This window comes from Perca flavescens, chromosome 18 (genome assembly GCF_004354835.1).
Source record: "Perca flavescens isolate YP-PL-M2 chromosome 18, PFLA_1.0, whole genome shotgun sequence".
Classification (NCBI taxonomy): Eukaryota; Metazoa; Chordata; class Actinopteri; order Perciformes; family Percidae; genus Perca; species Perca flavescens.
This window is the reverse complement of record NC_041348.1, coordinates 15,221,702-15,292,044: the sequence shown is the minus strand read 5'-3', so window position 1 is coordinate 15,292,044 and position 70,343 is coordinate 15,221,702. Positions and strand designations below refer to the sequence as shown.

Sequence of the window (70,343 nt, the reverse complement as noted above, 5' to 3'; positions counted from 1 at the left end):
AAACTGGTCTGGAGAAAGTGAAAGCAACCAGAATACTGGGTCGTTTACAAACTTTCACTCACATAAATGGCTTCACCTCACTCTTGAACCACTCCTTCTTTAACTAATGTGGCACTATTTACACAAGTAAAAAAGTGGCTTTTTACATCTGGATCTCACTTGAATACAGTTTTTGTGCTGCACTTCTACACCAGAGAGAAATCACTTCAAAAATCAACAAATAAAATGCCACAGATGCCTTTATTTTATAGGTGTATGCAATACGTGTTTGTTTTGGTTCTGTCTGTGTGTGTTTCAATCATAAATATCTCATAGAGAGTTCTGCCTGCGCATAGGGACACTTAGGCCCATTAGGCTTGCGAAGAAATTGAATCTTTACAGCACTGGGGCCATATAATTACTGTTAATTTAACGCTCAGATTCTTCATCATTAACTCTCACTCTTGAATACAGAACGAGAGACATGGAAACAGACAGTATGTGTGTGTGGAACCGTTACATGTGTTGACAGGATACCCAGCCCTTTGACTGAATTAACAGCGACCTCTTCGTCTTGTAAGAACAGGACTCGCATCTTTTATGCGTTATTAGGTCCTGTAATTGGGCAGCCAGTAGTTTGCATATTAGTCTATTAGGGTAATATGTTTTGCGTCTCACAACACACGGCTTGCCAGAGCCCCTGGCGACACATTAGGTAATTCTCAGAATTGCACCCTGATCATAATCCAGTGTTCTTTCGATCCCTATAATTCAATGTGCGTCAGTTTATGTCTGTGCAAGCTAAGCTTGATTACATTCAAAGTATTTATCAATTAACCTATCTTTTCCAATGTGACAAGTGAATGTGCTATGGTCTTTAATATACAGGATCAGGTGGATTTGTATTGTCTGTGTGTACTGAGTGTAGCTATGACTCTAAATTTTCTAAAGAAATGTGCACATATTTGCATTGGTGTATTGGTTTGAAGGTGAAACTTGCTTTTTTTTTCTCCCTTTGAGGTTCCTTTAACCTCTTAATAGCTGTTATGTGTAACACCCAGTGTCCCACTTTGAGCCAATAAAATCCCATCCCCTAAATACCAGTAGTTGCTAAAGTAGGTCCAGGGACCCCCCAGGGGTCTGAAGAGTTTCAGGGGGGCTCAGCAGAATGAGGATTAGTTTAATTTCAATATCGTTGCATTCATTTAAAGATAGGTCCAGCAGATAGTGCAAAATGAATGCTTTGATGAATATTCACTAACCAACTACACTGTTATTTTCTTCCCAACAGTGCCAAAGGACAAAACTGTACTATCAGAGTCAACACCTTCATGGTCCTGTGTTGTATTGATACTGATACTAAGTAAGTAAGTAATAAAATACTCATTAAACAGAACTGTTTAAAAGTGTGAAATGATTATATATTGCTGGATTATTATTTCAGCTCCATTACCATGTAAGCAGCATTGTAATGTTGCAGCTGGTCACAGTGAAGCTATTTGTTTCTACTGTATGGGTAGTTTAATCAAAGAAAATACATCCCGTTTTGAAGGGTCATAATTTGTAGCTTATGTACCAGCTTAATCTGCAAAGTAACTAGTAATTATAGCTGTCAAATATATGTAGTGGAATAAAAAGCACAATATTTGGCTGTGAAATGTAGTGAAGCAGTATGAAATAGAATAAAATGAAAATACTCAAGGAAGGTGTACACCTATAAAATGTATTTGAGTTTTAATACTTGCATACGTGCATTTTCACTGCTGTATGAGGCAGATATTTGTGCGTGTCAAGGACAATTTGGGAGCCCTCTATTTGTGTGCATTAGAGGGAAGAGATCATTTTTCCTCGTCAAAATATTGTGTGGGGGTTCTTGGTTCGATTCCCACTGCAATACATCAACCAATGTGTCCCTGAGAGACACTGAACCCCTAGTTGCTCAAGAGGCGTGCGACCTCTTATATATATATATATATATATATAGCAACTGTAAGTCGCTTCGGATAAAAAGCGTCGGCTAAATGACATGTAATGTAATGTAAAAATGTGAAAAATCAATGGCTGTTTTTTTTCTTGCAGGAGATTTGGAAAACCGTACCTCGCGTGCCACTGTGTGTGCATCCCTTCCTAAGTTTACCCAACAAGCAGGTGAAGGGGGCACGTTACGGGCAGAGAAGACGGAGAGATCCATTCTTGCAGCCTCCTCTCTTTGGCCTCGAGCTGCCCTCTCCGCTCGCCCCCTATTATTTGTCCCGACGGCCGAGCGCGCGGCCCCAATGAGCCCTTTGGAACCGAACGAAAAGAAGGAGCGAATTGCAGCTGTGACGTGGGCGTTGTTGTTCCATTCACCGCGTTCGCCATGGCAACGGGGCAGAGGCCCTGGAAACACGCGGCCCCTCTCTCTGGACAGCATCCTGAGGGCAGAGAGGCAGCTGGAAGTTTCTCCTCCTTATGATCACTGCTTACTGTTTCACGGCGCAAAAGATATCAAATATTCTACTTCAAATGCATGAAAATGTGATTGAATTAAGGTCTGGCAGTTTTGAGTATTTGGACAAAGAAAGTTATAGCATATTATTGTGCGCATAAATGTGTTCGCCAGCCTACATCAATTAACGTTCAAATCTGTATACCTTATGCAACTTCTACGAACTGGTTTGACGCACGATACCAATAAACGTGACCCACTGACCCAGATCAACGTTAATAAGAAACTTTCAAAATAAATAGGCCTTCTTTTTTTTTTCTCTCTCTCAAGCTAAGTCTTTTCTGTGTTTACACTCGGCGGCTCCATCTCCCTCCACTTTGTACTCATGCATGCTGCAGGACTGCTAGTATTGTTGGGCAGAGTGATTGGGGTTTCTGTACAATCTCCCGTGACCAATGAGCGGGGTGCTGTCAGGGGTAACCACATCTGTCAACCGTTCTTGGCCAATAAAGAGCGGAGCGAGGCGGACCACAGGTGCGCGCCTCTGCGTCCCCTTGGCACAGCGCCCGGGAGATGCTGGAGAGAGACGCCTAGCTGCCCCGTGGCGCAAAAGAGTTACTGTCAAAGGCAGCCTCCTTTTAACTCCAGCTATCACTCTGGCTCCGATAGTTATGGCGACCGCAACATCCAACCACTACAGCGTCCTCACCACCCCCAGCAGCGCGCCGCCGCCGCACTCGGAGTCCGGGAGCATGCAGCAGGCGGCAGCGTACAGGGACGCGCACACCCTGCTCCAGAACGACTATAGCACGTTACCGGGCGGTGGACATCCGCTCAGCCACGCGCACCAGTGGATAACGGCGCTGTCTCACGGTGACAGCGGGGCGCCCTGGCCATCTAGTCCCATCGGAGAACAGGACGTGAAGCCCGTACTGCACGACAGTGACCGAGAGGAGCTGCAGAATTCCAGCAGTCTGCAGCAACAGCAGCAGCAACAGCGACACCCTCACCTAGCGCACCAGCAGGCGCATCACGACGCCAGAGCATGGCGAACCAGCACAGCCACCACGCACATCCCCGGTATGGCGACATCTGAGGGCCAGAGCCTGGTGTATTCCCAGTCCGGCTTCGGTCTGATGCCAGGGGGAGAGCAAGGGGGGATGCACCACCACCCCCTGCGGGACGAGGACCACCACAGCCACAGCCCGCACCTCAGTGAACACGGAGGCGGCCCTGGGGCCCACCAGCAGTCTCTCTCGCACCATCACCAGCACGGCCAGGACCACTCAGACGAGGACACGCCGACCTCAGACGAGTTGGAGCAGTTCGCCAAGCAGTTCAAACAGCGACGCATCAAGCTGGGCTTCACCCAGGCGGACGTTGGACTGGCCCTCGGGACGCTGTATGGAAACGTCTTTTCTCAGACCACCATTTGCAGGTTCGAGGCGCTTCAGCTCAGCTTCAAAAACATGTGTAAACTCAAGCCCTTGTTGAACAAGTGGCTGGAGGAGGCGGACTCCACCTCGGGCAGCCCCACTAGTCTGGATAAAATCGCGGCACAGGGAAGGAAAAGGAAAAAGAGGACCTCCATCGAGGTGGGCGTCAAAGGAGCTCTGGAGAGCCATTTTCTCAAATGTCCAAAGCCGGGAGCAGCGGAGATCAACTCTCTAGCGGACAGTCTGCAGCTGGAGAAGGAGGTGGTGAGGGTTTGGTTTTGTAACAGGCGGCAGAAGGAGAAGAGGATGACACCCGCTGGGGGACAGATACCAGGAGGAGAGGACATGTACGGGGACACCCCTCCTCACCACGGAGGACAAACTCCTGTGCAGTGACCCCAGTCCGTTATTCTGAGCAAGACACGGACCCCTTAAGGAGGAATAATGCCTCCTTATTTGTTTGATTCTCTGTGCTGGACCGCTCGGAACTGGACCTCAGCCAGCTTAAATGTTGGACGCACGGACACACACAGTGGGGATATACAGTGGCACTCAAGCACTAAAAATACGCATAGCAGAGAGCTGTATGGAGAGGTTTCATGCCGCGGAACTGCCAAGCATACGGCTGGTGTGTGCTAACCAAAAAAAAGAAAACAGCGACATTGATACGAAAATGCTTTTCTTTACCTTCTACCGAGGCGCTAATGTGTCGTTATGTAATGTGTCATTAAAGAAAGACAGAGTCGGCTGTGGGCACAAGGTGTCCGCGGGAGGGGGGGGGGGGTAAAAACAAGCTTTGAGCTCGATGATAAGTCGCAGTCAGTGTGGGTAAATAAACGCCATCTTTCCATCATAACAAAAGCAACAGGGGTTCTTCGCAGCTTGTGGCAAGAGAGGGCTGAAATGGCAGACACCTGCTGTACAATGTTCAACATTCAAGCCAATACCAGCCAACTGCTTTTATTATTATTATTATTATTATTATTATTATTATTATTATTATTATTATTATTATTATTATTATTATTATTATATAATTTTGATGATAGCCTAAATTTAAATTTAATATGATGTATTGATTGTAGTGTCAGCTGCATCCAGAATTTATTTTAATTTGAAATTCCTTCACTTGGTTTACGTTTTTTTACAAAAACAACAACAACAACAACAACAACAACAATAATAATAATAATAATAATAATAATAATACCACATACTGAGTATTTGTTCACTTTAATGCTTTTCTTTCTGTGCAGACATTTCTGTGCGCCTGTTTACAGTGTGTTTTTGCTGTTTGTTATTTCTGTACTTGTCCAAAATGCTGTGATAAGAAAGACCGAGACTGTCCGGCTGGAACACTCAAAGCAATCCAGCCCATTTTGCCTTCCTTTTACTAAAAAGATTTTAAAAAACAAAAACAAAGATAAACTGAATATATCTGGTACCAGCTCTGGCCGCAGTGGCTATACTTCTACTGTATGACTTGTTCATCCACTGAGAAGACTGAATTTGTGGGATGTATCTCAAATTGTTATTTTGTATGGCTTCGTTTGTTTGTTTGTTTGTTTGTTTGTTGGTTTGCTCAGTTTTTCTCTGTCAGTCTGTGCCAAAGCACAAACACAGACACGTGTTCTTGTGCCACTTAAATCCTGTGATGAATAACCTGATCTAATAATGGGAGGTTATTGAGCGATATCCAGAGTAGCTGTGGATGAATTCTCTGACTGAAATCTAAAGAAAATATAGAAATTCAGAAACTCAAATCCATCTGAAGGATGTAGATGAATAGAAGGAAAATGTTGTATTTTAAAAAAAAAATAACATAATGTGAATTTTAGACGATTTCCATGAGATTGTTTTGCATTTAAAACACTTTCTGAATGTGTGAGGCCAATGTCAATGAGATGTTCCACTGTTCTTTTTTATTTTAATTCATCGCCAATCATTCAAAATGAAGCATAGCAATATTTTACATATTGTTTTGTAAGACGCCGACCAGGGCAGTTTCCTTATTTAAGTGTATATATGCCTATATAATAATTCGCCCTTAATTTAAATGGGGCCCAATATTTCTGTAATTCTGACTACATCTCAAGTAGGCCTAATCCTTCAGCTGAATTTGAGTTTGAGGTGGAAAAAAAAAACCAAAACAAAATAGCATCGACCTGAAATCTGTGATCAAACGAAGAGGGAAAAAAAATCAACGATTGCACAATTTCTATATGCTTTTTTGTCATTAAATCGTATTTGTTTTCTATAACACTGCCGTCTTTGCAACATTTATTGAGCCTCAGGAAAAATCGCAACTCTGGCGACCAGCTGATTTAGTTTATTGTTTCTTGCGCACGTGGCCTTGCATTATGATTATAGATTTTATCAATACGTATCGGTTGCTTAAAATTGTGCTTCGGCTGTTTTGGTTAAGTGTTTACTACCGTTGATTTGCATTAATACTGTTGTTAGGAAAGATACCCGTGAAGATGCTCAGACAGCCGGTCAATGGCCTGAAATTGAAACACCGTAGCGTTAATTAATATGTCCATCAGGATAAACATGGAAACTAATTGACAATTATGAGACGTCATTTAGAATCAAAACAAGTGAAGCTTTTCTGTTTGCACACAGACAAACGGCAGGCCTGCATTTAAAAAAAAAAAAAAGGCTACACAACAAGATAGACCTGACTGAGGTGTAGGATACAAGCTGATGTATTATAAACAAGGCTTATTAGTGTATTACGTTGGCCTGTTGCCTTCATTACACCTCATAAAATAATTATAAACATGTACTATGACTCATTTCCATGTCCTAGGAAATCGTTTGAATAATTATATGAATGCTAAATAAAACATAGCACACTGAAATATAGAGTGAAAATTAAAATAGTTTTTTTAATTAGAGAGATGAGAACGCTGTGACCACAGTGTACAATTTCAAGAGTAATATTGAACCTCACTCTTGTTTTCAGACATGTTTTAGTATTTTGTTGCAGGAGGATTTCTGGGTCTAATTTGACCTCTTAGAAACGGGGGTTCATATTCTTGAGCACATCTTCTTCCAGTTGCTTTCACGTCATGTCTAGTATTTATTAGGCTACGTGTGTGTGCTGATCGATAGCTAAATCAGAAACAGTCTGCTGCTGCCATCTAGTGGCTGTTAGTATAGTTTAAAGCAGGCTTGGGTTGGTTTGATGGAGGGCGGGTAGTTGCTTCAGCATCAATGAAGGTTGGTATTTTTTACGTGACGATGCACCTTTCTATGCCCTCTGTATTTTACTCTGGGATTTTAGGGGTTTATCAACCCAAGAGGAGTTACTCTCCACAGTTAAAAACATGCACACTTTTTAGGATGACTAAAGAAAAACTATCTTTCAATACTTCATTACTCCACCATAATTGAATTATTGGCCGTGTGTGGACGGCTAAGAAACGTTGAGGCATTTAGAACATGTATGTTGGGAGATGAAACGCTTTATTTTACAGATCTGTAATTTCCTAATAAGTTCAAGGGACGTTTCCTCAAAAGAATTATGTAAACTGATGCTAACATTACTAATCTGGTACTGCTTATAATTTATAAGTTAAGTTCATTTTATTTATATTGCCAAACCTCACAAATAACACATTTGGCTCTGTGGGCTTTACAATCTGTCCAAAATAATGATAATAAAAAACTAATTTAAGAGAAGCTGGGAATAAGATCTAACAATGTCAGAAAGAGTTAATGAAACATTTTCATCCATTTATTTCTAATTTCTAAACAGCTTGAAGGACCTCAAGCAAGGACAGGCTTACATTTTCCTCTCAAATGCGCCTTTTTACATCTATGTAATTTCACATCCTCTATAATTTAATCTATGTTATCCAGGCTTTTGTTTTGAACTGGGAAAGGCATTTCCTGCTGAAAATGCTTTTGAATGCTGAAAAGCTACATTTCTAAAGCTAAACTGGATTGCTGGCATAATTGTGTAAGAAGAAGGTGAAGAAGTGAGAATAGTTGGGAGTAGTTTTAGTTAGTATGAATTTTATTGACATGGTGAATAATACCAATAGTGTATCAAAAAAAGTCTAAAAATATTTTAAGTTTAAAAAAAAAAGCTGCCGCTACACTGAATTGCAGGTTAAAATGTGTGAGAAGGTGTAGTTGTAGTGAAAAGTGGAAATGGTTCTAATGAATTGGAAAGTCAGGCAAATTATACCAATATTGTATGAAGGTTTTTGTAAAAGCTGATGCTAAACTAAATTACCAGCTTTAATTTGGATAAATAAATAACTCAAGGAGTAATGAATGAGTTGAAAGATGGGAAATGGGTGGGTCAAATTAGGAAATCTTATGATTCTTATGATGTTTTTGACAGTTTTTGTTTTTTAAAGCAGGCAGACATATTGACAGACAAAGGTATATACATATATATATATGTATGGAGAAAGAGGCACCGCAGTTATTAATATATATATATACGTATGGAGAAAGAGGCACCGCAGTTTTTCAAATCCTGAGTAATGGGTTCACAAGTAGACAGCTCTAAATACAGGTGACATACAAACACACACACACACACACACACACACACACACACACACACACACACACACACACACACACACACACACACACACACACACACACATACACACACTGACATTAATAATACATTTATTATTGTTATAATAAATACACAAACACACAAATACATGATATACTACATACATAATAAATAATAAAAAATGATGAAAAATCAATTGTAGTGTGTCTGTAATTGTAATTTTTCTGTCTACGGAAAAGTTTGGTGTCATGGTATAGGAGAAGCAGCAGCTGGTCCTTCCAGTTGTAATCAAGCCTTGCACTGGCTTTGATGTTTAATTATCACACCTTTTTGTTTTTAACACTACTGAGATTAACTAAAAGAGCCCTGGTAAACTTCCCATCAAAGAAGCCTAAAAAAAAGCCTAAATAAGTGGTATCAATATAATGACCTCACCGTGAGCAACAGAAAGCTTTTGCGAATGTATTGATATGTAATTTGTGTGGATAAAGTAAAAAAATGTTGGCATGTTAGCAATTTGAAATGCTGAGGATGTCAAAAAAGTCATAGAATAGTGTGTCGAAAAAAGTGAAAAAGTCATAACATAGTATTTTAAAAAAAAGTCAAAAAGGCATAGTAAAGTATATCAAAAAAGTAATAAAAAAGTCATAGCGTAGTGTATCTAAAAGAAGTCATAGTATAGTATATCAAAAACAGTCATAGTATAGTATGTTGAAAAGTTGTGATTAAAAAGTTTTATTATAGTATGTCAAAAAATGTCATAGTATTGTATGTCAACAAAAGTGAAAAAGTCCTAGTATTGTATGTCAAAACAAATTATTAAAAGTCATAGTATAGTATGTCGAAAGAAGTCATAGAATAGAATGTTGAAAAGGTCATAGTATAGTATGTTGAAAAAAGGGATCAAAAAGTCGCAGTATAGTATGTCGAAAAAAGTGATTAAAAGTTACAGTATAGTATGTTGAAAAAGTCGTGATTAAAATGTTATATTATAGTATGTCAAAAAAATATCATAGTATTGTATGTCAAAATAAATTCTAAAAAGTCATAGTATAGTATGTTGAAAAAAGTGATAAAAAGTCATGCTATAGTTTGTCGAAAGAAGTCAGAACAGAATGTTGAAAAGGTCATAGTATAGTATAACGAAAAAAGGGATCAAAAAGTTATAGTATAGTATGTCAAAAAAGTAATGAAAAAGTCATAGTATGGTATGTTGAAAGCTGTCACAGTATAGAATGTTGAAAAAAGTCTTAGTATATTATGTCAAAAAAGTAATAAAAAAGTCAAAGTATAGTATATCAAAAAGAGTCATAGTATAGTATGTCAAAAAAAAGTGCTAAAAAGTCATAGCATAGTATGTTGAAAAAAGTCATTGTGTAGTATGTTGAAAAAAGTGAAAGTCATAGTATTGTATGTCAAAAAAGTAATAAAAAGTCATAGTATGGTATGTCAAAAAAAGTGAAAAAGTCATGTCAATTTGTTTTTATAAAATGTCATAGTATAGTATGTCGAAAAAAGTGATTAAAAAGTTACAGTATAGTATGTCGAAAAAAGTAAAAGAAAGTTATGTATAGTATGTTGAAAGATGTCACAGTATAGAATGTTGAAAAAAGTCTTAGTATAGTATGAGGGAAAAAAGTAAAAAAGTCATAGTAAAGTATGTCAAAAAAAAGTAATAAAAAAGTCATAGTGTAGTATATCTAAAAGAAGTCATAGTATAGTATATCAAAAACAGTCATGGTATAGTATGTCGAAAAAGTTCTGATTAAAAAAAGTCATAGTATTGTATGTCAAAAAAAGTTATAAAAATTCATAAAAAAGAGCGAGGGCGTGCTGTTCATGCCAGAGTGACCAACACAACCACGTTGGCTGACTTGCGACAAATGCTGGTTTAAGAATGAGATGCCATCCCACAGTAGTGTGTGACCAGGCTGGTGACCAGCATGAGGAGGAGGTGCCAGGCTGTTTGGGCTGTGTATGGTTCTTCCACACGCTACTGGGCTCCTGTTTGTGAAATGAATAAATTGTTAAATTGCCAATATGTCTTGTTTCTTCAAACTTCAATCATCCAATCCACCAAACATCAAACGAGTCAATGGCATTGGCAAAGTACATTTTTCATGGGCGCAACCCACATACTCAGCGCTGCTGCTCGTCTCACAAATGCATGTTCCTTACAAATGGGGCACCATTTGAAAGGGAACTAAACAGGCTTTCCAACGGTATAATATTTATTGCCAAAAAGCGTTGTTACCAGCCTCGTGAGACCGTCCTGATCTCGCGAGCTCCAGTTTTCCACTCGCAGATCAGTCTGGCATCTTGAGATATAGAAAATTTGGAGCTGTTCGCCAAACGACCGGGCCAATCAGCGTTGGTTTTGAGGAAGGTTTAGGTGGTGATAGACAGATGGTTTATCCAATCAGCTAACCAGTATTTTCAGACGGCGGTAGCCCTAATTTTGTTAGCTGCTCGCTAATGCTTTTTTCTCTTGGATCCTTCTTTTGGAATATGGACCGGGAACCTGAAAGGGTGCCTTTTATTTGTAAATTCTCGCTACACAAATGGCAAATATCCTTTATCCTTTTGCTTACTTGCTGAGCTAACGAGCTATGCTTTGCCTGCAGCAGCAGGGGCTTGTGGTTGTATTTTCATACGCTTCGTTGATCTGATTGGTTGATTTGGCCCGTCTATCACCAACATAGGTGATAGACAGATGGTTTATCCAATCAGCTAACCAGTATTTTCGCTCCTTCCCAAAAGTTCTCCAACAGAAAGTTCCCAGATGGATATGCCGAGCAAAAAGCGAAGCAATCCATCTGGCGGAGTCAGGTTATGTTGTTACCACAGAGAAATAATCTACCAAACACAAATTTCCTTACTTTTTGTGCTAATTTTAGTATGTAAAAAAAAAGTAATATTATAGTATATCAAAAAGAAGTCATAGTTTATCGAAACTGCATTACACACCCATTATAAACACAGAGAAAGCAACAGTGACATAGACACATAGACTGTAAAAGATATCAAAAAGCTGAATCATTCTCTAATAGCTGAAGGGTTTTGTGAATAGTTTTAAGTTTGAACTATATCTATAGTTGAAAGTATGTGGGAGGAGTACCATTTCAAAGTGGAAGAAGCCTGAAGAGGATTTGAAGATTGCTCCATTGACTTTCAATGTAAAAAGAAAAAAAGCTAAATATTGATAAGTATAAATGCTAGAAAAAGTTGAATACAAGCACAAATGTCCTTATAGAGCTGAACATTTGATATTTTAATGGTTTTTGTAGCTGAAAGTATGCAGAATAAGTAGGCGATATGGAATAGTCGGATAACAATACTGCTGAATCAGCATTCACACAAATATGAGCCATAATATTCAATTTTAGGAAAAGAAATAGAGATTTGAGAGAGAATTGTGGTGGCAGTTGCGTGTGTGTGTGTGTGTGTGTGTGTGTGCGTGTTTGTGCGTGCATGCGTGCGTGTGCGTGTGTGTATGTGTGTGTGTTTGTGTGTCTGAGAGAGTGTGTGAAACGTATCCTCATACACAGTTTGTAACAAATTATAGTCCATTACTTTTTGTAGGCATATGGTATACGTATCATATGTACCCTTGACCGAGAACAGCCGTGTGTGTGTGTGTGTGTGTTAAACCAGATCTAAACCCAGCTCTCTGGGGGACCCTGTTGCCTGGATTCTGTCCTATCAGCAGGCGACCATCTGCCCCCCTCCCGGCCCTCACGCTCGTACAGGCTTCCTCTGCATTATTCATATTTTACATACACACACACACACACACACACACACACACACACACACACACACACACACACGCACACACACAACTGCCAACTCTGACACTGTACGCCATCTCTGACTCACCAGAGATGATTTATACTCTGGTGTCATTGTCATTTCTGAATTGTCTTCTCTGTCCTGTGTGGAAGGAGATCTCCCAGGGATTCCGCACAATAGCCACAGAAATGCAAGCAGCCAAAGTCATCAAATATCATTTGACTGTTTGTCTCTTTCCCTTTTCATGCCCTTTCCTCCACCGAACCCACGCTAAGTCTCTACAGTGGTGCTCCCACGACTTTCTCTTTCTCTCTCTCCGTTTCTCCAGTGCTCCAGCACAAGCACAAAGAAAAGGGCAGATAGCTAATTCTTCAGTATTGGGTGGGCTTTGTATTGTCATGTGGTACCAGGCACAGAGGGAGAGGGATTATGAGACAGATATATGCCAGAGCATACCCAGCTCAAAGTGTTGATACAGAGCACAGCTTTTCTCCTTAGGCAGACTTTGCAGGCCCATTTCAACACAATAACTGAAACAAAACAAGAGGAAAATACCAGAGCTATATTTAATGAAATATTAGGAATAATCCATTGTCATACAGCTTTTTATCTCTAGGTATGATACATTCATAAGAATCTTTTTTAATGAGTACAGAGCAATTTCTTTTAATTCATGTTTGCATATTAATTTGACTTTTTTCCCCCCTGGCTCTCTTATTTACAGTTTGATGAGATTCCACAAGTGTTTCAGCACACACGCAACACCACGAGACAATATGGCTTCTAACAGTCTACAAGCAGAAATCTCAATACAGAGCGACACACACTGCAGGGCTGAACGCCCAACCCCTGACCTCAAACCGCTGAGGTACACTGAGACAGATGAAGTTGCTTACAGACACTGATTTGGAAGGACAGTTCTTCCAGTAATGGGTGAGCTTACAAGAGGGACACCGATCATCAGCTGATCAGCAGGATGGCTGACCTCACCTTGCTAATCTGAGCTCTAGCAGCCAGTTTGGTATTTCACCTCAATAATTCATGTATTTTTTTTATGATTTCAACTGAAGCTCTGCAGAGTAAAAAGTTCTACTTTTGACAGTAACTGTGCAGCAGATGAGGGGCTGTAATATTTGAACACAATGACATTGATATTATGATATGAATATAACATTTATCACATCAAATCTCAAAACATGGACATGCATGCAATTACAGCAATGACAACGTGAAAATATGCAGTTAGTTCAGCGGAAGTCCGAGAATCTACAGTATTGCACTAATACACAGATCAATAAACTCTCAGCCATAGACGACAAAATGTGTAAACAGAAGAAGAAAAGTTAAAAAACAATTATTAACAATATTGTTGTTTCCTCATTTTAATCACATCCACCATCAAAATTAATAAACATACACAACATTAAATAAATAAATAATAAATTTATATAAAAACATAAGTCATATGCTGGCACTGATACAAAGTAAACAGCTTTAGGAGTCAGTTTTGATAATCTGACATGCAGGCGAGGGGTTTTAAGACACAGAATGACATTTTTCAGTTCATTTTTTTTGTTATTGTATTGGAATTCACACACACATAAAGGTTTTTCTCTCTCTTTACTAAAGGCTTTGAATTGAAGCCTTACATATTAATGTTTTTGACATTATTTTGTTAAACCCAGTGAAGGAGCCACACAGAGAAAAATGGTGCTTTCATTTAAACATCATTATATTCTTTACCATCATGCCATTGACATCATGGTCTTATTCAACAAATGACAGCGGAGTCGTAATGACGTCTTTCTAACCCCTATGACCTTAAAACCTAACCCTCTGCTAAGTGTTAGATTTATGATATCATATTGTTTATTCTTATTTCACTATATAATGCTACATATTAATGCTACAGATTTCTAACTCATACATTTTCTTTTTGAGCAGCATCTTCACAAGGAAAGCCTGACTGATGCTGGATTTTAGAGTTAAAAGAATTTGGGAACAATATTTTAGCCAATATGATGATTTTTGAAAATACAACAAAACAATGTCTTCAATTCTCTCTCTTTCTCTGTGTGTGTGTATATGTGTATGTGTGTGTGTGTGTGTGTGTGTGTGTGTGTGTGTGTGTGTGTGTGTGTGTGTGTGTGTGTGTGTGTGTGTGTGTGTGTGTGTGTGTGTGTGTGTGTGTGTGTGTGTGTTAGAAAGGAATGGTTGTGCTGTGAAACAACACCAGTGTGCCATCATTTACAGACAGAGGGTAAATCATCCATGCACAGCATGGACAGAATACCCCTTGCTTGCATCCATATTCCTCACCTCAAAAACACACAATATGTTGTTATGTGCATTTGCTGAGTGACAAACACACATAAAACCTGCACCGAACCTTCACACACACCACGCAGCCTACAGCATAACATTATCCTGCGCCTGCTCGGTTATTGCTTCCTTTTGAATCATAGACTTTCCATCATAACAACTGAACTGCTGAAAAGGATCAACTACATCTTTGTGTGGCTGATTTGGCCAGAGGCACCAAAAAATCAAACTACATCATCAACCTTAATGAATAAGCCAGCAAAAACATGTCGATAAACTGATCTATGTGAAGTGTAAATGGAGATTTTCATTGGCATGTACCAGCCATGCACTTTCATTCAGGATATCTATTTCTACATGATTGTTTGACTCGCTCTCAAGGATTGAATGCATGTAAAATGTCTATTTGACCCAAAGCTACTGTCCTCAATGACAAAACACAGGCGTCTGACAACATATTATGTCACATTACACTTCTAACATGTTTGTTTTGGCAAAATAATTGTCTCAATAAGACAAATGATAGTTTCAAAGTGCTTATGGCAAATTGCAGTTTCATATATATCCGTTATCTTCCATCAACTTTTACTGCACTATTTAAATATGGGTAGCAGGCATTACTGTAATATCCCAGTTGTGTAGACAGATACATACAGTACAGGAGGTCAAAGGGCTCCTTATACTGATCCTAGACCAGCAGTGTGGAGACTACTACAAGACAAGTTGAGTCATTGTGTGCAACACAAAGTAGAAACACCTACAGCATTTACACCATATGACAGAGGGGATGATTCTATATTTGCAGGCTATCTATACTATTTATACTCATATATAATCTATTAAATCTGATCCATTTATATATTTACACTGAATTGAATTCATTCACATGAATCACTGTACAGTTCCCTACGTGTCGATGTCATATCAATACAAGGCGTTAAGGGTTCAGTTAGTCAAAACACACACAACACACAAGGCTGGGTGGTGCGAGTTTCTACGGGGACAACGGGGGGTCACACACATACTTAGTTGCCATGGTTACGGCAATGTGAGACCAGCTGGAAGTTGTGACTGCAGATGACGTCTACTAACGTGGAGGAGTTTATCAGCAGTGGCGTCATTTACTCCTGGTTTTCAATCTTCTCTTTTCTCCCTGCACTGCAATTGTTCTGCTTTGTCATTCTCCTTCTCTCCATCTGTCACTTTTCTTCACTTTTAAACCATGTTTCACTCCCTTTCCCTCTGCTGCAGTCATTCCTCCACCACAGTGTGCTAGTCAGACCTCAACGTCCTCAACCTTTTCACTGACACAGGAGACACCAACAATACTCCCCCGTTATTTTCTGTTCAAAGAAGTAGGGGGGGATGCAGCTCCCTCATGTTGTGTGCGTGTATGTGGTGTGTACTACACGTGTATGTTTTGTCAACACTTGTCGATTTCAGAGCACTCCGTGTCCATGTCAGAGTCATACAGCGAGTGGCCTGTTTGGTCGCTGTCGGGTGACAGAGGGTCCTTTGGTGTGCCAGTGTGTGAAGTGTGCGTGTGTGTATCGTCCTGGAAAGTGTCCGTGCGGGAGTAGAGGCCCAGATCGGGGAGTTTGGACTGCGAGTCGCTGCCCTCTGTGGTGTTGCTGTAGCAGAAGTCCTCCAGGTCCACGAACCACTCGGGCCAGAATCGCCGGCGGATGCGCTCGCAGTACATGGCCAGGTTGATCAGCTCCCCTGGAGGAGGACAGAATGGGTAAGGGGCTCTGAAAATGTCATTCAATCCTATTCATGAATAAAACACTAACACTTGATTAATCAACTGGCATTGATTTTGATCATTAATATAATAATTAGTTATTTTTCAAGCAAAAAACAAGCTTCTTTGTCGTTGTCTTATGTGATAATGAACACATCAAATCTCAAATTATCTTACAAATTAAATGTTATCCTTCTTTGTTGTATTGGATTGACGGCAGAAGATTTAATGGTGGATATCTAAAAATCTCAGCTAATAAAACTTAAACTGTCCCCGATGGGAGAAAATACAGTATGTTTCTTTATAACATGGGTGAATGGCTGATCTTACCTTTGATCAGCTGCTCCGGCCGTGTTCCTGGTAGCGTCCACATAGCAGGGGCCAGGTGACTGAACACTGCAGCGTCTACTGTTGAAAGCTTAGAGCCCATAAGATACTTCTTATCACCTTAGACAGCACACAGAAAAAAAAATCAAATATGTCAAATAACAACACACAAATACAATCCATGTAGAGACGTACTTTTCCTCTTAAAGGAATAGTTCAACCTTTTGGGAAAATGCGTTTATTCACTTTTTTTGCTGAGATTTAGATACGAGAATTAATCTCTATCATGTCTGTACGCTGAATATAAAACCAGAAGCTGGTTAGCATAGCTTAACATACATACTGGAAACAGAGGGAAACAGCTAGCTTACAAACATTTAAATAGAAAATGTACGCATGAGAGAAAACTGAAAGGGAAAAAATCCATTTCAGGCCACAAAGTAAAAGGCATCAGAGATCAACTGGTGCCTTTAGGGTTATGCATCTTTAACCTTAGCGAGCACCACTTCAAACCACAGCTCTACTTGCATGCTCTCGGATCTGTCTCTCTTGTCTCTCTACACCTCCTGCCATAAACTGCCAGAGGTTATATATTGATTCTAAACTGCAATGCTACTTTCAACCACAGGAGGTCAGTATTGTGTTATTATTTGACATGTACAAAGATGATGTCGCTGGTTATAGTTCCCATGGCACACGTTGAAAAGCCATAGTTCTATTCTGCCAATAAAGCTGTTGATCTGCAGGCTAAACTATGTAGAACACAAACTGTGACAAAGTCTCACAATTACAAAGTGAACACCCTTAATAATCTCTTTGGATACAGACTACAGTCATAAATGGTCCAAGAAATATATTATAATAGATTTAAAATGCTCCAAATGACGAGCATAATTGTTTATAAATAAAAATAAAAATTGTTCCAGATTTCTCACCTAGGAGAGTGGCCAGGGTGCGCATGTCCTTCTCCATCAGGGCATAAACCTCCTCCTCAGAGAACCGCCCGATGCCGTGCCCGTACATCTCCCTCTTGACGATCCCGCCGGTCAAGTGACTCAGGATCCACCTGAGCAGGTCACTCAGCGGCCCGCTCACTGACAGCATCTTCTGGGTCTCCTCCAGATTGTCCACCCACTGACAGTAAGCTATGGTCCTGCAACACAAAGACACACACATCTCAGGATTAATATTCAAATACTACTACTAGAATAAAAAAAAAAGAAGCAAAATATGTTCCTGGTGGAAAAATAGAGTACAAGTTAGTTAAATTTCACAAAAATTGTTTTAAGAATAATCTTTAAAAAAAAAAATGCAGTTTGAACGTCCCTGGTCCCTTACCAGTAGAAATGCTCCTCCACCATTTTGGTGATGGCACGAGAAATGGCCTTCTCCTGCGGCGTCAGGCTCTTGTTGAGGCTTGCGCCCAGCCTCTCCTCCAGGAAATCGATAATGAATTCGGTACCGGACACCTGCTCCTGGTTGTATTCAATCCACGGCATCTTTCCCTGTGGTGAAAGCTTCCCATCAAAGTAGTTCTGCGAGAGAAACAAGATTCAAGAAAAAAAATACCAAAATAAAAATACTGAATAGAGAAAGCAGTTGGTAATTGGTATCATGTGAATTCAATTAAAAGTGGATCCAGACAAAACATTTTATTCTCCCTTGCAGGAACCTGAGCGATGGTAACAACAGAGACTCAGAGTTGGACCATAATTATTAATAACAAAAGAACAAACAAAAAGAAATGGGGACCAAAACATCCTCACACTCAACTTGTAAACACACTGTTAGTGAGTCACCTTAGGAGAACAAAAGACAAACAGATTAAGTAGTGGTGCAGACACATCACCACAGCTCTACCTGGTAGGGCAGGTCCACCATACGAAGGTAGGTCTCCATCTTAAGGCAGAAAGGGGACAGGGACGGGACGCCAGTTTTGGGCCTGGAGAACTGGTGGAGTATGATGGCATCTTTAGAGTCCAGCTCTTCCTCCTTTCTGTGTCGAGGACAGAATGACAGAGCTGAACAAACGTGTGTGTGTGTGCGTGTGTGTGCGTATGTATGTATGTATGTATGTATATATATATATATATATATATATATATATATATATATATATATATATATATATATAAAAAGGTGTCACCAGTATCACCAGTGTGCCAAATGATAAACTACAATGATCTGCAACCAAGGTCCTTTATGCTGAGTGATTGTCAGCCCTGGGCCATTTATACCAGCTAAGGAAAAACTGCAATGTCAAAATAATAAATCATACCCATGTGAAAGCTTGTGGTGCATTCACATGGATGCTGTTGGAGCCTATTTCATGGACTAGGGCAGGCCAGCAAATGGCAACAAATTCACGTGAGCACAATGCAGAATTAGAGAGAGCTGTCCACTATCTGAAGTGCTGAAACGTAAAAACAGAGTTGAAGAACTGTCTAATTCAGTGTGGTGCTGAAACGCCTGCTTACACTAAATAGGCTGGTTTTGGTGCAATAACCGAATGACGGTACTGTGCAATATAGCCTAGCATACAGTGAGAGACAGAGGTGTAACATTTAACGTCAGAAGGAACCAAGTCAACCGCTTGTAGGAAGAAAAACATGTCCCGAAAACTGGCCAGCCAGCCGGGATAAACTCCATCCAAATAATAACTGCACAACAAATAGTCTGTATTCCCGTATCAACATCGACCCAGCATTTATGACAGCTAGTAGCCTATACCTGGCCTAAGCACCAGAATGCCCCTCGCTGTCAGCTGAGCTAAAAACACTTCATATTACTCAAACATAATTGTAATATTCCCAACAAGGCTAAACACTGATCGTCAATGGTGAATGACTTTTGTTCTGATATTGGCTATGTTGTAGTATTGGTGTGGGGGCCTGTGATTCGTCAACAACAGTAGGCCTGGACAGCATGTAACCAGAGTTTTTTTTTTTAAGGACAACAGACTCAAACCCTTTATTCCTGCCAATAAATAATGAATAACAATAAACATAAATATATTCATATCTATCACATTTCCATTTACTTCACAACAGCCTTCCCTGCCCGTTGAAAATCGCATAACCTAGTATGTTTGGGGCTTTGGCGTTAGTTTACATTAGGAGGTTTTTTTTCCCCCCCACATAACTGCAGTGCTGCTTTAGACTGAAACCAAACACCGAACGTGAGTGTGGAGGGGAGGGGGGGGGGGGGTCAACCTATCATCAACAAGATGAACCTATCGTGTCGCCCCGTCCTTGAGATAGACAAACTAAAGTGACCCGCTGTCATAGTCTATAATGTCAATTCGTATGACAAAAGAGCGGTTTGAAATAGGCCTGCAGACTAATCTGTACAGCAAACAGAAATTAGCCATTAACGTTTTGAATAACCAAGCCAGAAATATCGTGCCACTAATATCATATTCAGTAAAAAAAATAAAAAGAAGCCAATAAAGAAGAAATGTCCTAATGTGTGTGGTTGTGAGGAGGGAGATGGGGGTGGTGGAGGGTTTCGTTACATCACAGTCCTACAATCACGATTCCTTATTCTTCACCGACTCCGCTCTCACCCCGCCCAGCCTGACGACATTAAGTAATATAAAACCCCAGAGAAAATACAGCAGACCTGGGAGAGTTGGACACTATGAACAGAATCAGCACTGTGGTTTTCACACTGATCTGGCCCAAGAGGCCTTAGTGTGGAAGGTGATGAGCTCTGCAGCTTCTACAGTGACTCCCATTGGCTGCCTCTGTGTTGTTGGTACCTGATGGCCAGCAATTCGTGCAGCAAATAAGCAGCGGCAGCGAGCAGAGCCCCTCCAGTCAAATACAGCGTCTTTCGCCACCACGAGTCCGAGCCCAAAGCTGACATTATCCCGCCGTAGTCCTGCAGTGGGTAGGCGATGATGTACCCATACAACGAGAGCTGCTCATCGGAGCCCAGCAGGCCGGAGGAGAAGCTCTGGTTTTGGCCAAGATCAACCACAAACGACCGCGTCCAGGCAAACCCGACGCGCCAGTACATGCTTTCTGTCTCCGGCCACTTTCCGCCTCACTCTGGCAGCTCGGGGCTTCATCAGCGGGGGCTTCATGGGTGCAGAGGGCTGCAGGTGCGGGACGACTGGGCGAGAAACACAAGGGTCCCGCCCGGAGCTGGTCCCCGCAGCGGGGTCGACATCCTCCGAAGCCCGCTCGGAGCTTGCTGGCTGCCTCCCTCCTATCACTATCAAGTCAGACAAATAAACTACAACGCTTCCGGATCAGTCTGTCAAAATAAAACTAGATAATGCCTTGAAACATTCTAGGAGTAATACAAAAGGCCGGAGTAAAAGCCAAAGTTTAACAACCACCAAAGGCTTCAGTTTGATTGATACAAAGAGGTGACATTTTAACTGGACCATGATACTGCTAGTACAAACTAACCTACTGCTTTTAGGCCTGTAGAGCCACTGCTACAGTGCCCACTAATATTAATATATATATATACACATACATACATATATATATATACACATACATACATATATATACACATACATACATATATATACACATACAGTACATATATATACACATATATATATATACATACATATATATATATATATATATATATATATATATATATATATATATATATATATATACACATACATATATATAGCAATTTATTACCCCTCCTATGAACAAAACAAAACATACTTCTACAACTTTGAGAGATGCTGGCATAACTGTTGCAAATATATTTTTTCTCCACCCATCGTAAAGCATTATCCCCCAATTATTGTATTAATTACACCTTTGCTATGGTAACATGTGGAACTACCTTCCATGCATGAGGCATATCAGTTTATCTCTACTGTTATTCATTCTGATAATTCTGCTGGTTTTGTTTCCTAAGTTATAAAAGGTTTTATTTTGAAAGGGGAAATGCTCTAGCTTGCGGTAGCGTTAGTTATCCTCTGCTGACTTCACGCAGCCATGTGACGTCACGGTGACTGGTACCATCTCCTTGAGGAAACTAAAGGTAAATATATCCTCTGGTGCATTTTAGTGAATCAATTTACGTTTTCTTTACCACAAACAGAGAAAATGTGCAATACCTTGTTTCTACTATGACTTCTTTAACCCCAACCTATCGGTTATTAAAAATATAGACTTTTTATGTCAAAGCTGATATCTAATGTTGTGTTAAGCTATTTTTTGTTTCTGCCACTAGGGGTCCTACTACAGCCAGTGTGCTGAAGCGACATTGAAGTTAGTAATGGGACTGAATGGGACTTTTGTAACATGCTGGTAGATTCCCCAAAGTCCCGCTTAAATAACACCACTTTGTTATGCACACCATACATTTTTATTACCATAAATGTTCCTCCAAAAATGATAAACAGAGACTTTCAAGTAATAAAACAATTGTGGGCAAAGTTTTTAGCAGAACTAGTAGGATTATTTTGGTTGGATGAAGCCCTTTATATTCTCACACCCATTCATGTGAACATGTTGTCTAACAGATGGAGCTGCTGAAGGGGAGGAAAATGCCAGACGGCAAAGGCAGAACAAGGCTGCATCCAACTTGCCTCAGTGGCTTCTCTGTCAAACTTGTCTTGTTTCACTCAGTATAAGAAAGTGACGTGCTAGTGGCCATTTAACACCATGTTTTTGTACCTTGACAGTTGTTTTTCCAATAGTGACAAAATGAGGTGTACAGGAAGCCATTGAGGAAAAAAATCGAAGATGCATCCAAGCAATACAACATCCAGCCCTAAAATGCATTTTACAAATTTGACTTAACTGGACTATGTGCTTTTATGAAGGGTTCTCTCTGTAACCAGCAGCTTTCATTTTGTAAGGCTTTCAAGCACCTTGTTTTGAGTACAGCCACACACAACTCCCACTGTATTAGATCACAAAAATATAGAGACATCTACAGGTATACAGTACCAGTCAAAAGTTCGGACACAGTGTGTTCAAACTTTTGACTGGTACCGTATGCACACAAATATATTGTCACCACGATTAACAGACGATAGATTGAAAATAAGAATATACAACCAAAAGTTTGCAGACAAATCTAGAACGATTGTGGTTTGCGTTTAGTCCAAAAAGTCTATTCTTTGACAAATTAAAAACAAAATATTTACAAAATATAGCTTTACGCAGCACATTATTCTACAACCAAAGCAGAATAAATGGAAAACCAGCTCACAATTTCCATTTAAGTTTCCTTAATTAAACCAAAACATGTAAGATAAAATAAATGAATAGAATTATACGGCTATCTACAAAAGGGAAGAGGGAATGGTATGGAGGAGGTGAAGTTGTCATGATTCAAAACCGTAAATTCTTAGATTCAAAGAGTTATTTTCTACCATAACCAGGAACCTCTCTTGGGATATTTCCTGCCATGGTTCATGATCAACCAGCAGAGACCTCACAGGGCAGAGGTGTCCGATCACATCACAGTTGCACAGGGTGATATCCAATCAGATCTGCACAGATCTAATCATTTTACAGACTACTATGGTCCCTGAGGAATACACACACACACACACACACACACACACACACACACACACACACACACACACACACACACACACACACACACACACACACACACACACACACACACACACACACACACACACACACACACACACACACACACACACACACACACACACACACACACACACACACACAAAATGTGATCAAGTTTTCTTGTCTCCCACGGAGCTGAAAGGACTTGCTCCTCTGGGCTGTTCAAGGATGTCAGGATCATCACAACGACCTTAAAGCAGGTTTCTACTGAACCATCACATCTGTTCTATCAGTGTTCCCACATTCCCAGCTCCCCTCTCCGTACCTCCAAATGTTCATCAGTTTTGAGTTCATTTCAAGTCTGAAGCAGAGTACAGGGCCTCATCGAGACGACAAAACTGTTGTCACAGATCGGCTGCTCACTGCAGGCATTTCAGTGGCTGCTCGCTAAATCCATAAACCCATAATGATCACAGAAGGGAAAAGTGAAGATGTGGCTCCTATGAGTTTGTTGGGCGTAGATGAAGGATCCATCTTGGTTGGCTGAAATGTGAGTTGTTTTTGTTTTTTTTCCCCAACTAACGTCACAAAAGGTTGTGTGACATTTTAAAAATCAAAAATATGGATTCCCACGGAAATATAGACACCACGCTAGGACTGGCTGTAGGAGTTGCTTTGGTTCCCATTGGAGCTCTGGTCACTTTCACTGTAGACCGATGGAAGAAATAATTACATACATAGATTGAGATATAGCACAAGTGTCCCGTTTGACAATATAGTTATGTTACTATGACACCAGGTAAATGCAGTTTTATGTTGTTTATGTACAGTTCAAACTGTTTACTATAATTTATTTACTGTATATTTTACTTGTATATGTTACACACAGAGCAGAGTCAGGTTTACCTGTTAGGAGGAGGTTTGGGCTTTGGCATCTTGTTGAGCACGGCAGCTATCTCCTTTCTGTCATCAAAATTTTTCCACTGGTCATAGAGCTTCAGAATGACACGGATGATCTCCAGGATCTTGACAGAAAACACACAAAAACATAAAGTTAACTAATGTGGATCTACATCCGTTCAATACAAAATAGTCAAAAGTAAAATGGGTTCTCTTCCGGTATATATAGTATTGTGCAATAATGTTTATAAAACAGCTACTGTAGTTCCACTCCAAGTTCAGAGTGGCAAAGTCAGACCATGTTTTTCACACTCTAAAAAGTTTTACACATCATACAATCCAAATCCAATAAGCCTACATAATACTCCCCTTGGTGTGCCTATTAAGCCCCAGATGGACAACAACACTGGTTAGCATGGCTTCCATTGCTCAAACTGGACATTCAAAGATACAGTGATCAGTGTCACCTCACTATTACTTTAATTCAACGGTGAATCATAGACAGACTATACAGGAAGTTTATACATTTTACATTATATGATCAGTCTGCCTGTCTGACTGTGTGTTTAATGCCTAAATTCCCATTGAACCTGTGATTTTATTTTATTTGCTTTTTGGGCTTATGCAATTAAGTGTTTGCATTCCTTGTGACAAACACACTGACACAAAACACAGACAGCAAGAAACAAGACTGTGGGCACAAAATGCACAAAAACAACGGTGGTCAATGTAACAAAAACACTGCAGCTAAATGTGCAAACTTATTATAGAGATAAACATCACCTATTGTTCTAAAACCGACTGCATGCTAGGGGTGAAAAAATAATCAAAAATCATATATATCGTGATTTGTTTTTGCGACGATTTTTAAAATAGATTCTATTCCCTAGAATCTATATTTTTATTTATTTTTACCAATGATTTACCTAAATATTTCTGTTTATATTGTACTGCTACATCATATCCGTTTCCAGCAAAACAGAGTGAAAGCAGAAAACACATGTTATGTACTTCTTCACAAATGAAATAATTGTCCGTGACGTGATGTGCATTCTTTTAGAAAATTTGTTTTTAGAAATGCCTAATGATATATTGTCTCTATCACAATCAACGAAAATCGCAATACAAATCAAATCGGCACCTATGTATCATGAAAGAATCAAATCGGGACAAAAGCATATCGTCCTAGCCCTACTGCCTGCATTCATCGCCTGCTTTTACAACACCTGTTGTGACTTCTGGGATACCAGTTAGCTCAGCCCTCAGGCTAGATGCTGCTATAAGGCAGACTACCCATGAAGATCATCAACTGGGAACTAGGAGACGACTAACACTGTGCTGCCTTAAAAGTGAAAAGGTTACAGTATGCTACCTTTTAAGGCAGCAAAACATAAAAAAAAAAAAAAAAAATGAAGCCGTTCTTACTTTGTCCATGTCAACAGAGAGCTCTGCAAACCACTGCCTGGCATCTTTCTGCTGTACCACACAGGCAACATGCAGACAGGCTGTGGGAGGAAGAGAGCTGATCATGTTACATCTAATACGTCTTGTTTCAAGTCAGTTACTACATTAAACAGCTGCAATGAGAATACATGGGGACAAATCTTACCCAAGGCAATCATGAAGGGAGGGTAGAGCAGACACAGATCCGTCCTGTATGTGTCATTTACTATTCGCCTGGTTCAGAAAGATAACAGCACAGGCAGTGAGTAAGCATACCAACAACAGCTAAATCTAGCATTCAGGGATGTCAAAAGAGACCGATGAATACAGAGACAGTATCGTACCAGGCCAGGGGCAGCAGCATGTCTTCCTGTCCCATATCCTGCACATACTGCAACAGTGGTCTGTAAGGGTGGTACACTATCAGGCAGCAGTCCTGAAAAAAGATTATATCAGCAATAAGTTATCCAACCATGCATCAAATCAGGCAAAATGCAGCCTACAGTCCAATAGCAAGGATACAAAGCTCTCTCCACTCACCATCAACTCCAGAAGGTAGAACTCACATTCTAATATCTGTAATGACACAAATTAGAATTGTTTTCATCATACAACATATCAGACCTGTTAAACTGAACCGGTTTTTGAGGCCACTCGCATATACAAGGGTATATTTTACACATTAAGTACTTCATGTGTAAAATATACCCTCGTCAGGTTGAAAATAATCCTTCATAGTCAATTAGAATATATCTTTTGGTAGTTTATTATGTTTCTGTTATAGTGTGCAGTGTATGTTTTTTTTTATGTGACAGCCTGTAAAATGGCATTTAAAAGCTTATACTCCTTCACGGAAATTTAATTTAAATAATAAATATTTACTGTATATATCGAAAATAATCTATATTTTGCTGTTAATTACTTTTTACAGTTGCGAACAACATTTCCCAATCACAAATGATGAACACTACAGCTGAGGGTTATCATTAAGTTGCCCATTGTCCCCCGTGCTACCATCACTATTACTATGCCCGCAGATTGGACATGAAAAATGATGTGTAGGAGTTGCAGTAACCCACTAACTCATTCTCTGCTGTGTGAACCACTCCCTCTATCGCTCCGTGGTGGCTCACTATAAATAATAGTTTACACAGCTTTCAGACAGGCAGCGTGTCTGAACAGCCCCGGTGACGTCCTTGCAACTGGGTGGAGATGCTGGATAAATAAAATACTGACGGTGGACACCACTTGACGCCACAGTGAGAAATGCTGCGCAGAACAAACGCCGTGGTCGAAGCCATCTCCCACAGCAACAAGATTTTTATCGGAGCTTTGCGAACATTAGTTGTGGAATCTCACGTATTGATAGACACCGGCGTGGCAACACTATGATACAGTGTAAGGGGCTCTTGGTATGCTGTAATGTAGCACGGCAGTGCATAAATAACTTTGCAGAGGAAGCAGGAAAACAATCAGGTGGTTGATTCATAGCACAGCTGATCCACTTGCATACTGTTATTTGAGTGGTTCTGTGTCGGCATGGGTGCACTACACTTATACTACAGTCTCTCTCTTCCTCCGACCTCAAGCCCTCCTTTCAAGTCTGACCCTTTCTCAAACTTAGTTAGTGTCATGCGCATCCTTAAACACAAACACATTTAAACAATCTTAATTAGGCACCTGCCTTTGTGTGTCAGGATTATGACTTGTGTTCATCATGTAGCTGCAGTTACTGATGAATGTTATTTCTAACACTAGTTTTTATGTTGCACTTTGTGTAAGTCACTTGTGATAACAGCATCTAAATGCCTAGAATTTTACAGACATTTTACTTACATGATTCATTCTGTAAGGGAACTCCTTTGGAAAGGCATAGGAAAATCTTGTTTTCACTGTTTGAGAAAAACAAAACATGATTATACCGTCTCCACTACAGAAGAAACACAATTTGAGAGATAAATACTACTACTACTACTTATGTGTTACTCAACAGCGTGACTTACACACAGATGTTGCTGCAGAGATCAGCCTGGTATTGGACACAACTCCAAATTCCTAAAAAGAACATAAAAGTTTGAGCTCAGATTAGATAAATAGAGCACATATAAATGAGCTACTACTTTACAAGTGTAAAATTCATACTTTACTGACACCAAATAAACTTCCATACCTCAACTTTAGAAGCCAGGAAGACACAGGTAGGAGCCATGAGCACTGGATCTATACTTTTCAGGGAATACCTGCAAACATGAGAAAATAAAGATGTATTAGCTTTGGTCAGGTAGCATTAAGGCTCAAAAGAAATGTGGTTGTACACCAACGGGAAAAGGGAAAGACGTGCACTAGCTCTAGGTTTTAACTCAGGCTATGGTACATTGCCAGTATGAAACATCATAATAGTATTTCTTCAAAAGCTTGAAACATTATTGAGATATATTTTAGACAATGATACTAGTGTACTTATATATTCTAATCAAAACTAGAGGTGGGTAATATGGTTTCAGACCAAACAATAGCATTAGTAATGTGGATATGACGATCAAGCAGTCAGACTTAATCACCTATTCAGATACAGTACAAATGTCAGACAAGTGAGCCAAATGTAGTACAGCTGTAATGTCATTACGGCTGCTATATTACTATAACCAAAGTCCCAGATGATATGTATTCTAATATCATTTTTTAATATATCTAACATCACAGTATTATGCCGATACCTCTTCCTTACCTGGCATAGAAGCGTTTAAAGTAAACCGTTGCGGTAGCAATGACCTGCTGTCGCAGCTTCAGGTGTTCCCCCAAAGCCTGGATCACTGAAAGAGACAGAAATAAAATAACTTAAAAGTAAAATAGCAAGACTTCATAATCTAATTAAAAAATTTGTTGGGTTGTGAATAATAAGTATAAGTACACAGAATAAAATAAGAAAGGTGACTACAATACTCATACATTCTATACAAGAGTAGAAAATACAATCTAATATATTTCAGTTGGACTGTACAAGTAGCATACATATGATGCTATTAAATGCCATCTAACTTAAGAAGTCAGCAGATCTCAGACTATGAAATGTTGTTACACAAATTAACCATTTGCAAAGAAAATCTGCAGCTTCCAGTACTCCTCTTCTGAGAGAAACTTCAGATCCTTCTGGCGCTCTTTCATCAGGTCCTGTTTGTCCAGAACCCACTGCAGACTTTGACGAATAAAATGAAAAATATTACTTCAATATAGTCAGAGTTACGTTGGTTATTCAAACTGCCATCAACCAAACTAGCGGGGAGCACAACAGTATCAACATAACGTTACATGTAAACCACTGTGTTAGCCTTCTACATTTCTGTCGCAAAGCATGAACTATATAAAAAGACGCCAGTCTAATTAAGCTTTCATAACAGCCTTTCTCTTTAATAAGTTTGCTTTCTGTCTTTATTTAAATTGCTCTTTTATATCGTAACAACAGTTCAGGAGAAACTGTTAACGCAGCCGCACAGACACAGCTAACGCTAGGCCTCAAAACACAGACGGTGATATACAAAATAAACAAGTAACATGTCCAACTTTTAATAAAAACTTACTAATGAGAACTTTGCCAAAAGTTTCCCGCCATCTCGTAGCAACTGAGGTAGAGAAGAACACTTTCTAATAATATAACTCTACTACAAAGAAGCGGATAGCACTGGCAAAGTATTTGTGCTATACAGACACTGGAGTGACATCAAAACCTTCCCGGGGAAGGATTAGAGAATTTAATGGAATGGTTCCGGAATTTTAGTTCCGCCTTTAGAACGTCAAAAGATTTTTTTTCTTCAACAAGAAAAATGAAATGATATATGGAGGGATGAATGGGTGGGTGGATTGACACATTGATGGATGTGCCATGAAATATGAAATTAATTACACTTAGCAAAACACCTAACGCAACATTATGAATACCTGTACAGTAGTAGCCTACTACTGTACATGTATTAATAATGGTGCAGTTAATATGGGCAGAGACATTCCCAACGGATATTTGTCATCATTTTCAAATTAAGATTCTTTCAACTGCATATAATAGGCTAAGTTAATTGACGTAACCTTGATAGATGTTTGTCGGGACATTTGTCACCCTTGTGTTGGGAAGGTTCAACATTCCTCTGTAGTGTTTAGGGAAGGGTTGGTGGTATATAGACCCTACCACAGACTTAAAGGTGTGAGTGACCAGTTTCCAGTCCACAGTTGAAGTTGCAGAAGTTCCAGGAGTGTCAACATGAGCCGCAGTCCAGAGAGGATGTCTTCATACCGCCGGCATTTCGAGGGCGCTTTGGCCTCCCCTCCTGCTTACCATCTCCGGCTGTCCAGTCCCTCTCCCAGCCGCAGGGACACCCGCCACCGGTCGGCCAGCTTCACCCGGAGTGGTGGGTCGAAGGGGCACAGGGCCATCTCCAATAAGGCTCGCATCACCAGGTGAGTCACCTCATAATGTTGATTAAGTATGCAGCAAATTTAAATCATTAAATCCTTAAATCCTAAATCATCTAAATCACTAGGCTACATTTATGATCAGTTTTCATGTTTTCAATGCAGCTTTAATCAGAGATAAATTCCATAGTTATTAGCTTATAGTGTATATAGGCTACAGTGCATAACAAGCACTGAATGGATGTAGATGTGTCAAAATGATGAAAAGAAAAATTATTAATCTGGCTTTTCTGGTCCTGCCTACAGCAATGTGAGTATGGGAGCACTGTGCTTTGGTATGTCCATGGGGCTCGGGCCAAAACTGGACCTGGATGCGGCTGCAGCAGAGAACCATGCCTTTATGACGACTCGCACCACTGAAAGGCAGGAGATGGTAGCCCTCAACGACCGCCTGGCAGCGTATATTGAAAAGGCAAGAGGACCGCACACAGACAAACATTTGTTCATGTTTCACTCCTTAAATGCCACACAAATCATCATTTTAATGTATTGACTCTTTGGGTATTTAGCCCATAACCTTTATTTCAAGTATACCTACATAAAGCATTATAACAAAAAAGCAATAGGCCTGAATAAAACCATGTACTGTAATTATTACTTTGTTTTTGTACTTTCAACTTGTAATCATCAGGTAGATCTATATCTCCGGTATTTCTTCTTGTAGGTGCGAACCCTGGAGTCAAAAAACAAGCATCTGGAGGCTGAGATTGAGGCCCTGAAGAGCCGCCATGTCAGACCAGGCCTTAGGCAGCTGTACGAGTCTCAGCTGAAGGAGCTCAACAGGGACACTGAGAAAATGAGAGTCCAGAGGGTGAGGGACCTCATATCTCATGGCAGCAATATATTTAGATCATGGTTTGTTGCCAGGTGTGGTTCAGAATGTAGTAACAGTGGTGCTCCTTTTCACCGTATTATCTGCTGATTTGTTCAATTTAACTGTTTGATCATTGTATATCTCATCTGTGCAGGATATGTCTTTGGAAGCCAAGGCGGCGATGTTGGGCCAGTTGGACAAGCTGAAGGCCAAATACAGTGAGGCTGTGGATGCCCGGAAAAAGACGGAGCATGACATTGAGAATCTCCGTCCGGTAAGAAACTGTAGAAAGTATTTTCACAACTTTGAATGTTGTGAAAATTCAATGCTTTAAGTTAATAGAAGACGTATCAACAGAATGTTGCTTTTATTTCACCAAACCATTCGAACCTTATGTGGTTCAATGTCCCAGGAAGTGGATAAAGCAACGTCAGCACGGATTGCCCTAGAGACACAGCTGGAAAACATGCAGGTTGAGCTTGCCTTCCTGCAGAGAGTTCACAAGGAGGTAATATATGTTTTACTCTCCATTTACTGCATACTATGTATAGGAGTCAGCGGCTGGTGGCTGGAATGCCTTTCATTTTATTATTAATTGTTTAATGGGCTGCTAATTATTGCAATGACCGGTTATACTTAAATGGAGACCTGTTGATGGATAGAGTAAGTAAGGACGCGAACATGGCAGTTATCAGCATGGTGTGATGGGTTCATACTGTAAGAAGCTAAAGGGAAACACTGTGACTAACAGCTGGTACAGTGGTGGAGTCAACCTTCCTTTATAACATAAATACATGTTTCCATATTCCTTACAGAGATCAAATACTGTTTCCATGTATTTCTAAAAATAGACCTGTATTTTAAAGGTCCCATGACATGGGGCTCTTTGGATGCTTTTATATAGACCTTAGTGGTCCCCTAATACTGTATCTGAAGTCTCTTTTACCGAAATTCAGCTTTGGTGCAGAATTACAGCCACTAGAGCCAGTCCCACAATGAGCTTTCCTTAGTATGTGCCATTTCTGTGTCTGTAACTACTGAGGAGGAGAGAGGGGGGCAAGGTGGAGCGTGGGGGTGTGGCCTTGACCAACTGCCACTTTGCTCATTTGAAAGCCATGATGTTTCTCTCTGATGGGTTGGCCAAATTCTCTGGGCGGGCAAAGCAGAGAAAGGGGAGGTAACCTTGCTCCTTATGACCTCATAAGAATTCATTTTCTCAAAGGCAGAGCAGGATACCCAGGGCTCGGTTTATACATATCACCATTTCTAGCCACTGGGGGACGATAGGCAGGCTGGGGGAATGCATATTAATGTTAAAACACCTCATAAAGTGAAATTTTCATTCCATGGGACCTTTAAACATAATTTGCAATACAGACCACACTGTTTTAGTGCTGCATATATTGCTATTCTTCTAACTCTGGTTGTTTATGATCCCCCGAAAGGAAATTGAGGAGTTGGTGCAACAGATCTATTCAGCAAGCAGCAAGGTGGACCTGGTATTTGGCCTCCCGGACCTCTCCTCTGCTCTCACACAGATTCAGTCTCAATATGACAGCATTGCTGCCAAAAACCTACAGGTAATGTGCAACAATGAGTCATGTTCACTTTAACTCCTCCAATGCACAACAGTCTTTAACCACATGATGGAACCGTGACAAACACAGGTATGTCGTTAACATTACTGACACATGCGATCATTAGTGTGTTGGGTTATAGACACTGTCTGCTCTTCTCCAAGGAAATGGACACTTGGTACAAGTCAAAGTTTCAGGACCTGAGCAGCGCCTCCACCAAACACCTTCAAAGCGCTCGAAGTTTGAGAGAGGAAATCGCAGGCTATAAGAAGGATGTGAGTAAGATTTTCTGTTCTTGTTTATGGTTCCTACTACCACTTCTTAGCATAAAACAGTTGTGTGTGTATGTGGGTGTATAGCTTCTCAACAAGGAACGTGAATTGGAAGCAATGAAGACGAGGAACGAGTATTTAGAGGCTCAGATTCGTGATGCAGCAGAAAAATACAAGAAGGAAGAGGAGGACTTGGAGGTGATTGACAGGATGTACCATTGCAGGATACATCTGAGAAATTTTTAAATGAATATAAAGACATTTTCTAGTCATTCTCTGGTTTGAAAGTTTTTAAAATTAAGCAATTCTGTTGTATTCTATTGCGCCAGGAGCGTATCGAAGTGATTAAGATGGATCTAAAAGTAACCAAGGAAAAAATTGCCCTGCTGCTACGGGAATACCAGGACCTGCTAAATGTAAAGATGGCTCTGGAGATTGAGATCACCACTTACAGGTGAACAAAAACAACATAATGCCATTTTCACAGCATGTGTAAATGCTGACTGTTTTACATTAAGTAGAAAATATAAGACACACAGGGTATTTTTCATTTTGTATGCATTATTCATTCTCCTCTGTTTATTTGTTTCAGGAAGCTGATCGAGGGGGAGGACAGCCGTCTGAGCACCATGGTCCGAAACCTGTCCCTGACTGGAGGCCTGCGTCTCACCTCTAGTGTTAGCATGCATGATAGCTCAGCCCCTGCAGCCACTTCAAAGCTAGATGGAGCCCCCAGTGACAGTAGCAGGGCTGAGAAAGCTGCGGGGGCTGCTCGAGTGGAGGTGGCCTCATCAGACACCCAGACAGATGGTAACGTAGAGGAGCAGGCAACTGAGACGTCTGAGAGGAAGACTGTCCTCATCAGGTAAAGGGCAACTTTGGCACAGAATTTCTATCGCCTAACATTTATGATTTGTTCTCAATCATCTTTTACTAATACGATATAACGTCTTATTTCCCCACCACTTTCTTCCCAGAACAGTTAAGACAGATGAGGACACTTATGAGAGCGACACACAGGAGCGCACCATCATCATTTCTGGAGCAGCGGACGACACAGATGAAGAATAGACCGTTTATCAACCCCAAATCTCACAGAGCGACCCTTGCTAACTGTGTGCTATGCAACAACGTTCCACGTCATGTTATTTTTCCAATGCTTTGAAAATCCTAGAATTTAATTTTGAATTGAAAACAACTTGTACTCCAGCAGCATGTGCCTATTTCAAAGATTGTGTTCATCCTCCAAGGAGGCTTTACATTAAGAAAGCTACACACTGTGTGCACAGTCACTCTGTTCTGCCTGCTCCTAACACCCTGTTAGCCTCACGCTGCCTTTCTGCTCTTTTAATCCTCCTGTGTGTTGGAAAACGCGCCTTTCAAAGTAACAAAATAAAAAGCAAGCAATCATAATTGTGGTTTTCATTTTAATCTAAAAGAGACACACACACACACACACAATATTTCCACAATTTATTAAAACCAAAGCAGCAAAGGCTTTCCAACGGACATTCAAGGGAAGAATAATTATTACAACACCCCTCTAAACTTGGTATGTCACTCATAAAGCAAAGAAATTACCTACAGTAACCGGTCAAAAAGATTCCATTTAGTAGGAAGATACAAGATAACCAAAAGTTAATTGAAAACCTTAATTTGTGTGAAAATACAATTGATTAATTATGGCATATATACAGTTTATGTATCAAGTTTATATTACACAGAAACCCATAATTTACTGGCAGCCTGATAGAGATAATAACTGGCCATGAGTTAAGTAGCATAAAGTCAATTCATTGCCCCTCCCCAGTGCATCCCATATATTCACAATGATGACAAATACAAAAAAATAGAGAACTAGAGTGCAATTAACAGTACAAAATAATTTGGCACCTCACTGAAATTAAGCAATTTTGACAAAATACAACTTTAGAGAAAGATGCTGTCAACTGAGATTGCGTTCAAAAAGCACCTATTGATTAGCTGATGTTGTAGGATTGTGTGTATGTGTTTCTAGTGCAATGGTTTGGGTTCACCCCCCACTCCTCCAGCGAGACGATAAACCGCAAGGCTGACGTCATGTGCCAGGGCATCAGCATTCTCCTAAAACAAAAACAATATATCAGAGAATAAAAGCAAAAGGACAGACACAATGTCCAAAAGAGGACCACAAATACATTTTCTCACCTGTGTTTCTGCCTCGGCGTAAACTCTCACCAGATCCTCGGTACCAGAGGGTCTTACAAAGGAGCGAGCCTCTCTGTAATTCTTCACTAAAGTGTTGACGGCCTCCTGCAGTCCTGCTGGGCTCACTGCCCGTCTCTCTGCGTCTGTGGTGTCTATCATCCTGCGGTCCGACACCTACAGAAATAAATCAAGCACAAATACAGCTTTCTATAACGGCTTGTGCACAATATAATTGTGTGGAAGTTGAAGCGGCACTGATGGGAGTACTAATTAGAGTTAAACTTAGAGTCTGAAAGTATTCTTGTGCAAGACACCGACACCCTACCAGGTCTCAGGTTACTGCAGTCACAGGTATATCAAATTGAAGTACTTTTTTATTGATAATAAAGGCCTTGATGGAATTTAAGGACTCAAAATTCATGTCACTCTTTGGGTAAGACATGCTGTTAAAACCAGACAAGCAGGCCAAATTTCTTGCTCATGATTACTGTAAATTAAAAACTATATATAATACTATATAAAAAAAGATCTATCAGAAGCGGCTCTTCAGGATGTGAAGTGTTGAGGATTGGGAGAACCGAGGCCTACTCATTAATCTAGGTACAATATGTTTTACACATAATATTTACTTTTAGAGGGGCAAAGAAAAACAATTTCTCCACAGGATTATCTATCAGAAATATTATACCTTATAATACATAAATTAATGAGTACCTTGACTTTGAGCTGCCTGTTTGGCAGGTCACTGTAGATGGCGTCCCACTGCTGGATAGTCATACCCTTGATGGCTAATATGGCTTCGATCAGCAGCATGTCAGAAATGGCATCACCTACAGTCTTTAGAAGATAAAAACACAAAGTAACATCAGAACTGCGAGTGAGTGTAATAATACTGCTGTGTTTGCTTTAATGGTTCAGTGGAATTTGTTAGTGTGTGTGTGTGTGTGTGTGTACCTGGTTGATGACGTTGACAGTGTTCTGCAGCAGGAGAGCTGCTCTCTTCCTCTCGTCATTGATGCTGGAGTTCTCAGCTAGCTGCTGGATCTTCTCTTCAGCTGCTTTACTGAACAACACCTAAATGAAACACATTATGACGCAGGCCTCAACACATCGCATAATGTTCAGATTTAGACATACTACAATACCGTCACAGAAAATAAATGTCTTTTATCATTATGCTAGATTTGTGATGGTTGGTTCTTCATGTGATCTGTTGAAGTGTGTCTGATCTACTCACAGTTCCATGACCGTTGGACTCGAAGTACACACCAATATCAAACTCCTGGGCTGCGCGATGAAGGTGCTTCACTCCAGTTTTAGAACACCTCACTATCACCTAAATCACATGACAATGTTTGAACATACATACATACATACAAACAAACAAAACAGAAACAAACTTGCGTTTTCTCACCTTCAATGTGTCTTCCAAATAGTTTGTTGAGCTTCCGTTAGCATAAGCAGTTTGCACCACTGCCATCTCCAAGTCCAGACCAGCCTGCATGAACAGAAACAAACAATTTACTAAAGGTTTGCATGCATGTGTCTAATTATTGTTGTCGGGTTTGAGAGCACACCTGTGTGAGCAGCTCTTTAAGGAAAATGCTGATGAGAGTAGCAATTTTGTCTCCATCCAGCAGGTGAAATTGTCCTTCGGAGTCAGCGTAGTAGTAAACTATTCGGTCAGCGTCACCGTCAAAGGAACAGCAACGCTCCCCTGGGTTCATCTTAATGCCTTCACACAGAGAGACAGAAGAGGAGAGAGGTGCAAGATGGAAGTGGTCAATTTAAAACAGCACGTGTTTTTCTAATGTTCCAAGTTTTCTCCCGGACGTACATGTTTATTTGGCACTTCTCTAACAAACTAGCCTCGTGAGACCGTCCTGATCTCGCGATCTCCAGTTTTCCACTCGCAGATCAGTCTGGCATCTTGAGATAGAGACAATTTGGAGCAGTTAGCCAAACGACCGGGCCAATCAGCGTTGGTTTTGAGGTGGGTTAGGTGGTGATAGACAGATGGTTTATTCCATCAGCTAACCAGTATTTTCAGACAGCGGTAGCCCTAATTCTGTTAGCCGCTCGCTAATGCTTTTGTTCTCTTGGATCCTTCTTTTGGAATATGGTCCGGGAACCTGAAATGGTGTCTTTTATTCCTAAATTCTCATTACACAAACAGCAAATATCCTTTACCGACATGTTGCTTGCATGCTGAGCTAACGAGCTTTGCTTTGCCTGCAGCAGCAGGGGCGGGCTTGTGGTTGTATTTTCATACGCTTCGTGGATCTGATTGGTTGATTTGGCCCGTCTATCACCAACATAGGTGATAGACAGATGGTTCATCCAATCAACTAACCACTATTTCCACCCCTTCCCAAAAGTTCTCCAACGGAAAGTTCCCAGATGGATATGCGAAGCAATCCATCTGGCGGAGTCAGGTTACTAACAAACTACATTTATAGGGAAACAGAAATTTGATGTCAAAAAATAGTCATTATTTTGGCAATTTGCTGATTTGCAGTCTCTATCTTGTGGTCATATATTGCATCTGTGATTTCGTAAATCACAGAAACAATATTTAATATCTACTGTTTTGGTTGTCACTCATACTATACTTACTAAGCAAATGAAAAGTATTTTCCTTTTGAGACAAATCATTTCCATCTGCATCAAAACTTATGTTGCTTCTTCTGACAAGTTTAAAAAGTGAAGTTGCACCTGTTGGAGGTTTTTGCTGCACTTTAACAAAGTCAGCCCCACACTGGTGGTTGAGCTTTCCTTTACTGCCATCGTTGAACAGCGATATATGCAGCTCCTTCTTCAGTTGACTCTCCATCTCACGCAACTTTAGGGCCCCAATACCATTAGCGCCGTCCACAGTGAGGTGCTTCTGGTCGTCTGTACAATTGGACGCCTACAAGAGAGAAAAAGATGGAGGAAGGGAGAAAGGAGTGATTCCTGGACCTAGATGGATATATTGCAAAAACACATCCACACAAACACAATAAAATGTACAGGGCTTGAATGAATTCATGAGAACACATGACACGTCCTAGTTTCTTACATTTTTCGTGAGCTGAATGAAAGCTTGGCAGAGTTTCTTATAGTATCCTTCCACTGTGGCTTCTCCGTATTTACACTGTGTGTTCTGACAGCAAACCATGTAGTGGAGCTGTGGGGTGGTCACCAAACCATAGTCTGATGCAATCAGATGAGAGAGTCAGAAGGCAGATTAAAGCAAGAGGAAAAGACAAAGGGTATAACAATGAATAAAACTATCCTTTCTAAGTAAACAAATTAATTAAATATTAGGGTATACAAGTTTAATTTACCCCACCTTTGCTGTGACCACCGAGTGCAGATACTCCATCCAGTACTGCCTGTGAAAGGCTGGCACTGCTGCTCCTATAGTTAGATATAGTGACACATGTTTTTTTGGTCTTTTGTAGCGTGAAATAATTTGCTATCACAGTAAAATTGAAATTGACAAAACGAAAAGGCATAAAAAGTCAGTGCAGACAACATGCATGCACTGTTACCTGGATGGCACAGGTGTATTTATAAAATCAAAACAAGAAAGGACTTAAGATCATATACCTGGTGTCTTTGCCCACAAACACATTAGCTTCCTGGCTCATGTTTATGGCCTCCTTCTCTATAATGTCCTGCAGAGCAGCGAGCAAATCTTCCTGCTCAGCATTGGCCAGCTGGGTGGCGTAGCCCTCCCATGTCGGCGTCACCATCTCTCCCATGGGGTCAACCAGCTTCAACCCGTTGTCCTCCTGCATGAGTGCAGGGATGGATAGATAGATAGATAGATAGATAGATAGATAGATAGATAGATAGATAGATAGATAGATAGATAGATAGATAGAGAGAGAGAGACAGGTTGGAGGGGAGGATTATGATGGGTTTATAGAGTTGTTTAAACCAATAGGATCACATAAAATTAGCTAAGGGAAAGGGAGAGGTAGAACCTGTCAATCTTCTATTGAGAATATGATAAGAAAACAACATTATGTGGGCAAATAAACAAGGTTATGACTAGGAATTACAACCAATAATCTAAAATGTCCACACAGAATACAAACTAAATCATACATCTATGGCAAGACGCAAAGAGAAATTAATATTTCTGAATGCCTTTCTCACCTCAGGGTTGTGTGATGCGGTGACCATGACTCCAATGGTGGCTTTGGTCTTTTTGGAGCGGAGAGTGGTCAGCAGTCCCATCCTAAACATGATGTGGTCCAGCTGTTTGGCATTGGTCCTGAAACCAGCGGTACCATACTGCAAAACCAACCCTGCAGGTTTGGGGTGCAGACTAGACTGCTTTGATACTTCCTTAAACTGGGGCATAACTGAGACACATTATAAAGACATAACAAACAGATCAGTAAGTGGAGGAAGAAGTATTGAGGTCCAATACAAAAATTAAATCAATAAAATGTTAATTTAAAAGTACAGAAGTAGCCTATTATCACCAAAATGTACTTTAAGTATCCAAAGCAAAAGTATTTATTATGCAGCAGAATGATTCCTGTTCCATTCATATCATAATATTAGAGGTTTATCATTACTAAATCACTATTATTACTCCATAAAGAAGTATTTTGATGTTGTAGCTGGTTGAGGCGCAGCAAATTTGAACACTTCTATATAAACTATATAAAACATTTTTTTTTAAACAGAGATTAATAAAACATGTTTTTGAAATGCTTACTGAAAACAACGCCTAGCCCTAGACCAAGCTTTCATATAACATGTCAAAGGACAAGAGGGCAAAGTTTGCACCAAATGACAGCAGTCTGTCGTCTACTAAACAGATAAACTCAATAAACTGAATCATAGCCTATCAATTTAATGACAGAGCAACCTATTAACTTGCTGAAAATACATTAACACACAGCTAAAACAGTGCTAAAACTTGTTTTTTATTCACTTACTGGTTTGTTTTCTGAATGTTTAGCAGTGAAGTATTGTCACGTAACGCTTCCTGGTTTCTTCTTCCCACCTTATATATGCTTCCCGCTGAGGACGTGGCTAACAGTTCCGTGTACGTCACGTGACGTAAGTACGCATAGCGTGCCTTTTCCCCATGCATGAATTTCTCCGATAGTGTGATGCAGAGACGCCCTGAACACCACAACCGAACCAAATCTCTAACTGCAATTATATTTATTTTACTTTATTTGTTACAAAAACAAAAACATTTTAGGCAAACATATTTCAGAGAAAAGCATTAATACGCTATTTTAGGCCAATGGGACAATTGCTCTGTTTGTTTGTTTGTTTGTTTCTTATAACAGAATTGTGGGCCAAATTAGAAAACGGATCTATTTGACCACCTTAGCTGGTCATAACCATAAATCTAAACGTGTAAAGTGTAGGATATTTAAGCAAACAGAGGATCTGCTTACAGGCCTATCTACCAAAAAATGTTTCACCTTCATGATCTGGCATGCTGTGCGTGCAAACCTGTGTGATGCATAGGCTGCATGCAGCAGCACATAAGCCACCATCACGCTCGTATATTAACCCTTTGGTGCATATGAGTTTCTTACAGCCTATAGTGACTCCCCTTTAAAAGATGTGGGATGCGACGTGTGTCATCCGGCCCTGTCCCCTCTGGAGGAGGAGAGTCTAGATGGACATATAGATTGGCCAAATAAATAAACAAACGATAGGGGGCAAGGAGAAAAAGGAAATTCCTTCTGCCTTTTCCTCTTCCCGAGCATCTTGCTCTGCGCAGTGTTGGCGACACCACCGGGGAGCGGTGCGCATTTTCCTTCGATCTGAGAAGAGGACCACAGCATCTGAAGCGGCATTACTGAGCCAGAACGGACAAATCTAAGAGGATAGAAAAACCACAATCTGACAACCAAGGAGGACATTGTGGGTTATCTTATTTTGAAAAACCTTTGATGCACTGACTCGGGAGGAGACAGCCAAACCCTATGCCCCCTCCAAACGGGATATTTGACCGACCTATGGAGTGTTGATTTACGTTGTCATTTTCCAAGAATATTTTTTGGACACTCAGAGGAGCCTCGCTTGTAACACATTTGTCATTGGCCTATTTCTTTTTAAACAAATTGCTGCGGGCTCAGAAAATAGCTTTCATTGCCAGTTTAGTGTTACATAACCGAGCGGCATTAGCTGTCCAAGGTGCTGAACTGAACGAAGCCGATACCGGGACGAGCTGAGGGGAATTCACAACCTTGCGTAAGTCTCATGTCACCGCGCATATCATCAACGTAACTGCACGATTTGATTCGAAAAACTAAGGTGTATGTAGTGGTTTTAGTTCATTGAATGTGCCTTTTTTCCGCCCACACAGAAGGTCACAGGCCTATCATTCGGGGAAGAGGAAAGCCGGGGTTTCCGCCAACTCAACCACCGGGAATCAGCCGGCCTATATTCACACATTTTTTCATCATCCCGTGGTGAAATACATTCCTGAGGTGGTCGATTCAACGGAGAGAAAATGTCGGGGCAAACGCTCACGGATCGCATCGCCGCTGCGCAACACCAGCTAACGGGATCAGATATGGCCCGGGCTGTCTGCAAAGCCACCACTCATGAAGTGATGGCGCCCAAGAAAAAGCACCTGGAGTGTAAGTGTAGTCCTTCTTCCTCTTTCCTACTGCCTTATAGGGCCTAGGCTAAAGGGCTGCATACACCACACACATCCACCCAGACCACATGCCATTAAGGGCATATCATTATGACTAGTCATTTTCCTTAATTCCCTTATCTTAAATGGGTGTGGTGCCATGATGAATTGATGCAGCCATGGTGATGACCCCTCTGGTGACCCTTCCTGTCAGCCTCCAATACAGATGATGGAAACCCAGAGAGCGAAAGGGAGAGTAGGAGAGAGGGAGGGAGAAAAGGTCATATTTTAAGGCATACTGACAAGTAATCCTCAGCACAAGACCATTTAAATGTCCCTTCTCTATGCTTCTGCAAAGACACTTCCCTTAACTACACATTGAAGCTTTAGAAGAACTGCTGAAGGCATGCAAGTCTGGATAGTGAAGGAAGTGCAAGTGTTATGTTAAATGAAAATGTAAATTCTGAGCTTAGTCTGTATGAAAAACATGCAAAGAGACCTATTTGGGTTCCATCAGTCACTTTAGGCTGGTATAGGGCCATAAAGTCACAGATGAATAACGTTATCAAACCTCACAGCTTTATTGACACATCTCCAGATGACAGCAGGGGCCACCTTATGACAAACTGTGATTAATTACTGTCATATAGCATAAACAGTGAGTCAGACCAAAGCGCTAGCATGGATCTGCAGATGACGGGTGGTCTGATTGGCCCTCCATGTCTTCCTTTTTTGTCTTTCTGTGTCTGTGTGGTCGCTGGGCAGGTCTGGTCCTGTGTCTTGGGCTAGGACCTTATATCTTGTGATCCGCTCCCCTGCTGAATAATTTAAAAATCAGCCAATGACTGCCTTGCATTATTTACACAGCCAAAGGTGATGCTAGCCATGCACTAGAGACCATTGCTCCCTCACTCTCTGCTGTGTCCGTAGGTTTGTTTTCTGTGTCTTTAACTTTCGACTGCACAGACTTGGACTGTTGAGCAAACTCACTGGTTCAAGCCTTCACCTCTTTCTCAAAACTACAGGAGACACTTTATTGACCTCTTGATATGACAAACACTCCAGACATGTGGAAATATCCTTATAAACTTGACTTATGAGACAAATAAGCAAGACACACATATGGACATGTTGTCTTCCTAAGGTTTTTAGTCCATGAGGTTATGCTGTATCTGTTACTAGGGCAATTTAACAAGCCTCTTGTATGTAGGCCACTGTGCTTCTCTTGCATGTGTGTCTTGGCTGGAGGAAATTCCTAACCTCAAAAAACTCAATGATTATTTTTTTTTGTCTTGATATAGTTTAGGCTGAAAATAAGAAGTAACAGCAAAGTAATCATTGAAAAGTACAAGTAAAGGCTGCCTAAATAATTAACTATCTTTCAGTATGTTTTATTTACAAGAGCTTCTTTGATGGTAGATATATACAGAAAGCCAATAAGTCATATTTATTCCACAGTGACAGTCAGTGACCCTTGGGGTGGGCGTGGGCGTGTGTATGTTGTTGGTGGCGGTGGTGGTGCAGTCCGTTTCCATGACAACATATTGAGAGTGTCAAGGGACGGCACTGTAATGACAGAGGGTAATTGTTAGAAGAAAGAGAACAGATGACAGGCCTGTTATCTCTAGTGCGCAGAGCCAATCATAATGACTGTATATAGGACCAAACACTGAATGTATTTGCAATAATCGTCGAGTGCGGCCTACTGACTAAAATTTTTTTCTAACAAGTGGCAATTTTTAGGAGGACGAAGGGCCACTGCTTTCTGATTGTATATGTCAAAATGTAAACGATGAACAGCTTGAAGAGATTGGTTTGAATGTGGGTGTGTCACAGGTGCCTTTTGACCCATGATTTAACTATAAAAAAAGCTGCAAAGGTAATTATGTGTGCAGGACAGCAAACATCTAATTTTTTTCTGTCTTTAATGTCTGCATTTGATTTCAGTGCAGGGAATGAAACCAAGGTGTCAATTGTGTGTTATTTCTTGCTAACGAATTTCATATTTGAGTTTGTTTAGTCGTGCACTGTATATAGACACAGTAGCTGTTGTGAAAAGTGCACTTGAGGGCATCTGTTACAAATTTAAGGGAACATGTAGTCCACGCAAGGTCAAATAAAAGAGTTTACTCAACGCCAAAGGCAATAGGTATAAATTCATCTGAGGTCATGTTAAAAATGTACTGGGTGTAGAAATAGCTATTTCGAGGAGTGGAATCAATGTACCGACCTGAAGGAAGCAGTTGACCACATGTACATAAGCATTTAGCAGTTAGATAATGTGTCTAGTAACATGATGGTGTGCATGTGTGAGACACAGTTGCTGGAGCCACAGTAAGCATGCAGGATGTGGTCTTTAAAGGAATAGTCTTGTTGGGAAGTTGCTCTTATTTGCTTTCTTGCTGAGAAATGAAATGGTCCCTCTCGTATCTGTCCGGTAAATATGAAGCCACAGCCTGAAGCAGGTTAGCTTAGCCTAGCATAAAGACCGGAAAAATGGGGGAAACAGCTTGCCTGGCTGTCTGAACAAAATCCAACTACCAGAACAGAAGTGTAAAAAAAGACAGGCTGCTGTTTTCAAGGGGGTTATGTGCCAGACTTTTTCTTGGCAGGGAGCATTAACTTCTTGTCGTCACTGTGAGGCTGGCTGGTCAATTCTATTACCTTCAGACAGAGCCATGCTAGCTGTTTCCCCCCTGTTTTATGCTAAGCTAACCTGCTGCTGGCTGTAGCCTTATATTTCTGCATGAAACCACCCCCTATTTCCTATATAGCACACTCTATTACTGTCCTGCATTTTATGAGTGTCTGAATCCTGAGAGTGAGATTGATGTTCTTTTCCCACAATGTTAGCATTGTGTTAACAATGCCACACACTTTGTCACAATGGATAGATGCAAAGATTAACAGTTGTACAACTCTATACCGGTGTATGTGTTAGAAATCTCAATTTACTGCTCATAAATTATTGCGTGTCTATTATATAGGGAGGGTGAAAGCTTCTGAGAAAGGCTGTCAGGGTGGCATTTACTGTAAATAGCTGACATGAATTAGGCTATCTGGATGAATCTACACATCAACACAATGTTAATGTATGAGTTCGATCTAATTTTATCTGGAATGTTCTGGCTACTACGAGCGTGATTTGTTGTGCATAAAAAAACGATTACAGCAGACAGAGACTAGAAAAAGACACAGTGTCACACACAAACATACAATTGCACAGTATGGGGCCTCAGTTCATTCTTAGAGCACTGGATTACCATCTAGTCTTTATTTAGCTCAGCCAATCCTCATTACACACACACACACACACACACACACACACACACACACACACACACACACACACACACACACACACACACACACACACACACACACACAAAACAGAAATCATGGATTATATCCTATGATATGGCCAGTTAAACACCAGTAAACAGATATAATAACATATCTACATACCATAGACTGTAAAAATAAGCTACATACACAGTTATTATTGGGTATTATGAACTGAAAGTATGGCTGTGGATAGCGCTGTGTTTATCATGCTACTATGAATATTAATTTGTAGCTGTGCCAGTGACATGATAATGTTACATAATCACATGTCAGCCATTGTGGACCATGTTTCTCGGTTTGTGTGTGTTATTTGAAAAGGCTGCAGGCAGAATGTAATATTCAGCCATTTTACAGAGAAGTGGAGCTAAAGAAGGAACAGGAAAAAATCAGAACAATCAAAAGTAGAGTGTGGAATAAAAACACTAATGTGGGGATCTTCAAGCTGACATTGTCTATTTCTTCTTGTGCTGGGAAGATAGTCAAATAAACCTGAATCATTATACATCAACAGCACTAGTGACACAAAGCTGATAATAAAAATGTGTTAGATGGTAAGCGTAGAATGAAACAGGTGGTGCCAAGAGAGGTATGTGTGTGTGCTGTTCGGGGGATGGGGAGTGAGACAGCCACCATAGAAAGACCAGGACCAGTGATTAGTGATAATCTGTTTACAACCTCTCCAACCACCCTAACCCCCAACCCCTCTGTCCAGCCTGCCACTATGACCTTTGTAGAATAATGTTCTTACTATTTGCAGATAAATATAATAAGAATGTAAAATGTTTCAATAAGACACCAAGTGTGTTTTAGTGTATGCTTATTTAGCTTAAGCCATAACTATAAGATAGTTAGGGTCACAGTGGCCTCAAGAAAAGTACGTTGAGTAATAATAACAAATGAGGACGAGACATAATACAGTTTTGTATTATGTCATTTTACTTTATCTTATTGTCTTATTTGGCTCTTTCGTGTGATTAATGTAATTCCAATTTAACGAATGCACAGGGATATATAGGTCTTTTATTGGAGTCAGACACATTGTCCCAAAAGGGGAATAATGTAGACATTCATGTCTACATTAGTGCACTCATCAGATTACCTGCTGTTTTACCTTGAGGGCTTCTCTTTCTCTTCCCTTCTGCCCCCCTCCTGCTCATCCCCTTGCTGTATTTTTGGTCTTTGGTTTTTGGTATTTACTTACTCAAGACAAGGCCAATGCCTGTTCGATATAATGGCCTTCCACTCCTTCCATTATCAGAGGTGCCTGCCAATATTTGCTGCATTCCTCTCTGGCGCTCGGTATAGATACAGTCAGTCCTGCCCTCATTGCTCTGCTGTCAATGTCAGAGGGACGGACTAAAAAAATGCATTTGCAGTATATGTAATGTTTTATATTTCAAGAACTTAAAGAATATTGTTATTCTGTTCTTTTTCTACCACAACTGTGCCCTCAATACAAGATGTACCCCTGTATATATTCATGTCAGGTATGTTAAACATGTTTTAGGGCCTCTAGTGTAGTTGGCATGATTGGCAAACATTCTGAAATAAACTTAATTAATAAAACATTTTCAATCGCTCTGTTTTTATATTTGACTGTTTCTGTGGCCATCTGTCTCTCTCTCTATCTAATAATAAACTCCCACATCAGAGAAAGAATAAGGAAGATGTTAGATATATGTTATGTCTGCTGCTTACATGCAGATTGCAAATGGTGGCAGCATCATTTTTCACAAATGATTGCTCACAAATCTTGTGATAAATTTACGAGTAGATGTTTGTGTCAAAATGAAAAGTGTCACAAATTATGATGTAAAAATGATTGAGAGGAAATTAATTCTTGTTGCAAATCTCAGTTTACATCTTCAAATTGGGTACCTGGGGCGCCCCAGGTATGCAAAACTATGTCTGTACTGTAGTATAGAGCTGAAACAATTAGTCAATTTTTTTATCTGTTAATTGACAGGAATTTGATTGGCATATTTTTTGATAGAAAATTGATATTTTTAAGTCCTTTTTCAGGAAAAATCCTAAACATTCTCTGGTTCCAGCCAGAGAATGTTCAATGTGAAGATTTGCTGCTCCTCTTTGACCTATACAGTATGATGATGAATTGAATATGTTTTGGTTTTGGACTGGAATTTTTTCTGACATTTTAGACCAATTTAGACCAATTGGTAAATAAAAAAGATAACTGGCAGATTAACTGATAAAAGGATCATTATGTTCAGTCCTAATATAAAGTATGTTATCCATAAAAAAAAAGAGTCTAGAATAAACTTAATATAAATGTTCTCAATATGTAAGAAATGAAATAAGTTTTCTGGCTGTTAGTATTTCCGTGAAGCAGCAGTGGATTGTTTGACCCACAGAAGGAGATGCAGTATTCACACTTGAGAGGAGGAAGAGAGTTTGGCAGAAAATATTGCAGATACGTGTGAGAGTGGACCAAGATGAATTGTGCTTGAAATGGATTGAGAAATGAGATGCATCACATTTTACACTTATTCCACATTGTACAATGGTCTGGACACCACTGTTGGACACCTCTCTGTCTATCTGAGTGTCTAAACTGGCATCAATGGTCAAAAGCTGACAAAGCATTATTTAGTCTTTCTGCATTGTCAGCGTGCGTGCGTGTGTGCCTGCATTTGTGTGTGGGCTTGTGCACTAACATAATTTCATATTTACATCAGGTCTTCCTCCTGGCCTAATATTCTCATGGGTGTCTAGAGCAGCTCTGCAGCAAACACTAATCGCCTGCCCACTTAATCAAAGCTGTTCAAATTATGTAGGCATTTGACTAGACTAACCGTGCCTCGTATATAAAATTTCCCCTTCTAAAAAACTACTTTATGTCTTCAGACCTCCAAATTTCACATGATGTCAATGATGATAATGTTTCCGTGTGGTTGTGTTGCAGACCTGGTGTCAGCCACCAACACCACCAACGTGAACATTCCTCAGATGGCTGACACGCTGTTTGAGCGAGCCACTAATGCCAGCTGGGTGGTCGTCTTCAAGGCCCTTGTCACCAGTCATCACATGTGTGTCCACGGCAACGAGGTTAGTGGGTGAGACAGGCAGACCAATCAGGTGCAATCCAGTTTAATTCAGAGATATAAGATAAATACAAAGGTTTGATTTGATTGTTTGGGATTTTTTGTCTTGGAATAAATGGTGAAAATTACTGAATGGATTTGCTAAATGATCACCCATTCCAAATGTATACTAAATGTCTTGATATTTAACTTGCGAGGTTACCACTTTGGAGAGCTGAAATCGGCCTTCTGAGTGCTTTGAGGGTTGTGTGTGGTGCTGAGTGGAGCTAGACAAATAAAGGCATTGACCAAAATTCTTCAAAGTAATTAAATAAGTCCTGTAGGTTCAGTTTGTGAGCAGTCATCCACGCAATGAGGTCTGTAAACGCTGCTATATCATAGAGTGAAACATCAAGAAAAGTTCTAGGTGTTAAAGTATTTTGTTGTGTTTAACTTTAACTTAATTTATTTCCTCTATTGCCCTTGATTGTGTTTTTTTTTCTCTTTCTCAGAGGTTCATTCAGTACTTGGCTTCCAGGACCTCCCTTTTCAACCTCAGCAATTTTATCGACAAAACCGGCTCTCACGGTAAGAACAATATCATCTGGCAAAAAAGAAACAGGAAATAAACCAGACATCTGGCAAATACATAGATGGGACTGGACATGATCACACACATGTAAAACATTTACACACACTCATACACATTCACACATGCATGCAAAGAGATGCTGGAATTTCTGTCTCAAATGTCTAATGGTTCATGTGTTATTACGCTCTCATAGTCATACATTTTGTACATTTTATGTTTTTCCCTTGAAGAATATAAAGATTTAAATTGATTGATTGTGATTTTTATCTAGATTTTATCTTCCTATGTTGTCGATATTATTATATTACCTGCTGCAAGAAGCCACTGTTCAGCCCAATTTGTAGAAAACACAGTCCCCTTGGGCCAAGGAAAGCTTAGGAGAAAGCGAGGAGAAAAATTAATTGAATTAAATATATAGAAATAATAATAAAACTTTTTTTTTAAATTAATTTTACACCAATTAACTTGCCGATTATCTATAAAAAAATAATAAAATGACCTCTGCCTGCTTTTTGACATACATTTCCTCTTTAGGATATGACATGTCTACATTCATCAGACGGTATGGACGATACCTGAACGAGAAAGCCTTCGCCTACCGCCAGATGGCTTTTGATTTCACCAGAGTGAAGAAGGGGTACGTCAAGCATGGAGGCAGAGAGGTTGTGCCTATGCTTCCTCACATCTCTACTTTCTACCATCTACACTTTTTCTTCACTTGAGCTATACTTGCTATATCCAATGGCTGTTCTCATCCTTGTGGAGCCTCTCACTCTGTTGTATTCTTTCAGTGCTGAGGGTGTGATGAGGACCATGACCACTGAGAAGCTGTTGAAAGGCATGCCTGTTTTGCAGACTCAGATTGACACACTCCTGGAGTTCGATGTGAGTCAGACTTGGGCTTGCTATCAGCACTATGCAGCAACACAAGACAGAGGTTTTCCCAGGGCTTCCAATTCTCACATGTCCTCTGTTTCCTTTCTCAGGTTCATCCCAAGGAGCTGAACAATGGGATCATCAATGCTGCATTCCTGCTTCTCTTCAAGGACCTGGTCAAACTGTTTGCATCCTACAATGACGGAGTCATCAACCTATTAGGTCGGTAGTCCATGAGTATCTTTCATTTGGCATTTCTCCAAAGATGAAACATGCATCACAGAGAATGTGAACCTGCAAACCTTTTGCTTCCTGTATGTAGAGAAATACTTCAAGATGAAGAAGAGCGACTGTAAGGAGGCCTTGGAGATCTACAAGAGGTTCCTGACCAGGGTTACAAAGATTGGGGAATTCATGAAGCTGGCTGAGGTATGGGGCAATCAACAGTCCTTAATGCCATAATAATGCATATACGTCTTGACAAAACTCTTAAACTCTTTTTCCTTTAACAGACAGTTGGAGTTGAGAAAAACGACATTCCTGACATCAACTACGTAAGTTAAAATATATCGTGGCTCTTACATTATTTTCCTGGAAGGATTGTGACCAAGAATGGTCAAATGAATACCACCTATTCCACCTCTCACACACACACACACACACACACACACACACACACAGATACACTCACAACTCACCCACTATAAATCTCCCCACCCCAGTGTCTCCACCCGGGGGTAGTAGTGGATCTAGCAGACTCAGATGACGAAGACTGTCCTTTTACGCCTCTAGAGGACCCGGTAACCACAAAAACACAGGGTGCCCTGGCTGAGTGCCTGTTTACAGGATGGCGTGTTGGCATGTTGATCCTAACTGAATTTCAGACACACAAAAGTGTGTGTGTGTGTGTGTGTGTGGTGTGTGTGTGTGTGTGTGTGTGTGTGTGTGTGTGTTTGTACATGCATGTGTGCTATGCAGTAAGCCAACGACTACTTCTGCTGTTGTGCACATGACAAATAAAGAACCTTGAACAGAGATTTTCCAAATCCAAATTATTATCACTTTTCTTATTTTAAACATGGACTTGCACAGCCTGACATTGCGATGTAGTAGACAAATAGATTAGGATTATTTATTGATTGTTGCTTTTTGTCAGGCTCCCAGCAGTATCCTGGAGAGTCTGGAAACGCACATGAATGGTCTGGAGGATGTGAAGGGTGGAAAGAAGGGGTAAGAGATCGTCAGTTTGGGTGCTTCTTATGATACTCAGTGTGAAGCCAGATTAGAAGAAGTAGGATCACATAACAACAAAAGTAGTCTGAGAAACTCCCTCTTAGTGTTTCATGAAAATAAATGTATTAACCAAGAGAAATGTTGGTAGAAACAGGCCTATATTTCTATAATTTCCTTTAACCCTTCCTTTCTTTTATCCCCCTTTGTGTTCATTTGGAATCACCAGGGAAGGGTGAGCATATGCTGTATGTTTTGTTTGGAGTTTACTAACTTGTTAGAAAACTGTGTAGATTTATTTTACTGTCATTTCCCCAACGGCCTCATCAGGTAAACTTACACTTTATTCACGGGAATTGCAGTATGTAGGTGATCTCCATGTGAATAGAAGCATAACTGCACCACGGCTAAATAGGTTTTAATGTGGAAATGTGTGCATTGATGTGATTACATGTGAGAAACACATGTTTTGATAAGGTCACCTCATGTGTATTATCACATCCTGACATGCAATGTGAATCAGTATATGACGGTTTTTTTCCAAAGTTGAATTGATTAAAAATATTGACAAAATGAGAGTCTTTAAAACAATTGGACATACAGTGTTTTGCTTTGGAAATTAACTCTTCATTGGATCACATACTGTATGATGCAAACTGTCTTGCATATTTGTTCTTGAGGTTTTTTTCACCTTTAAAAAATAGATCCATTAAATCATTTTCAGTTTGTGTCCAGGAGTTCTGTCCATTTCAAGCTAAAGCACTAACAATTCCTTCTGCTCTTTCCCTTTTTCAGGTCGCCAACAAAGGTGAGAGGCACAGTCAAAACAGTCTATAATTTTATTGTGCTGTTCCAGTCTGATGCACTACTGAAAATGGGGCTTCTCTGTCTATCTTTCAGGGGTCTCCGACAAACAACGTGTCTCCAACATCGACTCCGGCCAAATCTTCAAACGCTGTTCCCACACTGCAGCCTCCTCCTGGGGAGAGCGCTGCCGCTGCTGCTGCTGCTGAGCCAGCTGAAGAGTAAGTGCTTGTCAACTCTCGCTTCTCTGCCTTTCTATGATTCTCAACATTTGGCAATAAATGGCCCGTGCAACCTTTGAAAACAGGTTTAAGAGCTCACTATGCAGCGTTTCTTGATATAGTTTGAGTTTAACCCTAAAAAGTTTCTGGATGTAACAATCTTATTTTTAGTCAAGCAGTCGTGTCGGTCCACCACTTTGGTCCAGACTCAAATATTTGAACAACTGTTTTATGGGTTGAGGATGAAACCACCTGACTGTGGTGATCACCTGACTTTTCCTTGTGCGCCACGAGGTTGACATTTTTGGTTTTGAGTGAAATTATCGACAACTGTTGGATTGATTGCCATGAAATTTGCTACAGTAATTAATGGACATTCTCATGAGCCCCAGCTGTAGTTCGTGCTAAGTGCTTAATAGCAAATGTTAGCATGTTAACACATCGTTAAGTACAGCCTCACTGCGTGAATGTAGACCTCTAGTCTTGTTTGTGGCTATCACTGATAACACTAACATTTAATTATTTCCGCTACAAGCCAATATAAAAGAATTACCTTCTGCAAAGGATAATGAACCGCATGTTGTTCGCTTTCCATATCTGCCTCCTTCACCAGTTCCTTGTTGGACCTGGATCCGCTGTCCTCATCGGGTCCCTCAGGGCAATCAGCTGCCCCCACGTCTTGGGGAGGTAAGTGTCCTTCCGTCAACTAAGCTGCTGGTTCATCTGAAAGAATACAAATCCACATTCTAGCATTCACAGTAGATTAAATCGCCATATAAGTTATTATTTTCTGTTAGTGAATGGTCAAAAACTGTCTTAGCTTGGGCTTAAACTAACATGTATTTTCTTTGTTCTGTTGTTGGCTGCTTCTAAAGATCTTCTTGGATCAGGTGAGGTTTCACTCTACTCTTCACTTCTCCTCCAGCCTCTACAGTAGTCTAGACTAGTGTAGTCTGAACACATTCTCCAGGACACCTCAATGACATTGACTTTCTTTCAAAACAAAACAAAACAAAAACTCTAATCTTAAATTGAGGCGACCTGGAAACAATGTCAATGTTTTAATCCAAATTAAACATGAAAATAGACTGTAATGTACAAATCCTCCCTGTTTGTCTCCTCAAACTGTTCTCTTTAGTCTGAGTAGTCTCTTTGTTTCTCTCTGCCTTCTCTCTCCCTTCCCTCCACATACTCCATTGTCTGTTTTTGGTTTACAACGGGGGCTATTTTGGTTGGTTGTTTTTATTTGTTGATTATGACTGGATGGTGTTGAATAATTTAACTTTAATTTGGTTAAAATTTGGATTTTACTTTGCTTGGTCAATTCCAACATTTCTTAATTGGCTATAATTTGTATTGGACATTTGTTTTGGCTTGCTTTTATTCACTGTTGTAACGGTGACTCGACTGGTTATTTTGGTTGCTCTTTTGGGGTTTATTTTGGTACCTTTCTTTGGGGATTTCAAACACCCCGTTGGTACTCGCAGAAATGGGCGATTCTTTGCTATCTGAACCCACCCTCACGGCAGAGCCCGCCCCCTCCTCTGCAGCAGCAACGCCCACTCCTGCAGCAGCAGAACCTGGAGTCTCTCTAGCTCCTCCCACTAGCACAGCAGCTGCCACCTCCCCTGGCGCCGCCAATATGGATCTGTTGGGAGGTCAGTGGGCTTCCAGATAATTCTCTATGAAAGAATCACTCTGGGAAGCTCGACCCTAAAACCATCACACAAATATGATAACACAAAGACGACTGCATGCTCAAACACATACAGTATGTAGACAAACTACGCTGATTTGTCACTGATATTGTCTGCATTCTGCTAATGAAGTTGCATCATCAAAAACAGTGAAGTCTTAATGATGCATTGACGCACACCTTCATCATTTTCAGCTATCAACTGCCTAGCGTGCCTAGAAAAGTATCCAATATTAAATAGATAAATTATGTTGATTTCATAATGACATTTGCCCGATAACACATTTATTTAATAATATAACAATAGTTTCGTATTGTAACTCCAGATTCTATGAGTATAGGCTTTGCCCTCTAAGAGCTGTCGCTATTGGGTTTATCCCTTCGCCCTTAACCCAATAGCGACAGCTCTTAGAGGGCGAAGCCTATACAAAATAGAACTTTCTGTGACAATGTTGTTTTCAACATCCCCTCACCTTTCAGCCAATCACATTCCTCCAACCTCTACAACTGCTACCAGATTTAGCCAGTTAGCTCCTGTTAGCTAGATCAACAACAATATTAGTTATTCCTCATCAACAAACTAGAGGCTGCTGCTGTAAATAAACACAATACACACACACACACACATACACACACACACACACAAACACCTCAAGTTCAACAAGGCCACATATACTATCTACCTAGCTGGGTTGTGAGCTTATATTACTATTACTCAGCATCAGAGACCATGTTAGCAGTGTTAGCTAGCTTCTGTTAGCTGTAGCTTGTCTTTTTGCTCAACTCTGTAGTTCTGTGTCTTTGTTTGAGGAACATCTTTAGAATCAAAACACTGCAGACTTAACTGTGAAATGTCTAGCTAACGGCTCTTGTTAACAATGAACCCAATTGGCAAAATTTGCCAGCGGTTGTTCAGCTTGCTTGCTTAAGAGAGGCAGGGGGCATGTGATTGGCTGAAAATGTGAGACGGCTGTGACAGCTGTCATGAAAAGAAATAACATTTCTGAGTAATGAGTGGTTTGATTTCACAAATAATTGCTTCATTTAACGTAATTATTTCATTTGATTATATATTTTATAATTATTCATTTATTTAATATGACCACTTTGGGTTTCCATAGAAAATAGGATGATACTTTACAGACACACGCACTATCTAATTTTCTCTCTTGCACTCCACATACACAGATATTTCTGCATTATGTAATTATGTACAGCCACAAACTCACCTTCCGCTTGCACATAAACATACTGTTACAGTCATTCTCCACATGCGTCTTGTTTGATAGGCAGACATGCTTTTCTTTGACCTCAGTGAAAAGCAATTCTATCAAACCCTGTCACTTGGCATCAGCTACAAATGGCAGCTGTAACACTTGTAGATTTTAGGCTTACTTTTGTGCAGTAGATTAATCCTTGGTGTAATGCCTCCTGTCTGTATTTTCATTTGTCTATTCATCTGTCAGTCATTAATGTCCTATATTAAAGGGGTGATAGAATGATTATATAGGGTATTTCACACTGTTCCTTAAGGTCTCCTAATATGGTATTTAACATTGGTTGGGCTGAAAATGGCCCAAGTGCTATTTTTTTTGGCCCTTATGCATCACTGTGTAAAGGCTCTATTTGGAACGACAGCTCTTCTTCCAAATATGGTGTGCTCATGAATATTTAGATGAGCTGCGTGCTGACTGGTTGAGGAACCACATACACAATACATTGGAGATGATACAGCAGGTCTCATATTTCAGACACACACACACACACACACACACAAACACACAAACACACACACTGCTGCCCAGCGCACAGCGCACAAACACAAACACACACACACCGCTGCACAACGCACACATAAACACAGACACACTGTCTGTTACATGCCCAGACATGCCCAGGCGCAAGCCGCAGCGGCTAAAACAGCCGAGACAAAATAAAAAAGTTTTGACACTTTCATTATAACTAGTGTTGTTCTAACGTTACTCTTGCGACATAAAAAAAAACTCCACCAAAGAATTACAACTCACCTTGTAGCTAGTAAGCGCGGGGAGAGGAGAGTGAACCCCTGCAAGACTGTCCTCTGCCAGTGCCTCTGCAGCGCTGCGTTAGATCCACAACTCCCTCTCGTCCGATATACTCGTTCTAAACCCTTTTCTCTGGGCCGGTAGGCTATTCCGTTGTACAGTCTGCAACACTGCATTTACTACCATGGTTCATTTTCAATATCCTTGCAAAACCTCCAAACTTTCCTCTTTTCTAAAGTACACTGCGCAGCTCGTGTGTGAGATCCTGACAGAGCTACAGCTCAGCGGGTTTATGAAGGGGGAGAGGCCGACAGGGAAGGCAGCAAACCCGGCCAGCAGCCGCCATCTGTCCCGGCAGATTAGCCATCAATTTTCATAAAACGGCCCATATTTGAGCTTTACATAGTTGATTTCTCGCATAAAAAAAAGTCTCAGAAGTGAATTTTGTAATGGAATAGCAGAGATCTGTACGACCTAGATTTAGAAGACTAACTGACCTCAGATCAGTTAGTGGCCTATGTAAATTTTGGGGCGTTACAAAGATAAAAGGTAGAGCCAAATGAGGAGGAATTGAGAAGTTGACGTAAACTTTTAGCTTTGTTCAGATTCGCCCGTTTTCAGCAGCAGTTTCAAATTGTGAGATTTGCAGAGGAAAGAGGTTTCAATAGGATTTTTAGGTTCTAGGTATGTCCTATTTACCCACCAAACTGTCATTTTTCAACTATGACAGGGTAAAATCGGTTTTGCATTCTATCACCCCTTTAAGGCTGCCAGCTACCATTTTTTTTACAGTTGAATAGGCTACTGTCGAGAAGATTACCTTTATTTTCCCGATGCTCTCTTTTCTTCCTCATGTTTCTTGACTCCTTATTTTCTTATTTACTTCTTCGTCTGTCTCTCTGGACGACTCTATCCTCTGGTGGGGTTTGTGTGAACCCCAGATGCCTTTGCAACATCTGCTCCTTCCACTGAGGCCTCTGCAGCAGCTGCTGAAGGTGGGGCCGCTGCCACGTCCGCCCCTGCCGCCAACGCTGGAGCTGGTGGGTGACAGAAAGTTTGTCTGTGTGTGTCTGTTTGTGTGAGTGAGTTTGAGTCAGTGATGGAAAGTAACAAAGTAAATGTGTACTGTAAGTATACAAAGTACCTACAACAATTGACTGACCTATTCAATGCTATTTTCTACAAGGATCATCAACTGGTGATGTTGCTGACTTTTCCCTGGTGACCTTTAACCTTGATAGTTTAGCATTATATCAACAATGCATATTTAGGATCCCTTTACATGGTCCTTGTTTTAAAGTGAGAAAATCAGCCGAAGAAAACATTTATAACCAATATACCCTTATGAAGCTAACATTGACTTAAATAGCTTGCTAGTTACAGTTCACCTTGGCCTTTTTTCAGAAGACATTTTGACATGTCACAGTAGGAAAAGCAAGGGGGCAGGTGTGCAAAGACATCACTTTCAGAGCGAGGCCAGCTGTTTCCCCTTGTTTCCAGTCTAAGATAACCAGCCACTGGCTGTATATAAATAAATAAAATAAATGCAAATTTGCATTTCCTAGGATGGCAAAGGAATGTTCTGTTCTATTCTGCCTTTGAATGGCTATTAATTGTTGCCTTTGTTTGATTGGTTGGGTTTAAGTTATGAGGAGTGAGATTGGTTAGGGTTAGGGTAAGAATACCAGGGTAAGCAAATCAGATGCAGAGTAAGGCAGGGTAGGGCGGGACATTCCTTTCCCATCCTAGTAAACGCAAATTTGCTTTTCGTACAGGCATAAGAGTGGTAGCTATTTCATCTAACTCTCGGTAAATCAATGAATAAACTTTTCTTCCCAAAATGTAAAACTATTCCCTTAAGTAAATCTTGCTGACAATAATTATGCATTTTTATTTAAGTAAGGCTTAAAATAGACTCACAATGGAAAATGTCTATATTGTGGTAATGCTTCTTTTACTTAAAGGACTAGTGTGTAGGATTTACTGAGTGGTGAGGTTGCAGATTGCAACCAACTGACTACCCTTTCCCTCACCCCTCAATTTCCAAGCGTGTAGGAGAACCTACGATGGCCTTCAGGTTATGTAAAACCGTGAAAGACCCTCTCTAGAGCCAGTGTTTGGTTTGTCCCTTAATGGCTACTATAGAAACATGGCAGACTCTGGTGAAGCAGACTCGCCCTTATGTAGATATGAAGTGTTCATTCTAAGCTAACAAAAACACTACACTAATCAAAACATAACTATGAATATTATATCCCATTTCTGTCAATAAATCCCCCTAAACAAATCTATTAAACCCTTTTTTGGTTTGAGTGCCATGACTGTGAATATAAAGATGTTCAATAACTTACAGAGCTGTTTGTGCCAGTGTGTTTGTGTGCATTTCTGGTTGGTCTCACATTTTAATCATGGCTTCATCTCAAGGATTTGTGCAGGAACAGTAGGCGTATAGATTTGATATTCATTACTGCTGGTGTCTGGACAGTACTATTGTTGTTTCCATGGCGATCAAGAACAATGCTCTTACTTGTCTTTTATCTTTTGGCATCAGAAGATTTGTGCATTTTCTGTTACGGAGAAGGTTGCCTGTGGCAGTTCCCTGGTTTTAGTTGTGGTTTGTTCCTCAGGTTTATATACTGTGAAGATGCTCAATATTTGCTTCATTTGTCAGATGCTATTTTTAGTTGTTTGGACTGACAGCAGGAGTGTGTTGGAGCTCTGCACATTCTCTCCTATCATTCCTCTCAGATTCTTTTTCTCCTCAGCTTTCATGTTTATAGCAGTATTTTCATTATCATCACATAAAATGTGTCTATCTTGTATAAAAGTCTTTAACATCCTCCCTTTCTATGTATGTGTTACATTTCCTCCTCACACCCCACCCCACTTCTTCCCCAAAGACCCCTTTGCTCCCTTGGATGGTAGCACCAACGCAGCTTCTTCAGGTCTAGACCTTTTCGGCATGATGACTGTGGAGAATAATAACCTGGGTAGTTCGCTGGATGCCTGTTTTAGCTCATCCCCCTCCCCTTCCCCGCTCTTCACCTCTGCATCCAGCACCATCACCACCACTGCAACCATTTCAGCTCCCAGCGCTCCCAGCGCTCCCAGCGCTGCCAACCCTGCGACTGACCTTTTCAGCGGTAAACGTTAGAGATGTGTGTGGTCCGGTATTAATCTTAATGTCTTGTGCTCTTAGTTGTATTGATTAGCATCCTGCTGATTTCCCCCATCTGGTGCTGCTTGTCATCCTCTCCTCTCTTTTATTCTTCTTCATTGGTATCATCAGATGTATCTGCACATATTGAAGGCCTTTTTCAGTTGGGTGCTGTGTGTGAGAGCAACCTGACCATTTTAAAGTGTTTGTTAATATTCCTGTCTCTGGGTGCGCATGTGTTCATAGATATCTTTGATTCCATGCCAGACACAAGCTTCACCAAAGCAGACCCCGCTCCCAGTGTTGACTTGTTTACAGCAGGTACCCGATTGCACTCTGCAATCTCTTGTGCACTCTACTCTCATATCCTGTCTTGCTGTGACTGATTTTCAGCTTTGTCCTTGGCTTTGATCAGGGAAGGGGAAAAAAAGGAAATGAGATTGCTCTCTTATGGGTCAGCTAAAAGCTATTGAGCTGTCTGAAACGTTTACTAAATCACTCTTACCTACTTTCCCATTCCAGCATGTACTGCATGCACTGCGATTGCAATTGATAAATGTGCATTATAATAAATAATGGGTCAATAGTATGTGTGTATTTGTGCGTGAGTATGTTTGGGTTCTAAACACTATCTTCACCTTGCCCTTCCCAGCAGATATGTTCAGCTCCCCTGCCCCCATCCTCTCCTCCGCACCCCCACCCAAAATTGACACGGGAGCCATCGTGAACCTGTTTGGTGGTGGGTAACTCACATGTCCAGCTGCCCTCACTCTGCCTCCCCTGTTCATGAAGACATTACTAAAGAAGAAGAGTAAAATCTGGGAAACATCAAATTAAACTACTAAAATTGATATTGGGTTTTATAAATACTGGGAAGTTATGTTATTGCATATTGTACTTTTGTTTTGAACCTCATAGATATCTTGTAACAATGGGAATACCTGATGAAGCTTGATCATGCTGAAATAGTAAAATTATTTCTGAACTGCAAGCTACGACTTCACTTTTGTTTTTGTTTTTTACTTTCCTCTTTTTTTCTTGGCCTTGGTGTCTCTGAAAATGCAGGTGGATGCTTTACTGCGACTGTCAAATGAGTATGGCATTATGCTGAGATGTGTGGATGTGTGCATATGAAAGCAATGTTTCCTGGTTTTATGTAAATATACATAATTGAGTATTCAGTCTTCCTATCTAACTCTATGCACTTTGTTTGGCATTACCAGCGTGAAGCCGAAGGCTGACTATTACCCCTTCTTTGCCCTTATGCTGCGATGGCTCAACAACCTACTTTGACCTGGCATGGCATGGCATGGTTTGGTGTATTTTGGGTTGACCTGCCAGAGTCCACAGGAGGAGATGCCACAGCTGCTGCTGCTCCTGCTGCCCCCAGTGCTGAGCTCATGTCAGGTAAAAAATACAAATAAAAAAAACAAATGAAATCTCACTCTGCATGCATAGTGTGTGCAGTGGAGGGAATGCCAACACGTTGCAGACATTTCACAGAAATATTTCCATTTCTGGGAAACACACTGTGCTGTAGCCATGGATGGATTACCAAACAGGTTTTCTGGACAAAGGCCAAAGTGCCTCTGATCCTGATCAGAGTCTTTTTATATCAAGTAGATCAAATCCAGTATACAACTCCAATATTTGTTTTTGTGTATTGTTTCCTTCATGTTATAGCTGCACAGAATACTTTGGCTATATATTTCATCAGAACACAGTCACATTAGTAAAGCTATTAAAATGAGTTTGACAGCAGAATAGCTCTGCTTTAAGAAAATATAGCCTGCCTCTCGGGCTAACTGATGTTTTCCTATATTTTCTATAGTGTGCTTCTTCATCTCCAGTGTAATCTACAGTACAGGCCAAAAGTTTGGACACACCTTCTCATTCAATGTGTTTCTTTATTTTCATGACTATTTACATTGTAGATTCTCACTGAAGGCATCAAAACTATGAATGAACACATATGGAATTATGTACTGAACAAAAAGTGTGAAATAACTGAAAACATGTCTTATATTTTAGATTCCTCAAAGTAGCCACCCTTTGCTTTTTTTTGATAACTCTGCAAACCCTTGATGTTCTCTCAATGAGCTTCATGAGGTAGTCACCTGAAATGGTTTTCACTTCACAGGTGTGCCTTGTCAGGGTTAATTAGTGGAATTTGTTCCCTTATTAATAAAAAAAGCAAAGGGTTGCTACTTTAAAGAATCTAAAATATAAGACATGTTTTCAGTTATTTCACACTTTTTTGTTAAGTACATAATTCCATATGTGTTCATTCATAGTTTTGATGCCTTCAGTGAGAATCTACAATGTAAATAGTCATTAAAATAAAAAGGAAACACATTGAATGAGAAGGTGTGTCCAAACCTTTGGCCTGTACTGTAAATGCTGAGGTTTAGACTTTTTAGACTTTATTGTCTCCAAGGGGAAATTCTTATTCACAACACTGTACGTTATGGACTGCACGCTTACATAAAAAAGGAAGTACAAACACACCAGACTGACATGAATGACAAATAAACACAGACAGATAACACAGACTAAGAGGCACTGCAGTTTTTCAAACAACAACAGAACCTGAGTGCAAAATGTTGTTACACTAAAAGAGATGCAGCAAGAGACGCAAGAGACGCTAGAGACGAATAGAGACGCTTGTTATCTTTCAGTCTGGGTGTCTTACTCCTATAATCTGTAGAAGGGGTGGGGGGTCTTTTACATGTTTGTTCTTATAATCCATCCATGACTGTAGCTGTTCATTCATTAGTAATTGCATGACGCCTTGTTTTTGTCATTATAATATCATGTACTTTATTGACATCTTCCATTCAATTGTTCACAACAGTGTTTGCCTGAAAAAATAGCTGTTTTGTGGAGTCAGTCACTGTTTCTATTATCTCTGGTAATGGTTAATGAAATGGTTTGCTGTTAGCTAAGGTACATTTTAGTTTTATTAATTTGCTGATTATCACACTGAATACCATATCCCCATCAAATAAAAGCTTGGGTGTAATGTTTTGACTCATCTTGTCATTGGTTCAGTAAAGCAAATTTCCTGTTGAGTCCATATATGGCTATATTAACGTCATCATTGCATCACCTCGTTTGCATAGTACTACTGTGGTCATTAGTCTCTGGGGATTCCCTCTGATCTTTGCCACCATTCACGGCCCCTGTGGTAACTGTTACCATGGCAACATGAACCCCGTTCACCTGGTTCCTAGTCATCTCCTGTCCTGTGCCATTGGTCTTCATGTTATATATACTGACGGTCTGCAATACTACTGCTTTAAGGCTTAACTCTTTCTTTCCCCTCTCTTTCTATCATTCATGCAATAAACTCTAATGGTTTCATTGTCACCCGCTCCTTTAAACCTCACTGCATTTTCTCTCTGGCATCTGTGCTTTTTACTTTCCTCTCTCTCTCTCCCTCTCTCTCTCTCTCTCTCTCTCTCTCTTTCTCTCACTCTCTCTCTTCCTCACTCACCCTCTCCATCTGGCTCTTGGGCTGGCTCATTGCTTGCTTCCTGCCATTTGATTGGGTGAGTTCCCTTGCTCTTTAACACGCTAATTTCCCACAGTGCACTGCTGCATTGCAGTGGTGCAAGGCAAGCTCAGCTGCACTGTCCCTGTCACCACGAGATGCTAGACGGTTACAGAGTGTGTGAAGTAGCAGTATTACTGTATGTAGTGCTTCTTTAGCAATTAACCCGGCTTCATTGTAGCTGCAGTGCTTTTGCTCTCATCATAATTTTTGCAGCAATCACATACATACAGTAAAAGTCTCAAAATAATTCAAATTTACCAACAAGCAATACCAAAATATATTCTTGAATCCCTTGTGCATGTTGTTATGATGGTACGATGCAGTTCTATTTTTCACATATGATCATAAACTCTGCTTGGTATTTATCCCACATACAAGTTCTTATTTCCTAAGCCCATATTGCAAATTACCATAGTAGATCACCTGACAGATGTCTCCCATCAGACTTGATTTATTATACACGTTATTTTACACACAGACTGCACTAAACAACAAACCATTTATCATCATCTTAACACTATGAAATTGTCTATTTTACTATTTGCTATAGATCTTATTTAATTTCATATTTTATGATATGAACCTGCTCTCTAGCTCACATTTCAATGCCCCTCTCTTCTCACTGTTGTCATGGAGATATCTATTGGTTGTCATGGTAATCCCCAGTAGTAAGGAGGACTGCTAATGTGAGGATTGCTCGCATTGAAGGATGCTAATATCTCCCTCCTCTCCCGTCCTTGTTCCCTTCTGTAGTATTTGATGGACTAGGCGATGTAATGAAGCCCACTTTGACCCCTCAGGCGGGGGATGTTGACACCTCCATGGCTAACATGACAAGTAGTAAGTAGTCATTAGATGTCATAGATAGTGATTTAAATACTTGGGGAAATATGCTTATTTGCTTTCTTTGTGAGAGTTAGATGAGAAGATTGATGCCACTTTCATGTCTGCCCGTTAGATATGGAGCTTCCACCAGAAGTTGATAAACTTATCTCAGAATAAAGACTGGAAATAAGACTGGAATTGCACCAAAATGCTTGCTCTTGGGGGGAATTGTTGGGTCTCTGTAAATTATAGTGTGGTCTAGACCTACTCTATCTAAAAAGTGTCCTGAGATACCATCTGTTATGATCTGACACTATAAATAAACTGAATTGAATTGAACTGATACAGTGGGCAAACAGCTAGCCTGGTTCAGTCAACCTTAACAAAATCTGTCTACCAGCTCCTATAAAGCTTATTTATTAATACATTACATCTTGTTTGTTTAATCTGTACAATAACCAAAGTGTAAAAATGACAATCCCTATTTTATGGCACGGTACCAATCTTCTTATCCCATGAGGTCATTATAATGTCAGTAAATGATAACAGTGATTTTGCAGTACCTCTCTCTCTCTCTCTCTCAGATCTCACAATGGGAACCCCAGCGGCACCTCAGGTAGCTCCCCCCTGTTGGGGTGCTCCCATGGTAAATGTTGTCTGTGTCTTATAGCATGGAGTGGAGCCGCATGGCAGCGACAGACAGGGCATAGCAGCCATCACAAGCATTGCCTTCATCTGGCTCTCCAGGTTTCAGGTCCAAACATAGACCCAGGAAACTGAGAGGTGTGGCAGTGGGGAAAGGAAACAAGACTTATAGCAAACTATAAGTTACTGGTGGATTTCATTTAAATGACACATCTCATAGAACCTCCAATAGAGCACACGCACTGGTTGTAAATGTTTAGAAAATCCAAACCAAAGGCCAAAATGTAAGCAGATTTTAACATGCAGTCTGGCTCAAAATGTTTTTTTTTTATATTTCTGGAATATCTACTGGAGAGTGATGAAGTGGCAAATTATAGCGCAAAATTAAGAAGCTGTTGCATGAAAACAGCTTCTCCTTCTCTTAAGTTTCTATTTTCTGTTAAGCCTGTTAGAGCCCAGGCAAGCCACTCATAGCTGAACTCACCCGTTCATTGACATATTTGCTTCTTCTGGATATTTCAGTTCACAACAGAAATTACTCTCTCATCTTAAGGCTATCTGCGAAAGGCTTCCTCTCTGCTCTCTAAATCTTTGAGCATGTGTAAATCAAGGACTATTATTAACTATTAGGTTAAGTTAGGGCTCTTGTTGTGTTGTTGTAGCTTTTTTGTCCAAGTTTGGCGTGCCTTTGTCTTCACTATCACTTCCGTGTGTTGCTGGAAATCTTTCTGTGTAATTTATTTTCAACATTTGTGTTTGTTGTATTGTGTGTGTGTGTCTGTCTTATATGTAGTGTAGTAACATCCCAACTCCTCCTCTCCCTCCCCTCCACACCTTTAGACCGTACCCATGGGTGTTCCTCATTTTATGGGGACTCACCCCACCTTCAGCATGGTAAGACCATGGTCTAGTAATGTCTCTGAACCACTCTGGACATTACTGGACATTGATGGACAATAATCCCATTAGGTGGCCCTCACACCCATCAGATATCCAACACTTGTGTCTTACTGTCTCTTTTCCCCTTCTGTCTGTCTCTGTGTAAGCCTGGGGCACCAGGAGCTCCCATGATGCCCATGGTGAGGCCAGGCTTCCCTGCCACTGGAGCAACTCCCGGAACACCGGTAACACACTCACTCTTGAATGGATTATACACACTCATTTCATACATAAAGGTTACAGCTGCTCTGACAAAAGGAGTTTAAATGCTAAAAGAAGATATGTCTGCAGATGTCTCCCGGAGCGGCCCAGAGCCCCAGAAAGCCTGCACCACCGAGGAACGCTCTGGATGACCTCAACATTAAGGACTTCATGTAGACTGGCTGACCTGTAAAAACCCCCAAGGTATATAAGAAGTGGCAACTTAAAGAATCAATATGTATTATTTTTGCTTGTCATGGCAAATGTTATGGAGCAGAATCCTCTGTTGTACCAAACATTAGCCACATGTGAGACATGTTTAATCCTGCAGTCTTGGCAAGATAACAGGGTTAATGCACCCTGAATGTGAAAATCTGAAATGTCACAAGGTGATTAAAGGAAGTGATGTTTACTTTCAGCTCTTTAGGCCTTTGAAAATACTAGAAAATGAAACAATCTCAGAAGGAAAAATTACTTTTTAGATTTGCTCACAACCCATGTCTGCACTAAAGACATAATCTAATCTGAATGACAAATAGACATCTTGTTTTAAAGGGGAACACAGTTGTATAATGTATTCTGCTGCTCTGGGAGCTTTGTCAGGTCTGAGAGGATAACCTGAGATCATAGTGCTGTCGTCAGGATTATCTCGGCTTGGCCTTGGAGACTACAAATCTATAACAGTAGGTTGGCACTACTACTAACTGGAGGTGTGGAAAGATGTGAATTTACCAGGCTGGGAGGTTCCAATGAAAAAAATAAAATCCAGCTTGGCCCACACTACTGACTGAAAGTTAGGATATCTGCTTCAGTTTTTCCTTCTATCTCTTGCAAGTCCCCCCAACTTAATGGAAGTGCAACTACAAACTTCATATGTCAAGAATCTGACTTGGGCTGCCAGTCTGAACATATTTTTTTTGTCTCTACGTTTCTGAATCTGAGTCTCTGTCCGTCTTATCAGAGCATACATAATTAGACTTGACCTATTTCTATTGAGAGCACTTCTTTTAATCAAGTTTCATTTTCTCTCTGTCCTCTGTAGGTTTGTCAGTGTGTCTGGAGCTCTGTGGATGTGGATGTCTGCACTTCCCCCACCGCCTTCCCCTCAGTCATGCCCCAGCCCCTTCAGCCAACCAGCCATTACATCCACGATCTTTGCCCTCTGACCTCCTACCAGCCGCCAACCCTAAAAAAAGCCCTGTCCTCCTTATCTAATGTTGTAGCACAACTGTGAATGTGAACCCTAGATACAGAAAAACAAAACTCAGTTTATGTGTGTGTGGGTGTGTGTGTAATTCAGTGTTATCCTTTACTTAATATACTATGGAAAATGAACAAAAAAAATAAATAAATGTGTATTCAGATTCATTCTGGATTTCCATGTATCAGCTGACTTGGAATGGTGGATAAACGTTGGTTTCTTGACGCATCTCCCAGACGAGGACTGTGTTGTTAAATGTGGATTGTGTTCGGTGTGTGTAACTTCACTGGCCAACCCCCACCCCCACCCCTCTGCCCCTGTTGTCCAAACTAATACTGAGCTATGTTTATGTCATTAAAAAAACTTGGTTGTACCTATATCTGCTTGGCCATCCATCCTCCCACCTGTCTACTTTCAAGTTTTTGGAGAACAAATGCACCTGGTAACAACTTGCACTGCAAATCTGGACTTATCATCAAACATTAAATTGTGTTCAGTTTAATTTGTTTTTTTAGGGATTGTATAAAACATGCTAAAATTTGTGAACTGTGTTCAAATTGACATATGCATATTAGACTATTTTAAATAATGGATTATACATATTTTCTTTAATCTTTATTTTGAGGAAAAAAATGTATCATATATTTTTAGTTATGTCAAATTGTATGGTTAAAAATAAGGAAAGTAGACAAAAAAAATTCCCCGCCTTCTTTGTACATACCCCTCAATCTGAAATCAGAGGCAGTATTGAATGGAAACTTTGCCCCAAGTGTTTGCTGTTGGGCCCTCAGCTGGTGTGAAGTGATACTGCATCGTAGCATGCGACACATGTCAATCTGGGAATACTTCTTTCCTTGTCTCGGTATCCACACAAGATGACTTAATGTTAGGGTGGAAATCAAAGGGACAAGGAAGCATTTGTGTATGTGGTTGGGATGTGGCCTCAGTCCTCTTTGAGTGACGCAGCAGCGGTCGGTACATTTGTTCATGTACTGCCACTGGAAGTCCTGAGGACTCTCACTGTAAAGCACTCAAGTATACGCTGGATGTTCTGTGTGTTGTTTATTTCCAAAAGTGACTGTATCTTAATCCATTGTGGCATTAACAAAGTGTTGAAAGAAAAATAAAGACGACACATAACAACAATAATGTGGATAAATAATGTTTGCTAAGTATTCAAATGAAGGCTGTGTTGTTGTTTTTTTTTGGAGGGAGGGGGGGTATTATGGATGGTATCGTTCTTTCTTCCTCACCCCCACCTGCATGTGAGTCCAAATGAGATGCAATAAAAGACAAATACACTGATACAAACTACCCTCACGGCTTATCACTTACTGTTCTGCTTTTTTATTTGTTGTCAGCATGAATTCTTTCTTTTGACAAGAAAATATGTTTGTGGCATGACAATTTCAGTTAAAAAATAAGACAAAATTACAAGATATTATAAACATCAGAAAATACATATATATGTTGTGTGGACTCAGTATTCCTTTAACATGAAGTGAAATGAGGACCAACAGGTTTCACTTATGTATGTTTCTATACACATTTAAACAAAGGACTCTTTTTTTACATAATTAAAGTTTCAGAGTTATATACTGTAAGTTAGGTGTTTCAAAGACAGACAAACAAATGTGATTTTTAGAAAAGGTGACAAGGAAACTCAAATTCAAACACTTTGTCATGTTTTTTTTAGCCCTTCGTGACTCATTCACAAGGATTGCCTATATCCTCTTAATGAACTGATAAATGGCTGAACAGGCCACAGATCCAGAACCAGGGACATGTGCAGCATTCCTGGACTTAGATTTGCCTGATAAACTCAAAATTCCAGGGCTGGTATGTATGACGCTGCTCAGAGTGAAATTTTGGTCTTAAATGTGTCAAAAATTACAGTAATTTTGTTCTTATTCTTACACTTATGCCTTCTGCCATGTATGAATAATCAAACAGCTCCAGAGGTCTGCTACATTAGTTAGGAATGACCAGCTGAGGCAGTGGTTACACACTTTCCATATTTTGGAAATGTAGGATGATAATTAATAAAAGATACATCTGTTCTAATACCCACATTCTTATACAATATGTAATGACATGATGGTAATGATGTGCTGTTTGTTTTGGGGGGAAAAATAAACTATTAAACGTTTACTTAATTCACATACAAACATTTGATGGTGCCTCCACAGATAAGTATGTCTTAAAATCGTTATTATATTCTTCATGAACTCATTTAGGATTTTTAAAATACCCCCAAACAGCACTTATTAACATTGTCATTATGCTGTATGGGAAATCTTCTATAAGCTTTCTTCTTGCAGGCTGCAATATATTTGGTGTATATATAATTATTAATTAATTACGACAAGTTGTGCATGAAGCATGAAGCTGTGATGCAGCCATGACATATAACCTTTGGAGGCGTGCTAAGTGCTTCAGGAAGTGCATTTTGGGCAGACATGATTGAAGTCCTTAATTGACAACACTTCAGTCTGCACTCAGGATTCACACTCATACTTTGCTAAAAAGTTAGCTTCTTTGTACAAAGTTTCTAAGTCCTAGTTTTTAATAAAATAAGTCAGAGTTCAGAACCATTCTTAAGACTTAAAAAAAAAAAAACGTTTTATACTGTACACTCAGCCCAGATCTTTGAATCTCTTTGAAACTGACAACAAATTCTAGATCCATCGCTTTGCGGTCAAACCGCTTTGCAGAGACTTGGATCTCCATGGATCCAGTGACAGATCTGGGCATATTTGGGTGGAGTAATCCTCACTGCAACATTAAAGTCCCTCTGCTCACCTCCCTCCACCTCCACCCACTGATGGCCTGTAAACACCCCAATCACTCTCCGCTGCCACTTCCCTTTCCTGCCTTCCTCTCCCACTTCCTGCCTCAGACGAACGTAAACACCTGCTCCTGTGGCGCCCGGCTGCGCGTCACAGCGCTGGTACATCAAATCCTCAGACTTGTTTGCCACCGAGCAAAACCGGTAAACCACCTTCTCATTTCCACGCCCGTCCAGCAGGCTTTTGTCGGCGTCATAGCCTGAGAAGTGGATCCGTGTGAGGGCGGTGGCAGAGGGCGCCACTCCCAGCTCCATGTACTTTTGTTTGAGGGGCCGTTTCAGCTCCAGGAGAGCGTAATCATAGTCAGGGGACACTGAGTTGGTGGAGCTCTTGGTTTGGATCCATCCTTGAGGGATTCTGGTTTGTTTGACTCGTGTCCAACGGAAGACAGGCTGCTTCCTGGGTTCAGCACTACGTTTTATACGGCTGAGACTTCTTTGTTTCCCTCCTCTCTCTAACTCAGCTACACCTTCCTCACCCTCTTTTCTTCCCCTGCGTCTCCTGCCTCTGCCTCCCTTTCTCCCTCTCACTACATCTCCATCTATACTGTTCTGCTCCTCACCTTCCTCCATTACCTGCTCCTCACCGTCTTCTTTCCTCCCAGCCCTCCGCCGCCCTCCTCTCCTCCTACCCCCTCTTCTACTTTTAGTCTTGAGCTGCAACACCCCAACTCTAAGCCTTCTGGCACTCCCTAGGTAGTCCCTCCCATCATGGATGCAGTGTGCCGCTGTTAGCACGTGTTTCCGGGATATCAGGACTCCAGAGCAGCCAGTGGAGAGACGAACAGCGGTAGAGAAGGGATATTTGGTGATGAAATACGAGTCAGAGATCACAAATCTTCCATCTGCTCCATAAACCTGCCGTTTCCTGCGGGTGTGAGCTGGTGAGTGGGCTGGTGTTCCTGCAGACATCTTGTTGAAAGCCTGCAAACTAATATCTGTATGTGTGCGAGTGCCATTCTCATACATTGTCTCATATCCCAGAATCCTCTCTTGCTCAGTCTGGTCCATAGGTGGTAGGCTGCTTTGACACTCTATTCCACAGAGTGTCTTTGTCCCTCCGCTCTCCTCATCCTCCTGCTGCCCTCTGAACAAAGGAGTGTCTAAAGGCACTGTGTGTGTGTCCAGCAGCACCGGGAGGCTCTGCCTGGCCCACCTGTTTGCCTCACTGTTCTCATCTTTACCAAAAACTCCAGAAACTGTCAGGGCTGCTGCACAGAGCAGCAGACACAGGAAGTGATTGAGTCCCATCCCACTGAAAAAAGAGACACAGATATGGCAATTTCAAATACCAAGGTGAAAGAAAGAAATACCATGGATCCAAACATCTCTTATGTTTTTATCAGGCAAAGAGAAAAAAATCCTGTGATTGTTCCCACAGCACATACTATATATGATGTTGCTTTTATATACTATGTGGCCTGCAGAGGGCGCATAAGCTTAATTTCTAAACAATAAACCACTGAGGAGTAAAATGTAACTGTTATATGTTACTTTACTTCAAACGAGGTGTCTGCAATTAAATGTATATGATACATAGTTCAAAATACAGGCAATGCTATCATGCAACTTTTATTTAGTGACACACTGACATTGACTATTTTCAGATATGAATAAAGTCTAGAAGTATGATATTATTCTATTAGCATATTCAAAGAGTTACACATCCTAGAGAAGAAGTAAGCTAGTCTGAAACCCAAGAAGAAACAGTACTGGTAAAACAATAAAAAAATTAAAAAAAAAGATAGAGAGAAAGCATAGC

General features: G+C 40.5%; 7 protein-coding genes and 1 long non-coding RNA gene across 11 annotated transcripts in view; 4 read left to right on the top strand and 4 right to left on the bottom strand.

Moving 5' to 3' along the window:
- The first annotated feature begins 3,078 nt into the window (after positions 1-3,078).
- On the top strand, positions 3,079-4,239 carry pou3f2a (POU class 3 homeobox 2a). The gene has a single exon (XM_028605851.1). It carries the CDS (start codon positions 3,079-3,081, stop codon positions 4,237-4,239), a length of 1,161 nt encoding a protein of 386 aa, XP_028461652.1.
- An 11,628-nt stretch (positions 4,240-15,867) lies between these two features.
- faxca (failed axon connections homolog, metaxin like GST domain containing a) lies at positions 15,868-20,748 on the bottom strand. Its single transcript, XM_028605722.1, has 6 exons — positions 20,335-20,748; positions 18,435-18,570; positions 17,913-18,109; positions 17,510-17,727; positions 16,578-16,694; positions 15,868-16,225 (listed from the first exon to the last, which is right to left on the bottom strand). Exons 1-6 carry the CDS (start codon positions 20,592-20,594, stop codon positions 15,927-15,929), a joined length of 1,227 nt encoding a protein of 408 aa, XP_028461523.1. The 5' UTR covers positions 20,595-20,748; the 3' UTR covers positions 15,868-15,926.
- A 2,926-nt stretch (positions 20,749-23,674) lies between these two features.
- ccnc (cyclin C) lies at positions 23,675-29,188 on the bottom strand. Its single transcript, XM_028605291.1, has 12 exons — positions 29,032-29,188; positions 28,543-28,649; positions 28,182-28,266; positions 27,624-27,693; positions 27,457-27,508; positions 27,290-27,345; positions 25,994-26,029; positions 25,798-25,889; positions 25,620-25,687; positions 25,436-25,515; positions 24,017-24,135; positions 23,675-23,816 (listed from the first exon to the last, which is right to left on the bottom strand). The coding sequence occupies exons 1-12, from the start codon at positions 29,061-29,063 to the stop codon at positions 23,762-23,764; spliced, it is 852 nt and encodes a 283-aa protein (XP_028461092.1). The 5' UTR covers positions 29,064-29,188; the 3' UTR covers positions 23,675-23,761.
- Positions 29,189-29,298: 110 nt separating this feature from the next.
- Positions 29,299-33,993, top strand: ngs (notochord granular surface). 2 transcript variants are annotated; one of them, XM_028605763.1, is made up of 11 exons: positions 29,299-29,902; positions 30,164-30,329; positions 30,582-30,728; positions 30,886-31,005; positions 31,144-31,239; positions 32,177-32,311; positions 32,473-32,583; positions 32,668-32,778; positions 32,910-33,034; positions 33,173-33,445; positions 33,558-33,993. In XM_028605763.1, exons 1-11 carry the CDS (start codon positions 29,706-29,708, stop codon positions 33,649-33,651), a joined length of 1,575 nt encoding a protein of 524 aa, XP_028461564.1. In that variant the 5' UTR covers positions 29,299-29,705; the 3' UTR covers positions 33,652-33,993. The 2 variants fall into 2 exon arrangements, with proteins under 2 accessions (XP_028461564.1, XP_028461566.1); XM_028605765.1 differs by having other exon boundaries at positions 33,563-33,653.
- Positions 33,994-34,038: 45 nt separating this feature from the next.
- Positions 34,039-39,817, bottom strand: pgm3 (phosphoglucomutase 3). 2 transcript variants are annotated; one of them, XM_028605120.1, is made up of 13 exons: positions 39,711-39,817; positions 38,917-39,125; positions 38,362-38,546; positions 38,102-38,169; positions 37,829-37,962; positions 37,483-37,678; positions 36,345-36,502; positions 36,182-36,265; positions 36,005-36,103; positions 35,722-35,841; positions 35,482-35,604; positions 34,768-34,941; positions 34,039-34,683 (listed from the first exon to the last, which is right to left on the bottom strand). In XM_028605120.1, the coding sequence occupies exons 2-13, from the start codon at positions 39,121-39,123 to the stop codon at positions 34,594-34,596; spliced, it is 1,638 nt and encodes a 545-aa protein (XP_028460921.1). In that variant the 5' UTR covers positions 39,124-39,125; positions 39,711-39,817; the 3' UTR covers positions 34,039-34,593. The 2 variants fall into 2 exon arrangements, with proteins under 2 accessions (XP_028460921.1, XP_028460922.1); XM_028605121.1 differs by having other exon boundaries at positions 38,917-39,068; positions 39,711-39,799.
- A 690-nt stretch (positions 39,818-40,507) lies between these two features.
- Positions 40,508-59,672, top strand: LOC114573565 (clathrin coat assembly protein AP180). Of its 2 annotated transcripts, XM_028605835.1 has the most exons (18): positions 40,508-40,989; positions 41,105-41,381; positions 47,649-47,791; positions 48,279-48,354; positions 48,893-48,995; positions 49,150-49,243; positions 49,345-49,456; positions 49,557-49,663; positions 49,747-49,788; positions 50,391-50,464; positions 51,260-51,272; positions 51,365-51,489; positions 52,103-52,176; positions 52,365-52,379; positions 58,110-58,352; positions 58,613-58,687; positions 59,019-59,105; positions 59,590-59,672. In XM_028605835.1, the coding sequence occupies exons 2-18, from the start codon at positions 41,252-41,254 to the stop codon at positions 59,592-59,594; spliced, it is 1,518 nt and encodes a 505-aa protein (XP_028461636.1). In that variant the 5' UTR covers positions 40,508-40,989; positions 41,105-41,251; the 3' UTR covers positions 59,595-59,672. The 2 variants fall into 2 exon arrangements, with proteins under 2 accessions (XP_028461636.1, XP_028461637.1); XM_028605836.1 differs by lacking the exon at positions 40,508-40,989 and having other exon boundaries at positions 41,067-41,381.
- Positions 59,673-64,196: 4,524 nt separating this feature from the next.
- LOC114573741 (uncharacterized) lies at positions 64,197-66,256 on the top strand. The gene is made up of 4 exons (XR_003694935.1): positions 64,197-64,286; positions 64,439-64,516; positions 64,623-65,215; positions 65,575-66,256. It is a non-coding gene; the product is annotated as an uncharacterized LOC114573741 (long non-coding RNA).
- A 796-nt stretch (positions 66,257-67,052) lies between these two features.
- LOC114573307 (serine protease 23-like) overlaps positions 67,053-70,343 on the bottom strand; it is a 3,500-nt gene continuing 209 nt past the window's right edge. Inside the window, exon 2 of the mRNA XM_028605427.1 lies at positions 67,053-69,836. Coding sequence (XP_028461228.1) covers positions 68,432-69,832 — 1,401 coding nt within the window. The 5' untranslated portion in view covers positions 69,833-69,836 and the 3' untranslated portion in view covers positions 67,053-68,431. The remainder of the gene's footprint in view (positions 69,837-70,343) is intronic.

Coding starts and splice junctions, on each gene's coding strand:
- LOC114573565 (XM_028605835.1), top strand. CDS start 41,252: ATGTCGGGGCAAACGCTCACGGATCGCATCGCCGCTGCGCAACACCAG. Junction 41,382..47,648: donor CAAGAAAAAGCACCTGGAGT/GTAAGTGTAGTC, acceptor GTTGTGTTGCAG/ACCTGGTGTCAGCCACCAAC. Junction 58,688..59,018: donor TGTTGACTTGTTTACAGCAG/GTACCCGATTGC, acceptor TGCCCTTCCCAG/CAGATATGTTCAGCTCCCCT.
- ngs (XM_028605763.1), top strand. CDS start 29,706: ATGAGCCGCAGTCCAGAGAGGATGTCTTCATACCGCCGGCATTTCGAG. Junction 32,584..32,667: donor TCGCAGGCTATAAGAAGGAT/GTGAGTAAGATT, acceptor GTGGGTGTATAG/CTTCTCAACAAGGAACGTGA. Junction 32,779..32,909: donor AGGAAGAGGAGGACTTGGAG/GTGATTGACAGG, acceptor CTATTGCGCCAG/GAGCGTATCGAAGTGATTAA.
- ccnc (XM_028605291.1), bottom strand. CDS start 29,063: ATGGCGGGAAACTTTTGGCAAAGTTCTCATTA. Junction 28,267..28,542: donor GCAGATTTTCTTTGCAAATG/GTTAATTTGTGT, acceptor TGTCTCTTTCAG/TGATCCAGGCTTTGGGGGAA. Junction 25,516..25,619: donor TCCCTTCATGATTGCCTTGG/GTAAGATTTGTC, acceptor TTCCTCCCACAG/CCTGTCTGCATGTTGCCTGT.
- pgm3 (XM_028605120.1), bottom strand. CDS start 39,123: ATGCCCCAGTTTAAGGAAGTATCAAAGCAGTCTAGTCTGCACCCCAAA. Junction 37,679..37,828: donor TCATTCAGCTCACGAAAAAT/GTAAGAAACTAG, acceptor TCTCTCTTGTAG/GCGTCCAATTGTACAGACGA. Junction 36,503..37,482: donor GCAGCAAAAACCTCCAACAG/GTGCAACTTCAC, acceptor CTCTGTGTGAAG/GCATTAAGATGAACCCAGGG.
- pou3f2a (XM_028605851.1), top strand. CDS start 3,079: ATGGCGACCGCAACATCCAACCACTACAGCGTCCTCACCACCCCCAGC.
- faxca (XM_028605722.1), bottom strand. CDS start 20,594: ATGTACTGGCGCGTCGGGTTTGCCTGGACGCGGTCGTTTGTGGTTGAT. Junction 18,571..20,334: donor CACGAATTGCTGGCCATCAG/GTACCAACAACA, acceptor TCCTCGACACAG/AAAGGAGGAAGAGCTGGACT. Junction 16,695..17,509: donor CACCCTGGCCACTCTCCTAG/GTGAGAAATCTG, acceptor GTGCTGTCTAAG/GTGATAAGAAGTATCTTATG.